This window comes from Typha angustifolia, chromosome 8 (genome assembly GCF_048772165.1).
Source record: "Typha angustifolia cultivar Huaian chromosome 8, ASM4877216v1, whole genome shotgun sequence".
In the NCBI taxonomy this organism is placed as follows: Eukaryota; Viridiplantae; Streptophyta; class Magnoliopsida; order Poales; family Typhaceae; genus Typha; species Typha angustifolia.
In genome coordinates, this window is record NC_133246.1 from 11215085 (window position 1) to 11287173 (window position 72089).

At 36.3% G+C, this 72089-nt stretch overlaps 4 protein-coding genes and 1 pseudogene across 5 annotated transcripts in view; 4 read left to right on the forward strand and 1 right to left on the reverse strand.

Moving 5' to 3' along the window:
• Positions 1 to 461: 461 nt before the first annotated feature.
• Positions 462 to 5609, reverse strand: LOC140765855 (uncharacterized). Its single transcript, XM_073105137.1, has 3 exons — positions 5240 to 5609; positions 4649 to 5079; positions 462 to 988 (listed from the first exon to the last, which is right to left on the reverse strand). Exons 1-3 carry the CDS (start codon positions 5402 to 5404, stop codon positions 550 to 552), a joined length of 1035 nt encoding a protein of 344 aa, XP_072961238.1. The 5' UTR covers positions 5405 to 5609; the 3' UTR covers positions 462 to 549.
• A 3673-nt stretch (positions 5610 to 9282) lies between these two features.
• On the forward strand, positions 9283 to 10293 carry LOC140764566 (uncharacterized; annotated as a pseudogene).
• A 10895-nt stretch (positions 10294 to 21188) lies between these two features.
• Positions 21189 to 21699, forward strand: LOC140765675 (signaling peptide TAXIMIN 2-like). The gene is made up of 2 exons (XM_073104869.1): positions 21189 to 21389; positions 21490 to 21699. Exons 1-2 carry the CDS (start codon positions 21292 to 21294, stop codon positions 21611 to 21613), a joined length of 222 nt encoding a protein of 73 aa, XP_072960970.1. The 5' UTR covers positions 21189 to 21291; the 3' UTR covers positions 21614 to 21699.
• A 38069-nt stretch (positions 21700 to 59768) lies between these two features.
• On the forward strand, positions 59769 to 63780 carry LOC140765910 (probable transcription factor GLK1). The gene is made up of 6 exons (XM_073105224.1): positions 59769 to 60407; positions 60906 to 61046; positions 61423 to 61758; positions 62161 to 62235; positions 62336 to 62470; positions 63393 to 63780. Exons 1-6 carry the CDS (start codon positions 60012 to 60014, stop codon positions 63549 to 63551), a joined length of 1242 nt encoding a protein of 413 aa, XP_072961325.1. The 5' UTR covers positions 59769 to 60011; the 3' UTR covers positions 63552 to 63780.
• A 5843-nt stretch (positions 63781 to 69623) lies between these two features.
• The window catches only part of LOC140765107 (uncharacterized), a 15592-nt gene continuing 13126 nt past the window's right edge, over positions 69624 to 72089 (forward strand). The window contains exon 1 of one of the 2 annotated variants that reach the window (XM_073104028.1): positions 69624 to 69962. In XM_073104028.1, the coding sequence (XP_072960129.1) occupies positions 69662 to 69962 (301 nt within the window). In that variant the 5' untranslated portion in view covers positions 69624 to 69661. The remainder of the gene's footprint in view (positions 69963 to 72089) is intronic. The other variant, XM_073104027.1, reaches the window with a different exon arrangement.

The following is a 72089-nucleotide window of genomic DNA, read 5'->3' on the forward strand; positions in this document are numbered from 1 at the left end:
GCATAAGCACATGAACTATTACAACCATAGCTTACTTTCTCTATAGTTAAATCAAGTTGTACTGTAAGCATGTCTGCCTTTCTGTTAACAAATACTACCTTAGAATGTACACTAATCAGAATAATTTTAAGATTAATATATCAAATTTTACTCCCAATTAAACTTCGCACATCCCTGATGGATCTGAAGATGGAAATCAGCAATCAGTTTGAGGTCTGAAATCAATAAATTACGTCTTACACAATCAACATGTTAAATAAACTTTTTAACAGTTTTAACCTTGTACTGACGAGAAGTCATCACCCAGATGGGAGCTAAAGAAACAATCCTGCCTACATTCATAGATCTGTCCACATTCTATTGCTGGAAAGATCTTTTGAAGAATGATCAGGTAGCTAACCGTATGGTAAAAATAATTTAAAGATCATCAACGAAAAAAAAAAACTCAAGTTACAAAAGCATTGAACCAAATTCCATCAGGCAGTCAAACTTAATCTAACTGAAGATATTCACAACATCCAGCATCATTTCTAAGAGCATCGAAACAAATCATGAACCTAAGAGTTTCTTAATCCCAGTTTTCTGCTCCGCTGTCAGCCTTGACGGGAACTTGATGTTGAACTTGATCCGAAGGTTTCCCCTCTTGGAAGGATCCTTTGGTATCGGCATGCCTTCTCGAGGGACAACTTCCTCATAGCCAGGATGGATCACAGAATTTATGGGTACCATCAGATTCCGACCATCTAGTGTGGTCAAATGGACAGTATAGCCAGTCAGCGCTTCAGCCAACGATATCTTCTGTGACACAATCAGATCATTCCCTTCTCTTGTGAATACATCATTAGGCTTCTCATCGATAACAAAGACTATATCCGCCGGAATTACATTAGGAGATTCATTTCCTTTCTCTGGGAAAGTGATCTTTGTTCCCTTCTTCCAACCAGGCTTTATATCAATAGTGAGAATTTCCTCCACTGGCATGGTTCTCCTGGCATCAAAATATTTCACTTCTTTCAGGCAAAAAAGATTGAACAGATTGGAACAAAAGCTTCATATATAGTACCAAGAAATAGGGTTGTCATTTAATTAAAGTTGCAAAGGAGCAGTAACGATCAATGAGGCAACATTGGCTTTCCAAAATTTGTTTGAATTTACTTTCAAGCCAAGTCAATTTACTTTAACATAACATAAGAACAGAACCTAATTTTGACCATAATATCTAACACATAATTACATTAACTTCTATAGATTAAAATATTCAAGTTCAGTAATATACTAAGTCCTAAACCTTTGATTAACAATTTTAATGCGGCTAATATTTGTTCAATCAAGGTCTGGGAACCTTTGTTCAAGAATGAAAAGTTCACTAATGGCTTCATCCTAGCACAGTTGCAAGTTCAAGGCATAAGTTGTCTATCAAGTTAGCTTCGATTAGCTCAATTCAAGCTTCATTCATCAGACCCAGGCATGATCAAGTTTTGCTTAATTATACCCAGAATCACACTATACAATGACTCTAATAAAGTACAACCATCCAAAATAATGTCTATAAGAATAAAACACATTCATTGTATCTTCTTATTAGACATGTATTTCATATGCCATAGAGTAGAAAATATAATGAGTTTAAATGTTACATAGATGCAAGATATCAGAACTAGATTAACTGGCAATGAAGATAAATTTTAGCTGAAAAATGATTTTCATATCCAGGAAAAGCTATAATTCTTGACAACTGGAAACAATAATCCTAAATCAGAGAGGATCTATACAGAGGTACATCATAGTTTATACCTTAAATTTAAGAAGCTAATTAGAAACATTACCTTTAAACTTTATAATCATCTTGTGTATAATAATTGTTTGCATGAGGGAAAACAACAATCTATTATTACTAAATGAACTAGACTTGGCTCGAAGCAACAACTTAATAAATATCCTGCCTACAAAGTTGTGTAGTTGAGGCAAAAAGGGACCAAAGAATCCTGATGTGAATACTAGATGACTCAAAGATTACTTAAAGTCCACTTTGGTGATGAAAATGGCAAACAATACAATGAATGTATGCAAAATTTCTACATTTGAGTACCTCATCCAAAACTTCCATTTGAGAATGCTAATAGTTCAATCAACATCATTTTATTCATTGTTCATCTTAGAAGTAGGAATGCAATAGTTTGTCTAGGGTCAATCTTTAACATTTGTTTTGTCAAGCTGCCCAAGATCTAAATTTGTGGTGAAATAAATTGCCATAAACAAGAGGGCTACAAAAAAAAAATAGCATCCATTTGAATGAGGTTCATGCATATAACAATCCAAATAGAGAGAGTTGGTGGGGACAAAAAGATGCTAGGTGGCAAGCTTCTCATCAAAATAAGTGACGCCCTCATAAGTTTCAAGAGAACACATCAATCTTTCAATATCTTACATCCAAGAAAGGACTTCTTATTGGAAAGATAATTTTCTATAAAACAAACTTGATGCTATTTACACAACATTGACCAAGTCAAGACCTAAGCCAAACAAGGAAAAATGGAAAAAGAACGGCATCTACGTGTTTATCAAGAAAGATCTAAATCCTGAGTAATACAACCCTTAGGAATAAAATTGCAGGCCTTGGGTCACACTTATTCAGTGAGAAGCTTTTAAACCTATATCTCAAATCTTATCAACCTTTTGCCACTCTTAGTAATTAGACTTACAAAATCACTCTCCTTAAACATGAATTTGATCAGTTGTCTTACACTTGCATGATTCCATAAATAAGCTATATAGGAATGTTATCTGATCTAATAGGTTTAAGTATCCAACAGAGTAAAGCAGTATTACGAAGGGCCATTCAGTTCTCACTAATTATTCCAAGAAAACAAAGTTGTAAAGAAAGAAAGTGCCAGCATTGCATATGTACCCACATTTAGATGGTTCCAGCCAACTATAAAAATTTCTATAATTTATGCAGTTCCTTAAAAGCATAATCCCAGCTAATAAAGGATAGCAATGATAAGTAAGTAGTCCTCTCAACCTACAAAATCCAAAGCAAATTACCCCCATTTTGATAGTTAGTTAACTATAAAAGTTTATATAAACTATGCAGTTCTTTAAAATTCATTATCCCAACTAATAAGGGATAGCAATGATAACTGAGTAGTCCTTCTCACAACCTACAAAATCCAAAGCATTCATGATTAAGTAGATTCTTCATGGCATCAGAGGTCTCGATGTTTTTGGTCTATTTTATCTTTTATTAAATAATTAATCTAAAAGTGCAAGATATGTAAAATTTCACACCAATGCAATATCTCACTATTTCAACATACATTGTCCCCAAGTTTTCAGAAGCACTGGTTCCCGATCAAAGTAAGGCAATCATATATAAAATTTTGGATTAACTATACCTAGACTCCCTGAGCTATAGCTCATTTTCAAATGAACCCTCTTATTTAGTTTTGTGACATTTTAATCCCCTCAACTATTTTACATCTCTCACCCAGTGTTATCAGAATAATTCAAGTGACCATTTGACCCTCAACTTTTCTCTCTCCTAAAATAAGAGTAAATTGGTCTCTAGAGAGCCTAAAATTGAACATATGAACATCACATGACATTTTTTTAGTGAAAAAAATCTAGCATAAGGGGCTTGTTGAAGGTTTTACAATTTAAGGGGATTGATGTGTCAAAAAATAAACAAGGTCTATGTGAAAATAGGCAATAATTTAATCTGATAAGGTATCATTCTTTATATCATGTTCAGAATCTCTTATCTTCCATACATGCAATACTTAGAGCAAACACCAACTTGATCAACTTTCCCGCTTTGTATTACCACAAGAATATATTCTCTAAAGGGCTTATCAGGACCAAAAAGATATATCACACAAGAATATGTTTGAACTTTTAACCACCATGATTAGAAATTCAGAAGGTATAAAATATGATTCCAATTTTACCAAGTCATGGATAAAAAAAATTTAATATATCACACTTTTGCAGGAACAAAAGCTACCTTACCTCTCTGACTCTTCAAAGAGATTAGGATTACAAAGAACATAGTGGAACAACCTTACTATGTATGATGTGCACAATCCCCTCGTGGAAGACCCTCTATGAAGGAACTGATGTTGAAACAATTATGCTAGAAATGAGTAGATCAAAACAGTTTGGCCAATATATTATTTTAGTGCTAAACATATATAATACAATGTGAAACTATATTTATGATAGTTGCGCAAGATTATAATGATGAAGAAGACCTACATTACATATTGTTATAGTACTCAAAAATCAAATTTGTAGTCAATCAAGAAATCAGGATTAATGCTCAAGGATGAAGAATACCCTAGGTGAGAATATCATCATCGTGGACCTTATTCAGAATCTACGAAGCATGGATACCTTGATACTCAAGCTGCACCATATCAGATACCAGTACTCCATGCACCAACACAAGAACAAAATTCTATTTGTACTCGATATATCGATGGTAAATTAACCAGCATTCAGGAAACCAAGCAAAAGCATTACAGTGATACCAGTACAGAATTGCTAGGCGATGCAATAAATAAGCAAGAGAAAAATGATAACAAGAAGGGCCGCTACCTGCAAATTGTTAGAAATTAAGAAGTTCAAACTAACATAGAAAGAAACTCACCCACTGGCATCTGCAATCTCCCTCGAAATCTTCATCTTCTTGGTGGTCCCTTTATACAAGTCCACAAGGCTGCAAGGGAGCCGGTTCTCGATGGGCGCAGCCTTCTGAGGCCGCTGAGGATGCACCGATCCCTCCCCGCCAAACCCCGATCCAAAGAATTCATCACCAAACAACCCACCGGGAAACCTCGAACCACCTCTCATGCTCCCCCCACCTCCACCCATGCCACCGAACGGGCTCGAGAACCCGAAGAACTCCGCGAATATATCATCAGCACTCCTGGGATTGAAATGGAACGTCGTCGACCCATCCCCACCAGTGTAATAGGAGGACCCACCAGGTCCACCGGCTCCCGGAGGCGGCACTTGCCCCTTAAGCCCCTCCTCCCCATACTGGTCATAGATCGCACGCTTCTGGGAATCACTAAGGACCTATTCGAAGGGAAAAGATTCATAAAAATGCGACCTTTGCAGGAATAAATCAACTGGAATACTGCAAAAAATGGATCAAAAAATCGATCTTCATCTAAAAGACGGATCAAAAACCCATCTTTTTGATAAATCTGGGATTGTCAAGGAAGGATGTTATTACATCATAAGCTTCAGAGATCTGCTTGAACTTGGCCTCGGCCTCCTTCTTATTGTTGGGATTCTTATCGGGATGCCATTTCATGGCGAGCTTCCGATAGGCCTTTTTGAGCTCGTCATCACTGGCGTTCCTGTCGACTAGGAGAACCTTATAGTAATCAACTCCCATGTCGCCGTTGCTATCCCTTCTCCTCTTCTGCGGCCGCTCGTTGGTGCTCGCCTTATTCCTTTTCTTCTCGTCTTCTCTAATTTTTGCGGTGATTTCGGCCTCCCTTGCTTGTTTTGGTTTGCTTTCTTGGCTGACGCGCAGGATTAGATAGGAAAAGGAGGCGAGGAAATGTGTGGGAAATCTCCACTGGAGATCCAAACCTGGGGAATGCTATGGAAGGTACTAGAAGCTTTCTCAATTAATCATTTTAAACTAGGATTAGAATAAAAATATAATAATTAGCTTTTAGATTGTAAATGATAGGACAAAGGAATGGAGGTTCGATGTATTTCACGTAAATTATGAAATTATATCCAGATGATCTATTTAGTTATAAAAAATTGTAAAATATAATAAACATTATTGGTGATAAATAGTAGTAAGTCAGAATTACGATATAATTAATGATGAATCAACCCATTTATTATAAAATTTATCTCCAACGCTAAACTCATGAGTATCTAAATTCTTTCATCTACTTGTAAAAGCTAACGCTATTTTTGTAACAAGTTTTAAGATGAACATGTTCTAGACTAGTTTATAACCCTAGATTCAAAATTTATGCTTTCGCTGTAGAGTTTGAAAGCACATCCACTTCGCCCACTTCTTTCTCATCTACGACTCTACCTTGATCAACCCATCATTTTCAAAATTGTCTAGCCGATTCTTCCCATGTCTAGTTGCCCTTAACCGCTTTTTCTATTATGCAAACCCTAGCTCTGTTGCAGTTTGGCACAACTTCTCCTTTCTTCTCTTAGAGGACTTTTCTCTTATCGTCACCAATGAGTGTTGTCCCATCCCCTCTAGCTCTAGTGGCTAGGGGTGCGAAGAGAATTTTTCCCTTTCTCCTCTCTTCCCTTTAAGCGTGTCTTTTTTCTTCTCTTTTCTCCCTTCTTCCTTTAGCTTCATTCGCCTCTCTCTTCGTCCTTGTCTTCTATATTACTGCTGTTACCCCATCTCTTGCCATTATGGCCCTCCTCCTCACAACTGTCGGCCCCTCTCTTATGTTATTGCCCCCCTTATCACTACCGTCATCCCCTCTTGGCCACCATGTTGGGAAAGATTAGCATGGTAGTACTTAAACCCATGATCTCTGGCTCTGATATATGTTAACTCACCAACTAAACTAAAAACTCAAGCTATTTGAGAACAATGTTTTATATATTTTATATTCTAATGGTTTTCAACCTCAATGACCCTCGAGATTGATTCTTCTATTTTAGTAACATTAAAAATATAGTTCTTCTAGATCTAATGTAGATACAATAAATAAAAAATTAATTTAACATATTCCATCGGTAGCCAAAAAGTAATATATTAGATTACCTAGGATTAGGTTAAAATCTTCTTATATACCTCTTCAAAATATAGTTAAGTTCTAAAAACTTGTCCAAAAAATCAATAGGAAAACAAAAACCCATAAGTGCTTTCGAACACACTATTCACAATCTGAACATTGTACTACTCAAAAGAGGTCTAAATTTTTGGTTTGAATCACTTTCAAAATAATAGAACGCTATCTGGAAATATAGTTATGACCTTCATAAAAACATGGGCATATGCTCATACGAGAATTACAAGTATTTTCACACACTTCCTATATTCTAAAATATTTTAAAATATATTACTTATTACATAAACATTACACATTTTATCATGAGAGCTAGACTCTCCACCTCTAGAAAAAACCTACATCCATTATAAGTCTTACATGCTAGTAGCTTGCAATGGTACTAATAGTCTAAGGATCAACTACTTTGACTTCAAAGTATATCAAGTTAGGATTAATTACACATACTTCTTATGAACCATATTCAATTTTTATAAAGACTCCTAAACTATTTTTGTTATAATATCTCTCATAAACTTTGGAACAATTTCAATGTCACCATTCTGTTAGTCTATTGTTAACTAAATTGGGTAACCTAGTTTATGTGGCAGTTATTTCAGAATATTTTATATACAAAATGACAAAAATGTCCTCCTCTTTTCTCTTTCCTCTCATCCTCCTCCCATCTCCATTACCTTCACCATCACCATCACCACCTTTCTCCCATCTCCATCACCTCCTCCTCCACCATTGACAACCTCCCTTATCCATCGTCAAAACCCGATGCCATCCTTAGCGGCGCCGAAGATGAGATTGGCGATAATGCCAACGTAGTTGACCCATCCGAGGCCTTCCCTTCTTCTTTTTCACCATCTTCCTTAGCCTCTTGTTTCACAACTTTCAATTGAGCGGTAGACTTGACGCGATTGACAAATAAGGCAACATTAATAGCTAGTCTAATTTCATGATAAAAGAACTATGTTTCCAAATAGATTCGTCCATCTGCAATGGGGATCACATTGGTGGAGATATAGGCTGATATGTCTCTAGCTTGCCGACCGTCGAAACCATACATGGATGCCCCTCATTTATGATTGTCAACACCCAAAGCAATGGCATGGGAATTGACTTCAGGGCTGTTTTGAACTCTATGCCAAGAATGAATTGGAAATCATCGTTAGGCACAACTAATAGGCTTGTAGTACTTGTCCATCCCCTACTGGTCCACATCCTTTACTACACCTGTCACAGGCTTTGCCTTTGAGTTGACCGCCTTGATCTTGCTTGTGTCGCTTCCTCCTTGGAGTCGGACTTTCTCTCTTTATCCTTTTCCTTGTCCTTGTCTCCCTCACCTTTGCCCTTGAAGAACTTTGAGGCTCAGCCCGAGTTTGTGACTCTGGATTGCTAAAATCTACAAGACGTTCTGCTGCCGCCAAGGCCGACGGGAGTCTTGCTGCAACTCTTACTCTACCCATGGTTGGAGTGCGTCCATGAAGAAGAAAAGACGATCATTCTCTGAGTTGGTAATCAGTCAAGCATTTGAGTCGTTCAAGCCTAGACATATTCAATAATGATATCCATATGCTTGAGTTGCTGAGAGCTCTTGCGTGCCAAGTAGTCTACATTCTTGGGGTAGAATTGGGACTTGAGCTCCTTCCTCAAGGCCTCCTAAGTGGCAATGGTGTAGAGATTCCTATCAATATCATCATACACGAAAAGCATGGCATTGTCCGAAAAGTACATGGTGGTAGTGTTGATCTATCTTGGCATTCTCATCGTCCAACTTTATGGCTTTGAAGTATTGGTCCACCTACCACAATCAGTTGTCTAATTCCTTAGTGTCCCTTGCACCCTTGTAGAATTTGGGTTCGCGAATCTTCACTTTTGACACCTCCCTTGGTGTCGGCCAATTATTGGCCACCGTTTTCTGACACATAACGATCATGGCTTATTACTCCGCTATTTCGGCAGTCATGGTAGCTACTACCTCAGCCATTTGGGCTTTGAGCACCTCTACAGTGCTTGCCATTTCGCTTTCCAAATCCTTCATGATATGTACTGATGAAAAAGGAGAAGAAGCCAATGAACTTTTCGGGAAGAGTTGCACAAAGAGGGTTTGCCTCTACCATTAAAGAATGGGAGATAGAAGAAATTATATCATCAATACTATTGTCTCTTCCCTCAAACTGTCATGTGGATATCATATTCCCCACGCTTGACTATGATAGGGTGCATGATTTCAAACCCCTAGAAGAGAAGAACAACTTTGTTCAGTTCAGTAAAATTGACCGTCTTCTATGCAAAAAGACCACCTATTTGTTCATTTACCAAGTTCGGCACGAAATCATGAATAAGCTCTACCAAGGATTGCCAAGCATTTGGCACTAACTTTCCTCCTCCCTATTTCGTAACAAAAAAAATTAGAAGTAGGACCAACTGAGAGTTAGCAGCATAGACAAAGATGGATTTGTGAATGAAAAATTAAAGTTGCCTATCTTCATAAGAATTAATGGGTGAATGGAAATTCCGTTCAGGTCAAGGCTACCACTTGTCCCTAAGACAGATCAAAGAAGAATGGGGAACCTCTCGCTGATTTTTGGAATTTGACATCTTTCAGTATTTTCACACCATCGACCGACATCAATTCATCTCAATCTTGAAGGAAGAGATCGACGATCCCAAGTTCTTTTACCCCACTCATCAACAGTTTTCCGCCAAACAACTCATAGGAGGTGAGAAGGGCCCTTACTCCGTCTCCGCATAGTATACTACTCTCAGCCCTACCAGGCAACATCTACCTACATAAGCTCAATCAAGAGATAAAAGAGGATTTGACCGAGAAAAAATTCCTCTTGTTTTGAGAATTAGATTGGTTCCATTAAAGACTAGTCATCATATTGATAACCAAGAAAAGTATGGAGAAGAAGCAAGCTTCAATGCTTCCCAAGACAACAAAGCCATCATTGTGGGGAGAGTAAAATGCATCCAACGCAAAACGACCTTTCATTCCCTTGTTTCATTGTGGCACCAACCCCCCCTCCCAAAACCACCCTGGGTGACAAGGAGACTAAAAAATAAAAGGTGTTTTCCCCCTTTAACGAGCCCTTGCCCGCCTTCCTTAACAAGCCCTCGAGCATCCTTTGCATCACTTTCCCCATAGAAGCTACTGAGTTAACCCCAAAGGCCAAATTCTTTGGTAGAGAAGGCTTATTAAGTATTACAAAAGAAAGAGCCTACTGATAGAGTTTGGCAGAGATGTGATACTAGTTATCAGGTTAGAGAGAGGCTTGGCCCATAAGCTGGCCCCTTTAAAATTCATGACTTATTAATAAGGATTTGTTACACGCAATATGCCAACGACTTACTACTGGGAATCGTGGGTATCATATTTCTTATAGAAATACTAAAATATATCACCCACTTCCTACAATCTGACCTAAACCTTTGGGTAGGCTCTACAGGATCAACACCCCTATGGGGCCATGTCAACCCTAATGCCATAGGTAGCCACTGGAACTAGGCGTCATCCTCGGCGGTGCCAAAGATGAGATCGAGAACAATGCCAATGGCCACATCCCCCCTTAGGCGGCGATCAATAGAAGATTTGGAACCTTCAAATGGAACTCTGACTCAATTAGCTTAGTTCCAATGCCACCATCGAAGGAATGTAGGGCCAACGTTGTTTTAGAGTTAGGCATCGATTGGATGATCGACGATGGCCTACTCAAGCTGCACAAGGAACCGATTCTACTAGTAGTGATCGCTCTCTATACAAAATATGAGGGGGTACATTGTGAAAAAAAAAAACTGGAGGAGGGGCATTTGACCATCCATTTTTTACCACCACCACCAAATGTGTCGCTGCCATCCTTTATTGGATTTTTTTGCTATATTGGCTACCATGCGTGTGATCGACGATGGACATACAATGACGAATCAATATTGGGCATCACTAGCTACTTGATCATCATCCTTGTTTGTGGCTAACCCGCTAGAGGATGGTGCAGCACTTCTTATCCTCGACATGCAGCCATGAGCAGATGGTGAGCTCTAGGATAAAGAGCTCATAGGTCTTGGTAGAAAGGATGGTGGTTTCATTGTTGAGTATATCGTCGGTGGTGATGTTGGTGGAATTGGAGATAGAGGTTGTGTATACTTATTAGGGGTATAATAGTTATTAGGTACTTTTTGTCATGGTCATTAGTAATTTCACTTTGATCTAAAGTTTGGAGAGGACATTATAACAAAAAGTAGTTTAGGGGTCTATATAAAAATTGAGTATAGTTCAAGGAGTGTCAGTATAATTAAGGGTGTAAATGAGCCAAGTCTGAGCGATCTGTCTCTAGCTTTGGTTCAGCTTAAAATTAGTTTTGAGCCATAATTTAATATTTAGGCTCAGCTCGGCTCAACTTGAGCTAAGTTTGAGCCGAGCCAGACCAAGCCTAACCCGAGCCCGAGTTTGATAAGAAGAGGAGGAGAGGAGGCAACGGTAGAGAAGGTGGCTTGTCGAAGGAGGAGGAGATTGATGGAGGACGAGGGGGTCGAAGGAAAAGGAGAAGATGGCTTGCCGAAGAAGAATGAGAAAGGTGAGGAGGTCGACAGAGGAGGCGGCAATGGCTTGTCCATGGAGGAGGAGGAGGAGGAGGCCAATAGAGGAGAAGGTGGCGATAGCTTAAGGTAGACGATTGGTCACCACTCACTTGGAGGAAGAAGAATTTTTTTTTCTGAATGGTTGGTTATTTGAAGATTTAATGGTGTTTGGGAAACGTGAATTCGTGATTGATAGGAGAGAGGAGTAATGGTGGCTAGGATGGAAAAAAATAGACGCTAGATCAGTCATATCAAGAGAAAAGGAAGGTAAAAGCTCATTGAGCTGAGCTTTTGCTTAAAATTTAATTTTGAGCCCTATTTTTTATTTAGGCTAGGCTCAGCTCATTATGAGCAGAGCTCGACATGAGCCGCAATTGTGCAGAGCTTGAGCTGAACTTGAGCAGCTAGCTTTATTTTGACAGCCCTATGTGTAATTGACCCTACAAAGTTATGTGGCACCATCTACATAGCCCCATGCTTCTCTGTAGTGCTACTTTTTCCGTATCAATTGCTGCATTTTATTGTCACACTTGAACATTGAGATTTGATCCCAAGCAACTGACCTCATGTGATTCTTTATCTCTTAATGCTTTTGTCTCTTTTGATGGAAAAGGGAGTAGCTATACCAACTAAGTATTGTTTTCATGTCTGACACTCTAACAATAGTTTTCTTAGAGGATGGCTACCATTTGTATTGCCCCAAAATGATGCATTTCTATCTAGTATTTCTTCCTACTTGCATCAATTCATGTTGCCAAGCTAATTGATGAACTAATCTTCTTATGAACCAAATTATTGTGTAATATTGTGACTTGGATAGCTTTGATACCAAATTGAGACAAACCCAAAATGGATTGCAATTGAATCAACCTTAAACAGCAAAAGGATTTCTTGCTGTCTGTTAGAATGTGATGCTCACCAAGCTTAAGGTAGCCATAGCTACTTGTAGGTTTTCTAGAAGTAATGCCCACCAGACTTCCTGGGTGAGCAATCTAGCAGGTTAGTAGCTTGGTGAGATCGATACTTAAAGGAAAAATTCTAGATATTGTAGAAGGTTGTGGGGGTGATGTTTCGACTCAAAGGAAAGTAGTGGAAAGAGCACCACCATGGTGAATGAAAAAATTGCTAAGAGGAAAGGGTGGCAAGGGTAGAGAAATTCATTCAACTCATAACTATGCCTAAGATACAAAGCTATAATGTTCTATTTATAAAAACAAAACAAAAGGTCCTAAAATCAAATAAAAAATAAATTAATAACCTTCTGTAAACTAGTTTTTAAATCTCTCTCGGATTGCATCACTATTTTGCCCCTAGATAAAATCAGAATCGGAAGAAAATTAGAATATGGAAAAAAAGTAAATCATTTTTTAAATAAATTAAAATTTTATAAACATTACAACGATTAGAGTGGGAAGCCAAAAACTGTACCTGAATTACTACGATACATATCTTTCTTTAAGTTTAGTGTCTTAATGTTAACTGATTCTCGTTCTTCTACTTCTCATAAAAAGGACATTATTCTAGTTAGATAGGTTTTGAAACTTTAAAAACAATTTGAAAGTAACCTTCTTACAGTCATGATTTATGTTAGATTAGACCTCGTCATGAGGATCATATTCTTAGGGGATAGATTAGTTCATCTATATCTTTGTTCTTATAGCTAAAATAAAAGAAGGCGTTAGATATTCTAATTAAGTTAAGAGATAGAGAGATTGGTCTTTTAGATAAAATAAAGGTGCGAGATCTTCTAATTAAGTTAGAGATTGAGAGATCTTTGACTTGACGAGGAGGTCACATAGGTTTTTTTATATCTATATAAATAGATAGAGAACTAGTTTTTAAGATAAATATAGAGGCATGTCATGGATGCACAAAGTAAAATAAGGCTCATATGGAGTTGATACATAACAACAGTACAATATGGTAATAGAGGGTCTTCTATGGTCAGTCATTTATGAGTTTTTTTTGTATTGGCTTACACAAGTAATTGTATTTAAAGCAGATGTATTTTATATATTACAAAATGGATTTATTATTGCCCCTTGACCTTTTCTTATATATGAAAGGGTCTGTGAGAGACAAATTAAGAAATAATAGGTAATTACTTTATTTCATTATTAGCTGTGCATATCACTTGAATATAAATAGATACATGAAGAGCACAGTCACGGAAGAATGAAGATAAGAAATGAATAAAAATCGAATAGGAAATGTATGATCTATCCTAGTATATTTGTGATTGCTTGTAATAGAATCTTTGCTAGCATGAGTTATAAAGGAGTTCGATGAGCTGCGACATCTTCGATCTTTGGCCTATGTCTTCGCTAGAGGTTCAACTTTATTATGTTCACGTGGTTCAGTCAAAATCTTAGTAGATTAGGATTTTATTTAATTAGTTAAATTTAATTATGCATAGTTTTAAAAAATTATTTTTAAGATATTCTATAGACATCCAAATAATATTAAACTAGTTGGAGAATAATAGAGACTTCCTCATATATAATTTTTATATTCAGCATTTCATCAGATTCAACATATATCTGTGGCAAAATGAAGGGAGAAGATAAGAAAGATTAGTTTAATTAAGTTATTTAGAAATGTTTAGATTTAATCACTATAAATAAGGTATTATGGCTAATATTTTAGATATGCATGAATGAAAGATTAATTGACTTTTGTCTTGCATCTTAATATCTCCCCTCTCAACTTGGCCGCCAACCTCAATCTCCCTTCTCCCTCTTTACCAACCAACACCGACTGCCTCTCTTGTAGAAACAATATCATCTAGTTTCTAATCTCTTGTGTCCAATGATCCCCTAGTCCTATAGGGCAGGTCTACTTTTCCCCATTCTTCTCCTCTTTTTCTCTAAAATATCAACCTACCTAACCACCACTATTGATGCCATCTCAATTATCATCTATAAGCTGAATCACACCCGTCACCTACACCTCTATCGATTTGTCATCTAGATTAGACCTTGATATCATCCAAATCTGATAAGGGTCTAAATATCAAAAACCTAGATCATGAATGTTATGATTCGAGTTAAGCTGGGTCGGTTTGGAGGATGGGCCATAAGCCAAGTTGGTCCACTCAAAAGGTATTGGCTAGGCTCAATATACTTATCCACCATATTTGCTTATTTGCTTTAGTTTAGTCCCATATTTAATAATGGGCTAAGCCCACTTGTATCTCTCTCATATAAATCGGAGAGCTGCTATTCACTTGTAGGCATCATGGATGAATTACTAGCTCGAGCCCACTTCTCCCTCGCCTTTTATCAATCTAGGACTTGACTCATTATGGTTATGTCCCTCTTCCTCTTTTCGATTAGTCGTTCCCTCTCAACCCTAAGAGCCGACTCCCTCCTCCCTTCTCCTTCATCTTTTTTGCCTTGTGTAGCACCCCAATCTAGCCCACACCATCTCATTCACCTCCTTCATGTTCTAAGGTCTTCCCCACACCCATAAGCCTTCCACCATCTATCGACAATCTCCATATCGTTGATCCTTAGGCTCCACCTTTCATGTCCATCTCGCAACCATCTGATCTTTAGTTAGTATTTGCACAATAACTCTTATTCTACTCATCTGATCGACTTGATTCAGATTACGTTGGATCTTTGACTCCCAGGGGAACAATCTCTCAGGATATTAGATTTTTTAGACAATTATATCGATAAGAATTTATCTCAAAATATCTACCTTCAGATTTGTTCTGATCTAGCATAGTATTTGGTAAACCTTGATATCTAGAAATACACATATCGCCCCTGAACCCACGACTCCATTCTAGAAAGCTAACTCAAAGATCTATCTTCCACCAAAATCTGATAAATATCCAACAGTCAAATCATCGATAAATCAGCTTGGAAGGTACGACTATATTGAGATCCGAATTAGATCTCAATCTTCATCTATTTTGAATTCTTTTCTAGATTTTCTTAATTATCCTTCCATATCTTCCCTGTCCCCTTCCATCATACATAGCCATTCTATCTCCACCATTTATCCCTAATCCTCCATAATCATCCTCCATCTAGCCACTCATCCACCATATCCCAAGATCCGATGGTTGGATTCGGTACATCTTACAAATGCCGCAAACTGTGATCGTAATATGGAAGTTATGAAACTACTCTAATTGGTTTCGTTATTTTCTAGCATCTAGAGAATATTCGGCTCAACTATGCAGAATTGTCCGTGATTTGGATCAACCACAAGTCTGTTTGTATCATATTACTCTCCCTTCAAACCAAGCTTCTTATAAAGGTTCAGTTTGGTTCCTAGTCTCATAAATTGCTGATGTGATAAGGGCTTGGTTAAAATATTTGTAAGCTGGAGTTGACTTGGAATATGTAGAGGTATTAAACCAAGAGCGACTCCTTCTCTAACGAAGTGGTATCCAATGTCAATATGCTTACTCTGTTATTGTAGAATAGGGTTGCAAGTCGAATGTCAAGCACTTGGGTTATCACATAATATCATGGGACATTTATGCAATTGAACACCAAGGTCACATAGTAGAGATGCTAGACATGTAGGTTCAGTTGTTATAATGCCCGCCATAGTATCATGTGACTTTTTGCTTCCATACTTGACCGTGAGACTATAGATTGCTTCTTACCATGAGCTTCCTAAGAATGTGCAAAAGTCTATTATAGATCTCCTAGTGTCAGGGTAGTCTGCCCAATTGATATCAGCAAAAATATATAGATCAAGAGAGGATGAGGAATAGAGTTGGATACCAAGTGTAACAATGTCTTATATGTAGCGTAATATGCGCTTGACCATAATAAATTATCAATTGACATATTGTGCATATGTTGGGCTACACAGTTCAAAATGAAGGTACGATTCAATCTTATTAAGGTAAGGTATTGAAGGGTCCCAACAATACTCATGTATATCTTTTGATTATTGAAGGTAATCGTTATTGTAGATCTCTTTGTTTTAGGAGTATCTACATCTTCTATATCAGAGACTTGATTAAGATTAAGTATAAAAACTTACAATATAGAACTGTCCAAACTAATAAGAATGATAATTGTCAATATATAAAAGTAAGAATATTGTAGTATTGTGAGAGTTATACGTGAAGAAATATATTACAACGGAAGCCATATTCTTGTAGAAAAGTGCTAAACTTGTTGAACCATGCCCTAGATGCTTGTTTTAACCCATAAAGGGCACCAATCAATTTGCACAATGTGACAGAAAAGATTGATTAACCTAGGAGGAGGCTGCTCCATGAACACAGATTCACGAAGATAACCATGGAGGAATGCATTTTTTATGTCAAATTATTTTACTTCCCACTAACGAACAAGAGCAATAGATAAGACTGTTCTTATATTACCAAATTTAATCATAGGTGAGAAGGTTTAATGATAATCGACTCCATCAAATTGAAGATAGGCTTTGCCGAGTTATTGAGTTTAAGTCGGTTGAGAGTATCAGCATTGAGCTTAGTCTTGAAGACCCATCAACATCCTATAACATGCATATCTAGAGTATGCAGGACTAATGTGATACGATTCGGACTTCACCGATGTCGTTTCGAGCATTGATACACTTTAGGAATGTTTTTGTTTCTTATTTTAATGTGTAATTTTCAAGAAAATAAGTTTTCTGTAAGTGGCGTTCGAACGAGGGTGGAGTGCGTTCGAACGCGGTTGTGAATGTGGTTGTGAAAGTGTGCATTGTGCGTTCGAACACATTGTGAATGCCTGCATCGCGTTCGCAAATCCAGAGAAGTGGGAAACAGACGCATTCGAATGCTTGCATCGCGTTCGCAAATCCAGAGAAGAGCAAACTCGGTGCGTTCGAACGCGGTCGGCGAAATTGTATTGTTTAGGGTTAATTTTAGTTGTTTGGTTAGCCTCTAAAAAGGATGTGGATGACAACCAAAGATTATTATTAAAGAATTGAGTTTTGCCTTGTCTCCTTCGTCTTCTTCACTCTCGTTCTCTCAATCCCCGGCGACGCCGCTTCTAACCTCCCTCGACCGGCCAATCATCATAGACCCTTAGAGGTGGCCCTCTCCTCCCTCTTTTTTCACCTAGGATCTTGTGCCTCCATCCACGGATCCTAAACAAATCACCCTAATGCTCGTCCATTAATCAGACGATATCTCGAGATCCCCACATCCGATTCGCTTGAAACTTAATTTGTTGGAAAGCTTTTTTCTGGGGCTACACCATATCCAAATTTAACGTCAATCCGACGACGGCATATTTCAAGATTTTATTACAAAGTTCCGTGCCAGATCTAGTCCAGATCAAAGAATTGAAAGAAATCTAACTTTAGCGGAGATCGTATCATAATGTCCAAGTATTATTTTTCTTTAGTGCATCGAGTTCCTCAAGCATGGTTGGGCCCAAACTCTCATGTCTTAGAGCAAATTGAATGTTTCCAGGTTCCTGTGGCAAAAGAGAAACAATATGTAAGTTTGCATATTTTGGATTTGGTTTTGTTATACCTACTTTGAGTCAAGTGAGCATCGAACGAGTTGAAGGTTGAGATAACCTGATGGACCAATCCTGGAAATTGAACTCAAGACATGACCATTTTATGTAACAAGGTAACTGACTATGCTTGGACCATTCATTAGCTGTAATGGAGGTTCAGTTGCAATATGAGTGGCTACTGAAGTAGAGGATGTATTAACCAAAGAGAGTGGAAAATTTTGAGTTATGCTATTATTCTGCAGAATAGAAGGATTAGTTGTTCAAGCCATTCAGTATAATAAGAAGTTGAGAAATTTAATTAAAGTGAATCATCATGAAGACTTACTAAATTTTTGAATGGAAAATATCTTTCATCAAAAGTAGTATGCGTCAAAAAAGAAGATGAAAACACTTATAGCCCTTATATTTGTTATTGTAACCCATAAAGAACATATAAGGTAGAGATTTAGGATACAAGTTGTTAGTGTGATTTGTACCAAAGGTAAGGAAAGCACTTCAAATCAAATACATGCAAAGAATTATAATTGGGATGTCTACAATATAACCTATCAAAAGGTGTTTCATTACCAAGAGCCTCATAAGGTGTTCGAAGTGATCAAGAATACAACTATCGTGAAGGCCTTGATGTCATCGTTTACTTATGTCATTTTGTTCTAAAACATAAAGGCAAGATATGTGATGAGCAATACCTTCTTCCTGCAAAAAGAGCTTAAAAAATTGCTTGTGAATTTACCACCACCATCTGACTAGAAATTTTTATTTTCTTATCAAACTGGTGATGAATGAATTTTAAAAAAAGCACAAAAATTTAACAAAAAAATCATATTTATATTTGAGTGGAATTAGCCAAATGAAGGGATTATAATTATCAATAAGAATTCCATAATAAGGGAATATTTTATGAAATTTAAAAGGAAGTTGACTAAACTTGCCAATTTTACGGCTATCACAGAAGGATTGTTTATTATTTTCAGTAACTTTTATTAGTCCTATAGACTTCAAAAGATAATAAAAGTTTATTATGAATCTCCAAGTCTCAAATGCCACACATCAATATCAACGACTTGATAACGAGCTAAGAAGAGAGATTTGTGATGCATTAAATTTGTATAAGAATTACCCTTCTTGTGGCCCTTTAGGAGAACTTTGTTTGTTGTTCGAACTTTGATAGTAAACATTAGAATCATATGTTAATTATAGATAGTAAATTTTATTCAAGATTAGGCACAAGACATTTTTAAAGGAATAACAAAACAATCATTGCCAATAAGAGCATCACCAATACTGAGTAATGGGTAACAAGGCTCCATTGCCTACTATCACTTGGTCATTACTAGTATATGGATGAATATTATGTAAAATACCTGAGTTCGATGTCATGTGTGTTTGAGGCTTTTGTATCAGTTATCCATTCATTGTCATTACCAATGTTAAGAGTGTGAGCCGCAAGAGCTTTAAGTATATCATCATCTTCGTAGGACTTATCGAATCGATGCCAACATTTAAGGGCATTATGCCCATATCTGTGACAAATCTGACTTCCTGAAATGTCTGCATTTTTGTTGTTATTTTTATTTGGAGAAGATGAAAAAGGGGATTTGTGCGAAGATTGTCATATAATAGTACAAGCATTTTGAAGATAAATGCCCTTATCCTTTGGTATAGAGAGCTTTCTCTTTATTGCTTAAGAATGTAATAAGATTGTTTAGCTTAGTAGTATGAATATTATAACAAATTTCAAAACGGTGAAGGAGAAGAACAACTTCATTGTATGATCGTATAGGTGGTTTAAGCATTGTAGTAGTAAAATTTTCATATTGTGCACCAAGTCCATTTAGTAAGAACAACAATAATTCTTTCACATTCTCTTTATCATTGATATGTTTTCAAGTTCTAGCCAAACTATCACAAATATCTTTAAATTTGTGCAAGTATTCATCTAGAGAAAGTTTAGAAGTCTTAATATAGTTTAATTTCTTAGTGGAGTTGGAACTCTCTTTTTTGAGAGGACTGAACGCAAGCCTTCTGAAGTGTTGTCCAAATCTTTGCTACTATGTCAAGATCATCCACAAGGTCAAGTGCTTCATCAGTGAGGGTTTCAATTATCTATCTACGAAGCATTAGATCATTTTATCGTCAAGTAATAAAGTCAAAATTCATTGCCATGACCCATCACAAGAGGCTTTAGGACCGATACTAACAAACTCACTAGGAGCAACTTGTGATCTAATGAGAATACTTACAAGATCTCGGCTCTTAGCCAAAATAAAAATTTGTTCTTTCCACAAAGGATAGTTGCCATGATTCAATTGTAGGGTAATAAATTTTCCACATTAAATGCTAAAGATATCGTTGATCAAGGATTATTTTGAAGTAAAAAAGAGAGAACAAAAAGAATAAGACTAATGATAAGAGATGATTTTAGCCTTTTGGCTTTGATACTATAAAGAAAATAAGAAAGAATAATTAATTATCTTATTTCATTATTAGTTTTACGTATCACCTGAGAAGATACATGAAGAGAACAATCATAGAAAGAACGAAGACAAGGAATGAATAAAAAAAATTAAATTGGAAATGTATAATCTATCCTAGCTTATTTGGAATAGAATTATATAAGTATTCTCGTAAAAGTGATTCTATCTTCTTTTTTTTCTCTAATTGAGGCAACCATCCAAAGATTTATAATGATTGTGATTGCTTATAGCAATATCTTTGTTGGCGAGGTTCGAAGAGCTATGACATCTTCGTCGGATGATCGATTCTTATTATCAATATCTCTCTTGATTTTTATCGGGAAGAATAATATGGTTATTATGTATCTAAGTTTTTGGTGATTATTTATTATATTTTTGATGTTGGACGATATCATATTACACATGAGTGTGAGTATGGTTCGTAACGATGAATATAAAATTATGCACAATAAGTAATATTAAAACTAAAGGTATTGTGAAACTAAGTAGATTTGGTTTTAACGAAGTTGGTCGGCTACACTGATAAACTCAATGGTTTAAATTAAAAAGAAGAATTAATATACTGACAATTCTGATATTTGAAAAAGAAAAATCGTTGCCAATCCTATAAAATGACTACAAAAATGGTATGAAAAGAGAAAGAAAAAGTCTTCACGGTCAGCCATGGCGGGCACCCCTCGCGCTGACCCGGTCGTATCCGAACCAATGACTGAACCCACTACTGAAACTTCCTACCTGCCCGCGCCCACCTTCGAAACCGGGTCAACGAACCCGAGCCGGCAAGTTTATTTCCACAATTCACCCTTCCCTTCTCCGCGCCTCCCCGCTCTCCCGAAAGGGTAGTTTCGTCCACTCAAACTTTTATAATCCAAAGCCCACTTCCCTTCGGTTACCTCTCTTACTCTCTCGTTTACGGTTTGATCCTTTTTCTCTACTCCGACCCTCGTTTTCGTAGAAGAGAAGGAAAGCAAAGAAGGAGCCATGGGCGAATGCCGGCCGCTTGGGTTCTTGATCGGATTGCCGTTCGCCGTCCTCGCCTTGGCGCTGTCCCTCGTCGGCGCCGTCGTCTGGTTAATCGGGTCAGTAACTCCCCCCCACCCGCCCTAAAATCTGTAAACTGAATTTTCAGTTGAATTTCGTTTGTGTTAAAAGTTTTGTTTTGTGTTCTTGTTAATGCAGGAGCGCCGTGAGTTGCGTCTGCCCGTGCTGCATCTGCTGCGCTGGCCTTGCGAATCTCGCCGTCGCTCTCATAAAACTCCCCGTCAAAGTTATCAAGTGGTTCATTGAGCAGATCCCTTGTTAGTTTTTCTTATTTTTTTTTTAATTTTTTGGTTATGTGTTTGTAATTGAGAACTTCCAGTTTGAGATGATTGATCTTGGTTGCATGTATTATTAGTTCGTTCTTTCTTCCCATTGATCTGTTGGAATTCTTTTCAGGAAGTATAGTTTGTTCTTCGAGGGGATTGTTTAGGGGAGATATGCGCGAATAGTTGCTTGTTGTTCCAGGCTGTGCTGTTTATGTTTGTTTAGCCCCGTTTACTTTTGGATCAAGTTCAATTTTAGAATATATACTTCATACTTTAAAAAAAAAAAAAATAGAATGAGATTAATTTTTATATTTAATTATTATTCTAGAATAAATAAAAAATTATACCTAATAATTTATTATCATAGATATCTTGACAACTATATGGCACATGGTCAAAGCCAACTTGATCATAGATATCTTGGACGTTTGTAATCCGATTTGGTCATCGGTTTGACTCTGATATACAACCGGTACTAATTTTCTATGATTGATATAATCTCTCGTCTCTTCCTCTCTAAATAAAATGCTGGATCGCCTATCTAGTAATAAATAATAATAATTGGAACAATTAGATCTCTACCGAATAAATCATCAAACAAACGCAAATGGCGGAGAATTTAATTAGTGCTGTAAGTTTTGTGTAATGTATTGAATAAAGATTGGCATCACGTCCACGGTCCACCAACCTATTCTAATAAATTCCCTGTAAACTTACTTACAGTTAGCTAGTTTTCTTTTTGGAGGTTTGTCTGTTTGGCTTATTTGTTATTTTCTTTCAAATGATTCTAGAGTGGTTTGGTTCTTTTGAGGGAAGAAGAGAGTTAAAAGTATGAAAACTGATCTGATAGTGTTCAATCCATATTTGGATATTGGACGGATAGCAAAATTTAAGTCCGGATTCGGATACGGATATTGGACGGATAGTAAAATTTAAAACCATATCCTAACTAAACGGATACGGATAATTTTCGGATAGAGCATTGAATCTTAGACGGATATTGATTTAATTTAAAATAATTATAATACTTTATTTAGATCTAATTAACACAAAATTATTAAGATTTTTATAATAAATAATTTTTTTGTATGTCAAATATATAAAATTAGAGAAATTAATCTCTATAAATAATATATAACGTATTATTACTAACAATATTAATATTTACTATTTAAATAAGCAAACTAAAACCTGTAAATTATTAAAAAAAATATACGGATAAACGGATATCCGATATCCGTATCCGAATCCGAAAAACATATCTGACCCGCATTTAAATCCGTATCCGAATCGGATAGAAATTTTTTATCCTAATCCGATTCGAATTGGGTCGAATAGCGGGTCGAGTCAGAGTTAATCCGACCCGTTTTCACCCCTCATGAACCCAATCCGGCTTAGTCTAGTCCAAAAATAATTTTGGGAGCGATCCATTTCATGCCTATAAATTATAATTTTGCCTCTCAAACTAATTTTGTTTTTCTATTGGTCTTGTATGCAACAATTAAATTAAATTTTTTTTTTACTATTGCATTCTTTTCTAATTGATTCCTTTTGTTAAGGAAAGTAGTCTGTAATTTAGAGAATTGGAAGAGGAATTAAACCGGAAATTCGGATCTAATAGACATACATTGGACTAATTGTGGGCGAACAAGCCATGCCTCAATAGTGGACCCGCCATTATCCATGGAAAATATCAACTTTATGATGGGGGTACAAATAAGAGAATTTAGAAAATTTTATATTTCACCAGTTTTTGTGATTTACATTTTATTTTTAAAAAATTTGTAATTCGACTTATCTTTTTAATATAATTTTTATTTAACATCCTAATATTATTTGACTAACTAATATTAACTAAATTATAAAAATATACCCATTGCCCCCTCTCCTCCTCTCTACTCGTCCGCCATCTTTCTTCATCTTCTCCAAATCAAATCATCTCTTGCTCCCCCGAACATCTTTCCTGTCTCCCCCTCCTCCCCCTCTTTCTCTTTTTCTTTTTCTTTCCCCTCTTCTTATTCAACCTATCCTTGCTCGATGAAAGGCCGGATTATAAAATCTTCAAAGAAAAGTTATGAATCACATATGTATAATATAAAGTATGATTTATAAATATTTTAAAATTTTTAAAAAGGTATATATTTATTAAAAATCACTCTATATTTATATCACTATTTGTAAAAATCCTCTGGAACTACGGTACTATTTGCTAAACATTAATTCTTTGTTACAAATATCTCCCTCAACTTTGGTCTTTGGTCGTAGTTGTTACCTATGATACCATTGGCAGAACTTGGCCAATTGCCTAATTTCCTTTGTTATAAAGATCTCAAGGGCACAATTAGAGGTGACTTAATACCTTAATACAACACGAGGCCCTCTCACTTATTTGATTCTTTGTCAAATATTCTTCCTTCTTTAATTTCCTTCTCTCATTTAAAGATACCTTCTCATATTTTTCTTCTAAAGGAAGAGTAAAGATAAAAATCAAAAGAATTATTACTTGGAATATTTGCATAAATTAAAGTTATAATATCAGTTATAATTTATTTATTTTTTGAGAAAGAAAAGATTTTATAGATTGACTGAATAGTTATAACAGTCTCCAAAAGCATTAAAGACCAAAATATGCATAAACTATACCGAGTATCCCCCATCACAAGTACACCCAAAGCCTAAGCTTCTGCTGTTGTTAGCAAGCTAATCTGCGGTGTAGTTAGTTACCCGATTTGTATGACTAGCTTTACAATTTTGATAATTGTGAGTTAGATAATTAATATCATCGATAATAGAATTTATAAACCAAGGTGGCTTATTTCCATCATACAAAATAAGGCTAGCATGGAACAATCTGTTTCGATCCACAGGTTGGTCTAGTTCTTATGTTGTATGCTAATCAACCCTTCCCTTATAGCCAATGTTTCTACAATTAGCGGCGGCATGCAGCGAGCACACATGCACCCCGCAATAGTTGCAATGTCGCTAGGCTATTGGACAATGAAACCAAACCTTATCACCGAGGAGCTGTTCACAAAGGACCCATCACAATTAGCCTTTACCCACTCGGTAGACGGAGGTTCCTAGTGCACTGAGGCAGTATGATGAATTGGAGTTGGTTTCATTCGATCAACAAATAACTAAGCATAATAATCAGTAGTTAGAGATAAAGTACATAACCAAACATTTTGGATATCTTCTTAATCATTACTAAAGTGAAATTTGTTTCTATATTCCCAAATGTGCCAGAGAAGAACCTTCAGACAACCCTGGAACTAGACTTTTTTCATTATTTGGCATTCCATCACAAAACTAGAGACCTTCTGACCATCTATCCTCAAAACTAATATTAATTGCTAAATTAGCTCTCACAAAATCACAAAGGGTGACTACCACATGACAATGAAAAAATAGATAGTTGGTGGTCTCTAGCTCTAGAGAGCAGATTGGGCAGACGATTTCAAAGTCAGCCCGAGAGCAGAGAGGTAGACGCAGGTTAGCAACATACCCCAAGCTATTTTCAATAGAAAAGTCTTAGTTTTACGGGGAATGGCTAGAGCCCAAATCAAACAGTAAGCACTTTTACAAATTGCTTGATAAAGCAAATGAAGCTTCTAGATCTAGTAGTTAGAGATCACAAATAAGGATATTAATGTTAGTGATTACGTCAAGAAGATGCACCCCGAAAAGGCTAGAGATGAGATGTAAGTTTCAATTGTTGTTTGTCATAAATTGAGAGATCTTAGTGATGGAGGCCTTAAGGCTTATATTAATAAAAGTGGGCCAATGATTTAGAGGAGTGGGGCCAAGCCAAGGATCCTGCCAAATATCAATGGATTTACTATTATAAATCATCCTTATCAATGCACCCTTAAGCACATTCATGGCCAACAAAATAAGTGTCCAATTCTAGGAACACTTATTAGGCTTTTTATAAAACCAAGGATAAGAGGTCCTATATCTTACGATCATACCTCGAACCCGTGAAATAAGATCCTTATTGAGGATACGTTGAACGCTCTTAGCAATGAGAGACATATGGATGGTTCACATATCCCTAATAGCAAGGTCCCATTGCACTTAAGTTTGGTAACAGTGTCCTAACCGACCAAGTGTAGGCCGTGGCTAGACTTTTTATTATCCCAAAGAAAGTTTCGAAATAACTTCGCTATCCAATCAGCAATCATGAGGGGTGTCTAAGTTGAGGACATTATGGGCATCGAGTTTAGGACATAATTAATAAGTGTGATTCTTCTTGGCTGTTTAAGGTTTACTTTTTTCCAGCCCGATATCTTGGCGTTAATTTTGGACAGAAAGTCCTCATAGTCCTTAATCAACAACTAATTTGGGGAGATCTAGATCCCAAGTATTTAAAGGAAAAACTCCCTCCCTCATGTTGATGGCACGAGTAATACAAGACCTCTTAGCCATAGTGACCTTATTAAGAAAATAAACCTCGGATTTGGAACTATTAATCCTAATGTTAGTGAGACTATCATAGGTATCAAAAATCTTTTTAAAAGGAATACAAGACTCTGAATTAGCCTCAATAACAACTATCAACGTACATTAAATGAAAAATTTACACAAAATCACCAAGAGACAGAAGAGTGATATTACCAAATTCAACAACACATCTCGTAAGGTGGATAAAAAATCTCAGCGGCAATAAAAAAAAGAGATAGGTCGATAAGCGATCTCCTTGGCGAATTCCTCTCTTGCCTTTACACAATTTAGAATCAATACCACTGATTAAAGGATAATAACTCAGGAAAGAGACAGATATTTATCCAATTCACAAACTTTCTAGAAAAAACCCATACCATTTATCGATAAAGTAATGACCTCCCAGTTGAGGCGATTATAAACTTTCTCCAAATCAATTTTAATTATAATAAACTTACTTTTGAATTTAGAAGAATTAATAAAGTTTGCAATTTCATATACAATAGTGATATTATCATGAAAATGTCTACCCGCGGTTTTGCTCAAAACTAATTAAATCATGAAATGAAGAGTTTAATTTATTAGTCAAGAGCTTGGCTAAGATTCTATAATTCACATTACAAAGTGAAATAGGCCTATAGTCTGAAACAAAAGCTAGGTTGTCTGGTTAGGAAGGAAAGAGGAGTTTTGCAAATCAACAAGCAACACTATAAGATATTTAGAAATGATTTTCTAATAAGTTTTATAAAATTTGACTTGAAAATAATCTGGGCTAGAGGCTTTCCCAATAGGCATGGACCATAGGACCTATCTCACCTCCTCAATAATTAAATGCTTAATCAAGTCATCATTGTAGAGGAGTTCAATAACTAGAAGCATTGGCCAGTAATTCGAGACATTATTTGTCTCGACCTCCTTATGTCATAGCGTCCTATAAAAACAAACAAAGGCAACATGAATAGCAGAGCAAAAAGATAAAATAACTTCATTAGTCATACAAATTTGAGCAATGTAGTTCTTGTGGCATCTAATTTTAGTAGAAAGGTGGAAAAAATTTGTATTATTATCACCCCGAGTTATTCAGTTTATTCTAGATTAACTTTGCCATTTCAAGTTAATTTGTCTAAGCATTGTGTTGCACTTTCTATTAAGAATATCGAGAGCTAAGCTATCAGAATAGGAGAGTAGCCTGAGAGCTTTATGACCTTCCAAGACAGACATCTCAAACTTAACCTTATCCTAGACTACCTTGAGGCGGCCCAAGGAAGTTTTGTTCCACCTTGAGTCATACTTCTGAACACAATCAAGTTTAGAGGTTAGTAAGTTGGCCGAAGTGACTCTCGGGTTACCCGCCTTAGCTCATTGATTAGCAATAATAATTCATACTTCAAGATGCTCAAACTAAAACTACTCAAACCAAAACTGCTCAAACTTTTGAACAAAATCAAGAAATTTTCCCAGCTTTTTTTAAATGGCCTAAGGTTAACATAATAGGAGCATGATCTAAAGCTATAAACGAATAAGATGTTCCACTAAAACATAGGAGTAGCAAGAAATTAAAGAAGCATTAATAAACATCCTATAGCCAAACAAGGACTCTCCCCAACCCATGCCTATTACTGTACTAGGTGTAGAGAGAGCTTAAGAAACCAGTATCAACTAAATCAAAATAGGCGAACATTTCTAAATGCAAAAATCAAAAAGGATAGAGAAAAGGGCCTACCCCCAAGCTTATCATCAAGATTTAGAATGCAATTAACGTCCACAAGAAGAATACAAGGAAGATCAATTAACAACTAACTTAGTTCATGCCAGGGCCAATTACTAATGTGGGCATTAGGCTTGAGGAATCAATTATGGACACTTTAAAGTTAGCCAAGCGCGAGCAGAGAAGAATTCCCCCTACCACACAAAAGCCTAGGACAAAGGCTCCCTACCACTTGGGGCTAGCCCTACGCAAAAAAGCAATTATAGAAAATTGAGACAACGTAAGTTTTTAAAAGTGCAAACAAATCAAGCAAATAAAGATTTAAAAGTTAGAAAAGTTGGACTTAGCCTTCCCTTGTAGAGAGCCCTCTAAAGAAAGTTTTAGACACCATGGGGAAGGGTTCATCCGGCTCAGCCAATGGAGAAAGTTTATCTTCCAAAAAATGCTTGGAGGTAGTCAGGTAGTATATCCATCTTAAGACAAACAATGTTATCACCAAACTAACATATACATATTAATATCTAAATCTACAAAGATCATCCTAAATTACTACATAATCTAGTAGGATATAAATAAGCCACGATAAACCATTAAGATACAATAAATGCAACTAATATAATACCGTCTAACCTATACAACATTTCCTATTATATATAACACGATCTAATATAATGGAATACCAAAATATACATCGATATAACTCAGTTTCTAGGTAAGCTATCTTTAACACTATCTTACATTTAACTCATCTCATCTTTGGTCTAAATTGTCTCTTCACGATATGTCAAATTGTTATCAAGTGTCTCATATTCGTAGAGGGCTTAATAAAAAGAGTTATAAACTAAAGATTTAGTGTATAGACCTTATCCCAAACTAATAATTCCAAATAGAAAGTAAATCATGTACTTGATAATATAAATTAGAAATGAGCATCATGTTATATATAAGCATATAAATATATCATTAATACTATCTAAATTTATAATAAATATCATGTAGTAACTAATCAAGTATATAATTCTCGATAATATATAAATAAATCTTCAGTCATACCATCGTCATAACTCTCTTAAATATATCACATATGATGCATGCCGCCCATGACTATATTATAATATCAAATGCAACTATAATGAAGCATGATGACCAATCGAATACTATGTATATCAAATAATAATATAATCATATGTACTTTTCAATATCTCAATTATTAAAGTTATTTTTGAATAGCATTATCATACTAGAATCTTACATGGTCCATACCCGATATTCGATCTCATCATCATGCCCAAAAGCTCAGAGCATATCTTATTATCCTCTACGAGTATCAACATCCATCTAGACTGGGCACCTTTTTAGCTGATAGAAATTATGTGCTAAAAATTCACCATATATGTCTTAGCGAATAATATCTGTTTCGTACACAGATTTATAATCTCGAAAGTAAGGCCACATGATTACGAATATATCAAGTGATCAATCATCCACCAATTGTGTCATAATCCTTATACACACTCGGGTATCCTTATACTTCCTATTACTTCTATCAATCAAATTTCATATTTTTCTTCTAAATTACAAATCATATGTATTTATCCAGTATTACAATGATCATGTGACTCAAGAATTTAGGTGGTAAAAAAATTAAGAGAAATATACTACAATACAGCCTCTAATTATATATCTATCAAATGCATATTTATGCTTCAGATCCACTTAACATAAAATAGTCCATTTATACAGAATGATAAAGAGGGGCGTATAAATAATCAATTCATCTCTAATCATCTATATATATCATCTGCAAATTCATATTCAAGGTCATTCTAATCAAATGAATAATAAAATATTTTCAACTATAATTTTCCTTATATAGGATCATACAGTCATGCTGGAAGTCAAAACATAATGCGTATACATAATATGTAATATATCATGATATAGGGAAAACTCTTTAGGTGCTAAAATTACTCACAGTCTGATCAGAAAGATATAAAACACGTATTTATCATATCTGTCAACCAAGTGTTAACTCATTGCTAGCTAGGTTCACAGAATCTCAAATAAGGAGTTTGAGATCTAAAAATATTTAGATAATATAAAGTTAATTATTTATTCCAATTAGAATCTATTTTTATAAAATATGATGATTTATTAGGATTAGAGTTACTATTTTTATCTTTACTAACTAACTAGATTTATATCATAAATAAAATTCTAATATTATAAATATACATTTTTCTATATAATGTCAGTTATAAAGCAAGAATAGAAGGGTTACTCTTTCTATATACAAATAGTCTAACCATGAAATTGTAGAATAAAATAAAAGGGCTATATATACATTTAGTAAATAAAAATAAAAATATAGACAAAAATCTAATTATAAAACTCTATTATGATTAGTTAGGAGCTAAGTAGTCTTTACTTAGGCATATCAAATAATAAATAATATCTCATACAATATCACAATGTTGGGCTCAGCCTAACATAATTTGCTATAGTGTTGGGCCGAGCTCAGCATTGTTGCAACAAGGGAAAAAATCGAAGAAGAAGAAGAAGAAGAAGAAGAAGAAGAAGAAGAAAGGAAGAAAAGGAAGAAGAGAAGAATAAGAGGAGGAGAGGAAGGGGTTTTGCGAACCCGAGCCAAAGAGGAGGAAAGAGAGAGAGAGAGAGAGAGAGAATAGAGAAGATGAGATAGGAGGAGAGATGAGGCTCACCAACATTGGCTGCTTGATAGGGGTGGCAAGGGGGTTCTAGGTGTGCTGGCTATCTAAGAGATAGAAAGAAAGAGAGGTTGATTGGGAGGATAGAGAGAGAGAGAGAGAGAGAGAGAGTGGGAGCTGTGGCGGCAATGGAGGAAGGATCCCATAGGGTTAGCCGGTCACAGCCAGTTGGCTGTGACTAGGGTAGGGACATTGTGCCACCCATGATGTGCCTAAAATATATATAGATATATTTATTTATTTTAATTAAAATTTAATTTAATTTAATTAGGGCTATGTTATTACACTAGTTAACAAGATTGTTATAGATTGAGTTGTGGGGATTAGTTGATCTATAAGCTTCTTGTAATTGCTATAGATTTTAATGGTTGGTTTCAATTTGAGTTTGGCTGAAGTATTTTACCCGGTTTGGAGTTTTTTTATGTAAATTTTTTATGTTAGAGATTATTATTTCATGCTTTTTTTTATATTTTATTATTGATAGCGTGTGATAGATCATATCTCTTATGATGTCTATTATAAGATTTTTTTTTCATTAGTATCGTAACATATATAAATATTCACATTTTCTTCCAAGGAGATATTTTTTTATAATTAAGCTATTTATTTAGTTAAGCTATTTATTTATTTACTACAGAGGGAGTGATAACAAAATAGAGGGTAGCAACTTTTATACCTCTCAGCAGAAAGGCCCCTTAATTATTAATCTCCCTAAATCTAATAATTGATTAACTATGGTTAATTAAATTATCAATTACATTTTTAGCAGTATCAAATTGCAAAATAAAATTAAGTTTCATTAGGTCGGTCAATTATATTAATCCTTAACTTTGAAACTAAACTTTTCAAAGTACGGTTGCTTCACAATTTAAAAGAGCCACCTCTGGTAGTCTAGTTCATGAATAATATTAGATTTGCACATAGATCATACTAGTGATTAAATAAATTTTTTAAGAAGTTTACTAGTAAAAAAATTTCTTTGTCATTTAAGAATATTAGTCTGATGTGATCTGGACTCCATCGGGTCACAACACGAACGACATTGAATTTGCTGGACCGAACCTGCTTATCTAGATTAATTTTTTATTATTTTTAGAGAACTTCTAATCTCAAATGCCTGACCAACAACGTTCAAATGATAGAACAAAATATCAGCTCTCATTGAGGTGTTCGAATGCTTGGCCAACAACGTTCAAACACCACATTTTGATAATAGTAGAGCGTCAAAGTGTTCGAATGGCCAGCCAATGACTATTGGATGCCCCAATCTAAGAGCAATCTTTATCCAACGGTGTTCAAAAGTCGTCTAGTGGCATTTGAACACCTGAACCATAGAATGCAGTCCATCCAGTTACATTCGAACGCCCCATACCGATGTCATCTCATATTAAAGTTATTTTAAATTTTGTTAGCCTCTAAATATGTGCAATGCAACCATTGGCTTTTTTTTTTTTTACTTTCTTCTACCTCTTGCCTCTTTCTCATCTCTCCCAATCTTCTCCTTCGATCCAAGGTCGACACAATTACCTTCCTTCTCGACTGTTGATTCCCTAGTCTAGTAGGCCTAGCCATCTTCTTCCCCTCCTAGTATATGGCAGCAATGGTGGCACCCATGTCTTTTTCTAATTAAGGTGGGCTTTGGGCCAATTTTTTGGTGGGTTTATTTTTAAGCTTTATGCTAGCTAGATAGAGTAATTACCCTCTAATTATCTCTTTAAATTATTTTAAGTCATTTTAATTATTTTTAGTGCCGGCAACCGTGACCATTAATTAATCATATTTTTCTACCTAATAGTAGTGTTTGCTATATAGACTTGATCAAACGGCCCAACCCGCCCATGCTCGGCCCAACCCGTGGCCATGCGGCCCAACCCGCCTATGCCCAGCTTGACACGGCCCGGTTTGGACCGGGCTAAGCCCGGCCCGGCCTAAGCCTGAACTACCCACGGGCGGCACGGGCCAGCCCTTTGCTCGCCTGACTCGGCCCGGAAGCCCGTCCGTTTGGCCCACAACTAGACCCGCTCGTTCTGCTACTGTAGCCCACCTGTTCTGCTATAATAACCCGCCCGTTCTACTACAATAACTTACTCGTTCTGCTATAGTAAAACCCAACGAAAATTTTGGTACTGTACTGTTTTACATTTTTTTAAGCACACCTGTAAATTTTTAAATTTATTATTATGTTTTTTAAATGGAGGAACATAAATATTTTTTTAAAAAATAAGCTAATAGTAAAAAAATTCTAAAATAGTTAAAATATGGGTTGGGCCGAATGATTGGTGGGTCGAGCTAGCCTGGCCCGACCGGCTAGCCCAATCTCTCATGGGCCGACGAGCAATAACGGGCTAGACTATTCTAGCCTAGCCCAAACCCGGCTCGGCCCAAGTGATTGGTGGGTCGGGCCGTAAACAAATACTTAAGCTCGATTGGCCCAAAAAGCCTGGTCCGATCGGCTAGCCTAATCTCTCATGGGCCGACTGGTGGTAACGGGCTAGACTATTCTAGCCCGGCCCGAACCCGGCCCGACCTGAGTGATTGGTGGGTCGGGCCGTAAACAAATACTCAAGCCCGATTGGCCCAAAAAGCCCGACCTAAGCCCAGCCTGGCTCGCCCAATGATCATGTCTATCGATGTATTAATTGTTTTATAAATTAATTTTAAGGAATTAGACCATAGCCTGAGAGTGCTATTACAAATAACTCATAACAAGAACTAGCTCTAATTGGACATTAACATTTGCTGATTATAGTTTTAGGTTAATTCAATTTTATCAAAGGAGTTAGTGGTTTGGGTGTATCTGTATTAATATAGTTAATCTAGAAAAATGATATTCTGCAAGTTGCATTATTTAATAAAGCTTATTAATTAAATGTTGCCTATGTGATCTTTTGTAATTTAGATAGCGATTTGGATGACATGATACACCTTGTTAGAGTCGTTTCTTATTGTATTAGTTATTTATTTTCATTAAAATAAATTTTATATAGGTCGCGTTCGAACCTAGAAGGGTCACGTTCGAATACCTGCATCAGGTTCGCAAAAACAGATAATAGAGATGGGCTACCAATTTTACTGTTAAGGTCTACTCTCCCTTAGGGTATGTGTGTGATCAAATGTGAGTATTTGATGTGGTTTACAAGTGTAGCTCTACATGAGCCTAAGTTATAGATTTAGTAGTCTGAGATGTTGCATGTTATGTCGTGTAGCATTGACATAGCCTCTAGGCGGAACTCGGTCTGAGCTCGAGTTTGAGGACTTAATAGTCCAGATAATTCATGGTAAGTAATCGATTGCTAATGTATAAGCGTATTGGATGAGCATGATGAGTATGTGGTACTAATGCATTCTATTTGATCATGATGTGCATATTTATATGTACTTATTATTACATCTTTGATCGCACGACTTTAGACGTGAAATTATTTTGAGATTAGTAAATGACCCTCAAGCCCATGGAGGAGGATATGGCAAAGACTAGCTTTTAATTTTCTAATTTTTATTTTTATTCTATTCATGTAAATTAAGCTAAATGGCTTCTAGCTCCTGCGTGGGCATTGACTTATATTTTATGGATATGTATTTTGGACTTGTTGTGGCCTTAGTGTTATAGGCTTTTTTGTTTGTTTTTGTGGAAATATGTACTTTTGTTTGTATATTGTGTTGAAATATTAACCAACAGGTTATGTGGTAATTATGAGGGTTTTATCCATATGAGCGGCACGTGTTTAATGGCGGGTGTTATAAAGAATGTTCCTGTTCTAAAATTTAAGAAACTAAAAGCTAGATGTTGGATCACCAATTGGAAAGAGCACTCTAGGATTTTTACTCTCATCTTAGAGAATTTCTTAAATTTCTTCACAGAGCTTATGTTTCATATTTGAGTAAGGAGACTTTCATACTTATTTGATTGCTTAAGTTATAATTAAGGATGATATAATAACATTAGAAGGAGCTAAACAATCATCATCATCAAACAAATGGACACACTTTGAGGATTTATCTATAGCTGGTTTCCTAACTAAAGGGAGACAATCTTTTTTACAAATGCAGTTAATTGGACAATTCTTGTTCAAAAGGTTAGTTAAACACCACAATATTGAAGTGCAAAGAGAAATTGTAAGTAAATCTTGTTTCTATTGTGTAGTTAAATAGTTGGATCAACTTTGGCAGGTTTGTGATTTTTTTCCTCGCTATGTGAGGCGTTCCATGTTAAATATAAAAAAAACTCGAGGTCGTGTGTTATTTGTGTTTACCTTTCTCACTCGTATTCATCTTTCATTTTCTACTCTTAATTAGTTTTAGGCATACTAACTTGAATTCAGTTTTTCTTTTCTTAGAGCACGATTTAGATTTTCTAATTGGTTTGATTTCCAAGTTCGATTTATATTCGATTTTTCTAGACCTAGTAGAACTCGATTTTCTTAAATTAATTCAGATTCAGTTTCTAAGTTCTGATATGAAATGCCCATTTGTGACCGGTACCTATACGGTGTAAATATGATGAATTTAATTAAATCAATTTTCATCTAAAAATGCTAAAAATAATCACTAACATATGATAATATAATAGTTGTAAAAAGACTAAATACTTATTTACATTAAACTAGGGAAAATATAATTAGGTCAATTTTGATCATGTTTATTCTTTATCCAAACTATAACAATCAAACAAATCTTATCTAATATTTTTATCCCAACAACTATCCCTCTTTTTCCAATCAAACACCCCCACAAAAATTTTGAAATAATTTCTTTTATTTATTTCAGAAACACTCCAAATCCCAAGTTTTTATTCACGGGCCAAATAATCTGAACATTGGCAGTGCATTAAATTGAATAGTTCACTGCTAAGAGACACATGAACATTGCACACGCTCTTATTGGAGACTTTGGCACCTCGCGAAACGTACACATACTGCAGTAGAGCTAGCATGAAAGTCTTATCACTGATGCATGCCCTATTCTGCTCTTGGGACCATCCTAACTAATGGTTAACGCCTTTTGTTTTTAAGTGTCAAGAAAGAAACCCTACTGTCTATTTATCTCACAAAATTACAAATAACAACCTATATTTTGGCTATACTATAAATAGAATCTTTTTTATTAACCCACATCGTGTTAGTGTATAATTTAATTTTAATGTTAGGTCAAGAGATATGACTTGTGCAAGGATACTTGGTACAAACAAAATTGAAGAACGGAATGAAAAAAAAAAAAATCAACTTAAAATCAGCATGTTCAATTATGTGGGCCGGATGCACACCCCAAACAATGCGGTGCACATCTCGGCACAAAATTGACGTAGGAGTCCCTATGTAACTCGGAGTTGTGTGCCCATCGAGTAAGTTACCTGCTAACTTTAAATTCTGATTTGAAATAGAAAGAACGAAGGATGTTTTAATATATTTATAAAAGAGTGTCTCAAATTAGATTAACATAAAGAACTTATGAGAGATCAAAGATTAATTGATTTAGAGTTCTATTTTTCTCAAGGAGCTCACTTTCTACCTAAGTTAAGGTGATATTTTATATGTCCATTGCTCAGAGTTCGGCTATAATACTTTTAAATAGCGGAGGAGCTTATTGTCTACTGAGGTTGATCCACATCGCATTTAGTATAAGAAATGATGAGTGATTTATTTTACTAAGTAGAGCAAGAGAAAGATTTCAATCTGTGAGAGTGGTTGTAAGCGAATTTTACATCTACGATTTTAGTATAAAATATATTGATCCAAGAGGTTGATCGAATCTGTAATTTTTTATTCTCTTTGTTGGAGGAGGTTTTTTCACATTAAAAATATTGTGATAATGATTTTGTCATGCTTTTCAGTTTCCTACTCTGTTATAATCTATCCATGTGTGTCGAGTTAAGTCTAGTCGGCTATATTTGCTTATTATTTTTAATTTCAAATTAAAGCAGATATAAGACTAATATGGCGAATTAGATCCAACCCATTATTGACTCTACTTTATAAATAAGAGAGGTCATAAGTTATTTAGGAGTGAAATAAATATTAAGTTTAGTTATTTTATTATTTTATATTTATCTTTTATTTTCTTATAAGTAGATTTTAACTTTAAAACTCTTCTAAGCTTCCAAATTATAGCTACCATCTTTCTCCGCAAGCCAGTCACCCTCACAGCTGACCTCCACCATCCCACGGCCGTCCACCCAACTTTGACAGCCACCACAACATCGGATAATCTGTTTCAACCCCATTTCAATATTCTCTCACCCTTTTGGCCATAACTTCTTGCTCTGATATTCAAATCCACTTAAATTAGAGGCAAAGAATTATAACTCATGAAGCTATCATTTAATAAAATTTTATAGTTTTTTTTTATGATCGGATTATTCCGGATCTAGTCCATAGCATACTCTTACTTGATTTTTATGTTCTGACTCGAGTTTGATAATCCAAGTTAGAGTACTATTCAGGCTTGCATCACCTTGCATCACCTACTTGATTTTGATTTTCAGAGTTTAATTTTTATTTAGTTTTCTGAATTAAATTGAATTTTGTCCTTTGACTTTTTGACTTTTCTAGTTTAACTTTGTTTTGACTTTTCATATCTCCTTTTCCTAGTTAGTCCCCGAAAAGGTCTCCAACAGACTCTAATTATGGACTTGGTCCAGAATTTGGTGCTGTATCTGTAGGGAAATTTTAGAAATTTTAGGAAATTTTTTTAACAATCTATATTTTGACTATATCATAAATAAAATTATTTTTTAGTTATTATCTATGAATAGAGCTCATTATTTTCTAAAAGTTATTTCAGACCACATTCTAACTTTTATAGATATATATAATTTAACTTGATCATCACATTAATTGAGTTATAGCACCAAATTAGATCGTTAAAATAGGTTGGTTAAAACATGATATTTAATTATGAATAAATTAAGCTCTATTGTTCCTATGTTTCCAATAGATTTACTATTTTATTTTGATTGTATTAAATAAAAGAGTTAGAAATTTGTAATTGAGAAACATATTCTTTTTAAGATTTATTTTTCTACATTTTTACTATAGTACATAATTTCTAATTCTCACATTTTATACATCTACCAAACAATATTTCTAGTAGACAACCTGCCTAGTATTTTACTCGTCATTTTTAATATTATTAGTATACTGGCACATAGCTTTGAACTCTTTAAGATGAATCTCAAAGAATCTATTTTCGATATGTTTACTAGATTTTATCCCTAATTTCTTTGAAGTCTCTCAGCAAGCTTCGCAATATATATATATAACCAAAAGAATGATTCTAGAATACCACCAAGGTTTGCATGCATTCGAATTTTCTTGAACCTTAATTAGGTATTTGGTTATTGAATCAATCTTAGGCAGATTGCAAGCACTGAGCTCAACTTAAGCTCGAGCCAATCGAGTCTAGATGTGCGCAACTAGATCGGTGGAGCTACTAGGAACACCCTTGCTAAGGTATCACTAATCCTTGGGTATCACAAGGCATTATAGTAGTCTCTATATATTTTTATCAGGTGCCAAAAGAGAAAAAAAATCCTAACACCAACCCTAGCTCTGGTTAGTTTTGGCCACCCTTTCCTTCCCCTACTTTCGTAGAGTGCTTTCTCACCACAGGCATCTTCCTTCTTTCTCCTCTCCTAGTCTAGTGGCTAGTATAGGGGAGGCATTCTCCTCCCTTTCAATCTTTCCTTTCTAGTCTCTCATCTTCCTCTCTTTCCCTCTCTCTAATTATAGCCTAAGCTACCATAGTCGTTGGTGACTCCGAGTTCTCTTATTTAGTGTTCCTCTCCTCTTTTGTGGTAGTTTTTTTTATTTTGGTTTCTCCTTTCTTTTATCTTTTATGCTTTAGCTCGCCCTTTTTCACCTATAGCGTCGCCTCCTCTGCCTAGCTCCCACTCATTTTCAGTGACCCACCTCGTCGCTCCACTATTTGTCATTGCTCCACCCAGTACGTCGTCACTTGTCGCATAGCCACGTAGCATCACTCCCTCAGCTCCAATTGTTGTGCCGCCACTTATGCTTTAATCTGGCGTCTCTTTTCACCTCCTGATGCCTAGATATGGGCATTGTATACTGTGTGGATTTTGTTTGGTTTCTTTGTTAAGTCATTAGTGTGTCGTAAGTTTATCTTCTCTTTAAATTAAGATTAGGTTGATCCTAGATACTACTACCTTAAGGGATTCTAAAGGCTATGATTTGGGCTACTTACTTGACGGAACCTTCAGACTAACTTATGACTCTATTTTTGTGAATTTGTCTGGATTATGCTTTATTCTTTTACTTCTTTATTGTAGTACTTTGTTTCATTTGCCGTGATGTCTAACATAGGTTGAGAGTCATATGTCAAGAGCCGTATGCTCTACTAGTCACTTACTTTGTTGCTCTATTAAAGTTAATAAATTATTCCAGCCACAAGTAGGGCATTATAGTACAGTCGGATTGAAAGTTTGTAACCATAGATTAATGAATTGAATCGTCATGATTATTATAGCATATCTAGCAAAATAAGATCGCACAGTCCCGACTTGATGCAATGTAAATCTAAAATATTTGACGATTAGTATTCTCAAGACATTTATGACTACTTGATGACCCTCTTTAGCTAATTGGATTTGATTCTTAGTGGCCTCTTCGTTGATTTGAGTCTATCCAATTAGATTTAATAATTCTTTAGCTAGTTTAAACTTTAGTAGTTTCTCTCTCAATTTAAAGTATGGGAGATTTAGATCGGTTAAATTATTCGGAATAGCTTTAATATTTCTCTTGCCGATTTGAAGGTAGCCGGTTTTGAAATCTAATGTAACAATGGTTAAACCTATCAGATGTGAATAGGAATAATTAAGAATTTTCTCTCTCAACTTGAGACTCTTGATCTTAGTCCGATTTCATGCCTAGTTCCTTTGAACTTTAATTATATCTTCTCTTACCAGCTATTTAAGTTGTTCCATTGTGAAAACCTTCAAGTTTAAATCGATCGACACTTTGGGTGCATGTGTGAGTTCATTTTTCAAACTCATGGCTTCTGAAACATTAAACAGAACCTTATTTATGAACTAAACCTTCATTCAAGGTGTGCTGATTCAGAACTATTGACCCATAAAGGTATTATTGAGTTCTTGATTGGTTGCTAGGCCGATTGAGAATTGGTCTTTGAAAATATCATATTAAGTTTAAATTGTTTACGCCAAGACAAATCTAAATCGAATGAATATTCCAGTAAGAAGTATGCCTTTACTAGAAATACTTCTAAGCTAATAGTTCAACTTTCCCAGCAAAACTCTCCTCTTCAGGGAAAAGCAAGGGAGTAGAGCTGATAAAACCTAGACCATTCAAATCTTCTCATAAACCAAGTAGGAAATGGCTAAGGTGGCAATACCAAAGGTGCCGCAAAGCAAACCATGAAGTTGTTATCCTAGAATTGTTGAGGGTGCGGAGGCACCTCGACAACCAATAGCCTCAAAAAGATCCTCCATAGCACGGGTGCTAAACTCGCCTTCCTTTCGAAAGTGAAGTGTAGTGAGAATAAGGCCCACGCTATCTTGGCTAATCTCCCTTTTGGCAATAGCTTCATCATTCCTTCGGTTCGCTTCTCAAGTTGATTATGGCTCCTTTGAGATGATAGCCTCAAGTTGGAAGTCTTATAAAGTTCCTCAAGCTTCATCACAGCAAGAGTGGAGTGTCGGGACACCCTCCAAAGCTAGTTTCTCTACGATGTTTGTGGCAACCCATACCATTCCTCCTCTACTTCTCTGTGGGATCAGACAAGTACTTTTGTGTCCAACCTTAATGTTCCCTATTGCATTATAGGAGACTTCAAACATATAGCCTACGTTGGTGAAAAAGAAAGTGGTAATTAGCCAAACCACAAAAGGATGGAGGCCTTTTCAACTGGATTAGTAGTTCGGGCCTCCATGACCTCTACTTTGCTCGGTGGAATATACCTAATCCAACAGGAGGGGTGCATGCAAATTCATTAGAGAACACCTCGATATAAGGCTGGCGACCTCTGCCTGGTGTAACAAATTCCTTCATGCCCACATTTTTCACCTACCAACCATATCAAGTGATCATAATCCTTTATTGTTTGACGCCTAGCCCCACAACAACTTTGGCAAGAGCTGATTCAAAACCAAAAAGTAGTGGTTTCAAAAAAGCACTTTGGCAAAAGCAAATATTTATCTCCAAATTCGTATCCGGACTACAAGTATGAATCTAAAGGTGTGTTGAGCTAAGGCTGTCAAGCTCGACATGCGGCTCAGACTTAGCTCAGGCTTGGCTTGGCTGAAGCTCGAGTACGGCTCGACTCGATTAGAGCTAAGCCAAGCCTGGGTCGCTAAAATCGACTAAATATTAATATCGAGCCGAGCTTGAGCTGGCTCGCTAAGGCTCGACTCGATAGGCTCAGTATGAAAGGGGTGAGATAAACCTCAAATCCCCACCTCCTCCTCCGCCGTAGTGCACCAGTGTCGTCTCCTCCTCCTTCCTCTTCTTATTCTTCTACAGTCACGGTGCCCCGCCTCCTCCTCCTCCTCCTCCTTCTACCATGATGCTGCTGCCTTCTCCTTCAGCAGCGGCAAGTCACCACGGTGCTACCTCCTCCTCCTCCTCTTTTTTCTTTTCTTCTTCTTCTTTGGCTCAGCTTGATGATAGGCTCATTTCAAGCTTAAGCTCAGCTCGGGCTCGGTCTAACCCTCTTGGGCTTGGCTCAAGTTGAGCTGAGCTGAACCTGAGTTCAATTCTAAGGCTCAAATTTAATTTCATGCTAAGCTTGAGCCAAAGCCGACTCACTCAAGCTAGGCTCATTTACACTCTTAGGTTGAGCACTATCTGATCTGTATCTAATCCGTTTTTACCCCTAGATAGGAATGACCAGCTCTACTGGACAGTCCCAAATAGTAGCATTTTCAGCACTAAATCTGTGTATACTGCTTTTACTAATGGGGACTAGGAAGCATCAACATCTATAATGAGAGTTGCAGGCATCTAGAGGAAAGTGTGGAGAGATGCTGAGGCTATACCTAGAGTAAAAATGTTCATGGCATAGATTAAGAGGTGCAATTCCTATTCGAGCGACAATTCCTTCACTTGAGTCATGAAACACCCAGTATTGATGACTAGGTGAGTTATCTCAACTCAAAGTTAACAAAAGAGCCATTTGACTATGCACTCAACACAATGTGGCTCATATGGAAGGCTAGGAATGCAACAGCCTTTCAAAATGAGATGCAGCTCCCCCTCAAGGTGGTCCCTCAAATCAACAGCCTCACCAAGCATCATGCATATACAAGACCTTGACCTAAGACTCTTAAACACCTAGTCCCATAGGGAAGTGAAAAGCTTTGTATGCTTGGTAGACGCGTCTTAGAGGGGATATAGCTATTTAGAATTCTCATTCATCAAAAAATTTTCATTCATCAAGATGCTTTACACAGAGTAGGAAAAACAACTCAATAATTCACAGCCGTGCCGATATAGCTATTTTAAATAAATGTTGTAAGGAAATGGACCCATTATAACTTCATCAAAATGTAATCACTCTATTGCAATGAATATGTCTATGGACTTTTTATCACAAAAAAAAGGACTTAATTACATTTTGCTCCAGTGTATTTTGACCATGAATCACTTTGCCCCCCTGTACTATAAAAGTGTACGAATACTCTCCTAAACTTTAAAAATACTACAACTCCTTAAACGCCGCTAACAGAAGTTCTAAAGTTACTTTTTTATCCCTTTATAGTTGGAGAAAAATATTAGAGTTTATTAGTTGAAAATAACATATTTACACATCTACCCTTACCTACCACCAACCCGCATAGAGAGAACAAGAGAAACTCATATTTTTCCCTTCTCATCCTATCTTCTCTTCTCCTTTCTCATCACATCTTCTTCTCTTCTTCATCCCTTCTTTCCTTTTCTTCCTCTTTAATCTGCCAATCCTATCTTGATACAAAACTTCCCTTAAACTCTTCCCTCTCAAGGATGCCAAGGTACTCAAGCATTGGAGAACATATCTGCATTCCTCAGTTTCGACAAAATGTAAGAGATGAACTAAAGTTTGTGGTATATAGGCCAAGTGTTGTTCTCATATTGACAAGGAGATAGAGGAGTCTTTGCTCTAATTAGAATTGGGATAGTCTCCTTCCTAATTCCTTTATTATATTATTTTTTGTGAATATCTAACTAAAAATACTTGGGAAAAAAATGGCTTAGAATCGCTTCATAGTAGCAACTTCCTTTCTCATTGCTTACATAGTTTCTACAACATCTAATGGTAACTTTGAAAGTCATTTATAGATGGTAGATGTTATGTTTGCATATTTCTGTTTTACTCCTTAGTTACGGTAACCATAATTTGATGAAATCCTATCTTTTTGTATATAACAATAGATAAATTTAGAGGTGCAGATTTAACTGAAAAATATATGAAAAAGAAAAGACATGGGAAATAATAGGGGAAGCATAAGGAAGGAGATAAAATTATCCAAATATGGTGATCCGAAAGAGTTGGATAGGTCATTATTTGAGTTACGGGGATTGGCCGAGTTGTTTTTTTAATAGAAGTGAGAATTGAACGGTATTCTAGTTAAATCTATAATTTTGAGAATTAGACTCAAAAATACTCATACAATATGAGTTTTTTTTAATCATATGAGCACTATTCCATTGACAACTAGGAATAAGGATTGCAATGGTAATTCGAAACAGGGATTTAATTAATTTAATTCTTCGTCCGAAAGATCGAAGCAGATTCAATCAAATCTTGAGGGATACCTCGTTATCAGGTCTAAATTGATTGATGATGGACGGCGAGAAAATCCCAACACGAACTTTAACGTTATAACTCAAAAGTCGTGATTGTACTTTGTGATAAAAAAAAAACATCTGATTGATTGATGTCCAAAGAAAAAATAAAAAATAAAAAATAAAAGACACCAAATTGACTAATAAACATCTCATGATGATGTTCGGATAACGAGGGACACTTTCAATCTGAATTTGTACCCTTGGATTTATGGAAAGGTACCAAGTTAATGTCCCTTTCTTACTTTACTTGGTCTCGCATTAATTAATTACTCCTTTCTCTTCCAATTAATTATGTGGATAAGACCAGGCACCAAGTCTTGCATCATTAATTGAAAAAGTAGCAAGAGGTGTCCCAATCCAGAAATACTAGCCATATATAAAGTCTTGATAGTTTCTCTTCGATAAATAAATCGGCTCTTTGCTGCAGCCTGCAAGTAGTACTTTGCTACCTTTGATTGGCTATAGTGTAATGAGAATTTTTTTGGTTTAATTATATTTACACCCGTCTACTATACGGTAGTATCGCATTGACCTCCTGATTTTTTTTTTTTACTATAACCAAATCTCCTAAACTATTAATATCAGTTTGGATTTATCGAGAGGAGTTTGAACGGGTCTGCAACTGTGTCACCGACTGATTAGACTCGGCCTTGAACAACACGTTTATCAGTGGGCTCAAACTTGATATTTAAGTTGAGGTCAAGGCTTTAAAGTCCACTACTTCTAAGGATTTTTCTCATTAACAGTTATGATAGAGTCCAAATTGAATTAGCTGAACCAAATCCATGAGAAGAGAAGACAACCCAAGCTTAGGGCCCACCAGAGGCTACACCTATCTCGACCCACCCCGCACAAACAGCCCAACAGAACTGACAGCAGATCATGCACCGATTTATGCCAATATGACTTGGAAGACCGCAAGAATAATGGCTTGCTCTTCCACTATAATGACTGTTTTACCCCTAGTTACAAGTGCAAGCGTCAACCGACTCACATCATGTTCTTAAGCAGTCTTAAAGAAAAAGAATACATGCCCTCCAACTAGCACAACAAGCTATATGAGTATAAGGACGTGAAGGCTAGTCATCTTGAGGACAAAGTGTCAAAAGTATGGTGAGTTGTAATGATCTGACTGCAAAAGTCGAGTCAGTTAGGTTTAGTCTAGTCAAGACTAGTCAGTTATATTTATTTATTATCTTTAATTTTGAATTAGCAGATAATCCACATATGGATTCGATCCGCTAGGACTCTACTCCTACAAATAAGAGCGGTCATGGTTCATTTGAGATTATTAAATATTAAGAGAATAATTAAATTAGCTATTTCTTTTATTGTTATTTATTTTTTAATTTTAGCCGTCCATTTCCTTAGGAGTAGATTTAATTAAAAACCCTACTTCCACATTTAAACCCTAGCGACCTTCTACCACGAGCCATCCTAATTTATGGCCATCAACTGCGATCATTGGTTGTCCGCCACTTTCCAACGATCGCCAAACATTGGATATTTACTATTCTGCCCCGTCTTGATGTTTCTTTACTATTTCATTTATAAATTTTCATCTCGACATCAGATTCATATGAAACTAGAACTATTGGAACCCTAACTCACGATACTACTACTAGCTATCAGTCCAAATCTGGCTCATAATATTGGTATTAGAGCTAGGTTCCTTGGACAATGGTTATCATGTGATCCAAGACGAACGAGGTGGGAGCGATCATGGAGGACTAGAAACTCATCTCCATTCTTATGAGAGTTGCACCAACGACCCCTTTATCATCAGTAACCGTCGACGATGAGCCACCAGTATGGGCGAAGGTGATATTTAAAAAGTTATTTTGCTAAATTGAAGGAGAACTTGAAGGAGAACTTGATCGAGGCCTTGGCAGCGATTCTCCTAAACCATCATGGCCAACCCACATTGTCGGCCACGGCAAAGCAAGCCTACCCAAGGTAAGAAAACCCAAGCTATGAGGGAAGGAACGAGCTAGCGCAAATTGCAGCCTCGACCCCTCCTTCGGCCGAAGTGGAGGTCCCTTCACCACCGTAGAGCCTCACAGCTACCCTTGTCGCTTTGAAATAGCTGCCATCGGAAGGGTCGAGATCTTCCTCCCCATGCGCGGTGGAAGCTAGGGCCAAAAACCCTAGCTTTTCACTAGCAGCTATCTAACCCCCATTGGCGCTAAACTCTACGTCTAACACCTTCCTCAAACCACCCGCACCCAAGGCGTGGTCATTGTTCGCACCAACAACTGCTAGAAGACCGCCAAAGACAGTAGTTTTCTCTATAGCAAACTCATGGCTGGCGGCCGCCATAACTGTTGGTGATTGTCAAGTGGTCGAACCCGATGGCTACCAACATGAGGGGATATCCCTTCGTTGGGATGGCCTCGCCGATGCTTCCCTCCACCATCACTCCCCTACATTAGGGCCATGGGTCCCTTCCCTAGCCTAGGGGCCGGCGGATCCACTAGTGACGTGTCGTGGCCACCGTTGAAATAGGTCAAACTCGAGATTGAATTTGGCCATCCACCAAGTTAATCGTCACCACAAAGACCCGCCAAATGGTGACTACTGGCGGCCAACCTCCCTACCCAGCTGCCACAAAGGCTACAAAGGCCTAAGGCATCCTCCCTAGGTTGAAACAAATTTCAATCATAGGGGCCACTTGCATGGAGATGATAAAGTGCATGATTTTTTAGGTAGGCTAAATTTTCTCAAAACAATTTGACCACCTTGTGCAAACCAATTTGGAACCTACGTGCATGACTCTAAGCCCGAGTATGAGCCTGAGGATGACTAGTGGAATGACCCGATGGACCCGCACCGTCGAACTGAGCCGAACCTACATAAAGCTTGAGCATGACATGAGGCGGACCCATGGGCCTATGACTTACATGACTAGCCTCGACCACGAGGTTAATTGCCCCATGATGATAGGACACATTTTGGGATACAAGCTTAGATCACGAAGCTTGATTTTTTGAAAATTATCTAAGAAGATCCATTGGACTGAACTTATCTAGTGGAGCAATTTTTTACGTACCATGACACAACTGACCACTAGAAGATCCAGCTAGCTTCATTTCATTTGGAAGGCGTGGTAATTAGATGGTACTAATTGACTGAGCAAACTCAATCATTCGAGTCTTGGTAGGACTTTGCGGATGTAATTTGTGCTCGTTATAGTCCAACCCAGTATGAGGACTTTTAGGCCATATTGACTAAGCTGACTCAGTCAATAATATTTTGAGCTTACCGAGAGGAGTTCGAGTGTATTTGCAACCAGGTCACTAACTAGTCTGACTCAGCCTCGAATAGTACCTTCATTATTAGGCTCAGACCTGACATTTAGGTTGAGGTCAAGGCTTGGAGGCCCACTGCTTTTGATGAGACCTTCTCTTTAGTTATTCTAATGGAGTTCAAGTTGGATCAGCTGAACTAGATATGCAAGTAGGAGAGAAGAAAAATGACCCAAGCCCACGTCCCACTAGAGACTACACCTAGCCCCACTCAACTTGCGCAGCTCAGCCTAACTGCTAGATGATCTCGCGTTGTTTTGTACCCAATGATTTGGAGGAACGCAGAAGGAAAGGCTTGTGATTTTACAATGATGATCAATTTACATAAATACAAGCACCAGCTAGCCCATATCATATTCCTAGGCCAACTCGTAGAGGATGAACCCAAGTCCACTAATTGGCACAATAAGCTTATTATCTTTAATTTTGAATTAGCAGATAATCCGCATATGGATTCGATGCACTAGGACTCTACTCCTCTAAATAAGAGTAGTCATGGTTCATTTGAGATTATTAAATGTTGAGAGAAATATTAAATTCAGCATTTCTTTTATTGTTATTTATCTTTTATTCTTAGTCGTCCATTTTCTTAGGAGTATATCTAATTAAAAACCTTACTTCCACCTTCAAACCCTAGGCACCACAAGCTGCTCTACTCAATGGCCAATCACCACAATCACCCTTGATCATCCGCCACCCTCCAAAGATTGCCTCGTTTCAACTCCTTCGCTGCTTCAATTTTAAACTTTTCACCCTGACCTCAAAATCACATTAATCAAGAGTTACAAAAACCTTATATTATGATTTGACCACATGGGTTAAGTCAAGTAAAGTCACGTGAGTTAGTTAGTTTTATCTTATTATTTTAAATTTCAAATAAATTAGATAATCCCCATGTGGATCTAATCTGCTAGGACTCTACTCCTACAAATAGGAGTGATCATGTGTTGATAATAATTGTAGAATGAGATTTGAGTTCAGTTTTTTTTATTGCCTTGTCTTTATCTTTTCCCGTAGCTCCTTAAATTTCTAGTAGCAGATCATAACTGTAGAAGCCTTCCGATCTTTCAAACCCTAGCTACCTCCCTTTAATATGAGCCACCCTACTTTATGGTCGTCCACCACCATCTTTCGCCGTCCACCACCCTCCGACAATCACCGCAATGTCGGATATTTACTTTTCAATCCCATTTTAATCTTTCTCCATCATTTCATTTATAACTTTTTATCTCAACATCAAATTCACGTGAAACTAGAACCATTAAAACCCTAAGTCACAAAGCTACCACCATCTAATTTTTTATAATTTTTTTTATGTCTAGATTGATCCACATCTAATTCGTAACATCTGACTCATGAGGCTACCACCCCTTGAAATTTAGAATTTTCTTACATATAGATCAATTCAAATCTAGTTCGTAACAATGGTATCATAGCCACCACTCCTCGAACAATAGTTAACACAAGATCAAAAAAGAGGAATGACAAAGGAGCACCCATGGAGGATAAAGAATTTGTCTCCATCCTTACGAAGGTCTCCTCGATGCCACTAGCCACCCCATTGATGAACCACCCATGTAGGGCGAAACCATTGGTAGACTTTGTGGACTCGTTTAGAAAACATCAAAGGAAGCTTATAGATCAACTATAGAGAGATTCAAGAGGATTGAAAAGGCGATCCAAGCCGACAGCCCTCACAAACATCCTGTGCCATCGGCCATGGCAGATCCGCTGTCCATGCATTCTCCATCATCAAATTATGAAGGAGGTGGAGAGAAGACCTAACCTGCGACCAAAACCCCTCATCTAGCTGTAGTGGAAACCCACCACCACTACAGACCTAGACCGCCATGGAAGGATATCGGAGCAACCACCAGTGATAGTTCCCAAGGCCTCTTCCTCAATGTGGTTGAAAACAATGGTCGAAAACCCTAGTTCTCCATCAACTAAGAACAAGGCCAAACCTTTGCCCCAACATGAATGACTTTCGAATGGCAATCTCGGCCCCCTCTGTAACAACCCAAGTAGGATTAAAAAAAACAACTTGCTGGACATGATGCGACCAACCACACTATAGCCGGCCTCGTGCCCAGCATGTCATGGCAACGGTGGGGGTGCCACTCACCTCCACCGAGCCACTCTTCTCCACGCCGCAGCCACGCGTGGAGGTGGGACCCGGCCCACCGACCACTCTGCCGTTGCCGCGTGACCTTCTCTCTCTTTCTCTAATATTCTTTTTCTCTCTCTCTTCCCCGCATTCTCTCGATCTCTCTCTCTAGCTCTCTCCCTCTCTTTCTCTCTCCCTCTAGCTCACCAGCAATCATCGACCGTCGGGAAGAGCCGCCGTCGGCCCTTCTATCCACCGGTGAGTCTCTCTCTCTCTCTCTCTCTCTCTCTCTCTCTCTCTCTCTCTCTCTCTCTCTCTCTCGGTATCCTCTCGGGACCGCCGGAGGTTTGAGTCGCCGACGAGAGGTCGGCCACTGAGTGGCCACCAGTAGTCGTACCCCTCCCGTACGGCCCAACCCTCTTCCCATTTTCTCCTTCTTCTTCTTCTCCTTCCCTTCTTTCCTCCTCTCGGATTGCACCCTGCAAGAGGTGCTGGGCTCGGGACGTCACTTATTGTGTCTGAACCCCACTTATGTTTTCTTAAGTGATTGCATTCCGGCCATTCAGATGCTCTCAATCTCTTTCGGGCAAGATAGTAAAATAGTATTTCCTAAACTCAAATCTACATTAATTGATTTTTTTTTCCTGATATGTAGTTATATATAAGTACAACCTAGTTTTAGTTTTTCTGTTTTAATTCTTTCATTATTCGCATTTATATGAATGTACTACGTAATTTCTCTTTTAATTCTTTCCCAAAGCATAGTTATATTTATGTAACACGTAGTTCATCTCTTTTATTTTTTATCTCCTGATATGCAGTTATATTTACGAAGTCTATAGTTTCTCTCTTTTAGTTTTACAAGAGAAGATAAATATTTTTAATTAATGGAAGACCTATATATCTAATTGATTATAGAGTGTATTTAATACAGCTAACAAACACAATATTGTTGAGCTCCATCTTCTGTTCACAAGTACTAAGGGCAAATTAGAATGAAAAAATAAATATAAAAAAATATAAGATGAGCCTCTCCCTGCAAAATAAAAATGAAGGGTATTTTTTTTAGAAATCACCTTTTTATTTTGAATGCATATAATAAGCTAATTATAGATTAGACAAATCCGGGATCAACTCCAAATGCGTTCACGAGCAGTGGAGAAATTTGACCAAGTGTTGGCCTAACCACATTGTGATTGGTTGAAACCTTCGGTTAAGAATAATTTTTTTATTCTAAAATATTATCCCTTATTTTAAAATAATAACCAAACATAGTTAATAATTATATTTTATAACATAAATGTTATTCATCAAAATTGCATTATATAACGCATCATAACTCAGTTATTAATTTACCATTGATATCTCTTTCTTTAATTTATATCACATCAAAGATAATTATTATATATATTAGTGAATATAAGAATAAAGATAATTATTACACGCTTATTATATATACTGGTGAACATAAAAATAATTATTCTTAATAAAATCTTTACTTTTAGAAATAACAAGTAAAAATACCTATCCTAAAATAATCCTTCGTTCTAAAGTGAACAGTCCACGCTTTAACTAGTTAAATATATTTAAAAAATAAAATAATTAGAAATTTTGTATATAACACCCTACTTTATAATGTAACTGTGCTTCACACCTTATATTTTCACTATTTACAAATCAAGCCCTCTGATTTAAAGGATATATACAAAAAATACTTTAGGTTAGATTTGAATTAACATCGTCAAAATATTCTGCTGTAGAATGTAGAAATCGTCTTTTCCTATATATATATATATATATATATATAATGCTTTATTCAGACCTTATGTGAAAAGTTGAGTGATATGCCAAAGAAAGTCACGCTGTAAAATTAATTCTATTACAGTTAGTAGGTACAATTTTCATAACAAAAAAGATTATAGATTTAATTTCAATTCGGTTAATGACTCGGTAGTACGGTTAACTTGAAGTAATAGCTTGGTAATACAACGACTTGGAGCAGGTCTCGACGATGTTTGATTTGGAGTAATTATTCAGCGACGCATATGGCTTAAAGCCTAAACTAGGCAACTAAAAGCTCGATAGAGCCTAAGTCTCTGTATCTAAAGAGGATTGACCCTTTGTCCAACCCATATCTAACCTTCGAGCTTATAAATGATAAAAAAAGAAGAAGGAAAGGCACATATTTTTGTATGTCACACCCATTTTACTCTTCTTACGATAGGTTTTTTTTATTATATTCTTTCAACTTTTTTTTGTTGATTTGATGAGCTGAAAATCAACTAGAGGCCACAATTTTGAGACCACATTTAACTCTCCCTATCATATCCTGCCTAAGGATGGCTTCAAACTCCTCCAATAGTGGAACATCATTACTCTACACTATGGATAGTTTTACATCCCAACTTGCTCGTCCAATCAGCCACTATATTGTCCTCACACTCTGTGTTTGAAAACCATCTTTTTAAACCCTTTCATTAGGTATCGACAGTTCACTATTGTTCCTCAAACTCTCCAAGGGACGTTTTAACTATTCAAAATTTTAACCAATACATCTGCATCTGTTTCAATAATGTCTGATTCTAATACTCCAGCCTTCTCAAAGACCTAGCAACACAACTCGAGCTTCACTAAAGAGTAGTGAATCCTTAGTTGTGACTTCAGAAACCGCCTTCACTAGTTGGCCCTTTGCATTCTTGTTGACCGCACCTGCACCACCTTGGTAGTCGCTATCCGAGGATGCTCCATTCATGTTGATCTTGATCTACCCCCACCAAAGGCGACACCCACTTTATGCCTCTTGTTGGCCTATCTAGCCCACTCTCGTAGTTGACACTTTCTCTATACTCCACGGTGTCATGATCTAGTCTTGATAAGGAAGGTGGAAGGGGCTTGGCAATGGTAGAACTCGGTTTGAGACTGAGATAGATTTGTGGGGGAATTGTAGAGGTCAATTATGAATGATCTAATGGTTGCACAGACCTAAAATTTGGGTATGTTGTCACTTTCAAAGAGTTTCCAATAAACCCAAGATCTAGAGAATTGGATGGGTAGACAATTAGATATTGATCAAAACGTGGACGTTGGTTGGAGATGGCAAACTAGCTTGAGATGATCTCTAGAGTTTTTTGGGGATTCCGTGGGTGGGAGGTAGTCGAAGGTAGGTTTTTGGAGAAAGAAAGAAATCTAGAGACTAAGAGGAGCTGAGGAGGTTAGAATGGAGGTCGGTGGAGCTACTAATCCTTGGGGGCGTCGTCATATCTAAAGGAAGAAGATGAGAGCAAGCGAGAGAGAGATAGAGAGAGAGAGAGAGAGAGAGAGAGTTAGGGCAAATATTTTGTCATGTCTTTATTTGGGTTCTCAATACACCTTATATAGTGGCTACTTATGATAAGTAACTTGCCCTCCAAGTAAAGCTGAAAATAGACTACACCCAACCCAAACATCTCATGACTCAACCCAACCAAGTGAAGAAAATAGCTATGCAAAAACTAAAATAAAATGACTCGATCTAACTAATTAAACCCCTCCATATCGGGTAATAAAACACAGCAAGGTGCATTGTCTTGATTGTCGTAATCTCCAGACTAACTTGAGTACCCTAAAAAATTCTTCCATTCCTCCCCTTTTATATCATCCATATGGTAGTTGCTATTATAGCTTTAAGAAAGGTGTCCTCTTTATCTACACACCATTTGATTGTGGTCCAATCTTCATCTAGTCTGCCACACAAATCACAGTTGAGGTCAAGTAGACCCTCTACACTCCCCCAAGTAGTTATTACAAATCTGCACCGAAATGAAAGATTACAAGTCGTTTCCTTGAAAAGTTCTCACATATTGCAGACCTCCTCCAGTCCACAATTGATCGCCATGAGGAAAGCCCTCATGGGAAGTCTCCCCCACAAGGTCTTCCACATAAAGAGCCTCACCCGAGGGGATACTGGTAAGGCCCAAAGACTAGCCCACCTAAGCCAAACTCGAGGACTAGCTCCTTTAACAAATGGGTACACTGACTTTTCTCTAGCATCCCCATCTATCGACGATGCCCAATCCCAGATATCCTCTAGTGTTCTGCTTCCCGTCATGTGTAGGAGATTTGAAAGGTTGTGTCTGCATGGAAACACCTGATGAGACTTTCCACGTCCCACTCCCCATTTTGCATGAACTCCTCCACCCTAGACTCGGTCGTGAAGCTATTGACGTCAATGAGGCAAGGCAACCGAGTTAGAGGCACCTCAAAAATCTAAGAATCCATCAGAATCTCAAAAATCCAAGCTAGATAAGATTGGCTCTCAACTTAGTTCATATTAAGCTTGAGAAAGCTCGAGCTCAACTTAATAGCTCGATCATCCTCGAACCTCTCAGGGAAGTACATCCTCCCCGTCATCTCTTGTGGCGATGTCTCCCTCGGCATCGACAAAGATGAAGAAGGGTAGGGGTGTCGTTTCAGTGGTGCTAGTAGGGTCCTCGTCGAGGGTCATTGTAGTCAGATGCGCCACCAATAAGACATGAAGATTTTAGCAACAACTATAGTGAAGTCGATCATAATCTTAGGCCCTACATTTCTTCGCCTAAGATGGAGAAGAGGGGGGTTTTGGCAATAACACGATGGTGGCGAAACCAGTTTAGGCATAGTGGGTGAGAAGATCACTAGCATTAAGCATAGAATATGAGAGGTGTGAGAAGAAGAGTATGAAGTGGATAGGGTGGTCGTGGTCTTGTGGACTCATTGTGGCTTTGTTTGTTAGCCATGTGTTGTCACTTCCATAGTAGTGATGATAATGAATGGAAGAATGGAATTTTTTGCAGGATTTTTGTGTACCTTAGTCTAGGCTAGAGTCATTAAGGCTGACATATATGTAATAATAGTTAATAGATGGAAGAATAAGATTTTTTGCTGGGATTCTTTTTATACCTAATAAATAATTAGCTCAAGCTAGCTGACTCTGGCTAAGCTCAATTTGATTAGTTTCTCAAGCCAAAAAATTTAGCTTGGCTCGGCTTGTTCGTTTACAACTCGAGTCGAGTTTGAGTTGAGCTCTAAACTAGCTAAGCTCACAAGCCTCACAAGCCATCAAGCTTTTTTGACAACCCTAATGGGACATATTTGAGACTATTCATGAAGATATGCATAAAATATAATTTTCTTAATTTCAAAGGCTTACCTCTTCTTTTGAAACTCTCAGGGTTGTTGAGATAGGGACCTTCAATAGATTATACACCAAAATAAGTTGCCAACTCAAGCTTCAACCTTAGCAAAAGGATTTCTGAAAGTAAGGTCATGAGAAATATCCTTTAGTTGCTCCTTGAATAATTTCATATGAAGATATTGTCATAGAAGAAAGTAAAGATGTTGAGTTTTTCAAAGTGAAAGATTTGCTTGGTAAGTTGGAAACTAATAAATATTTACTTTGTCTTCCGAAAAAGGTAAAATGTATTATTTTCTAATCACTTAAAATAAAAGATGTTGACTCTAATGAGATCTAGATCCTAAAATTATTGTTTTTTGTGAAAAAATGAATTAAGAAGTTTTCCAAGAACACTAACAATATGGCAAGGAACATGAAAGGAAGGCACTTTGAAAAAAGAAAGTCCACAAATATAGAAACTTCTACTATTACTCTAACTCCAACTTCCATATTTGAAAAATCTAAAGATAAATCTCAAGGTGAAGAAGTAAAGTGCTATAAGTGTTAATGTATGGATGCTTTGCTCGTGAAAATCCAAATTAGAAACTTAGGCCCCATTCACTTGTGAAATGAGGCAAATTCTAGAAGTACTCTAATTTAATATGAAAAGAAGAGAGCTAATATTAGAATAAGTTATTCTACCTTTTAGTTAAACACTAGTGTAAAGAGTAATAATTACATTTGATGTGATATAAAATTAATATTTAAGTAATGAATAATAGTGAATTTGATTAGGAATTAGTGACATTTTAAACCAAATAACAAAAACACCCTCAATTGGATGTAAAATAGTAGTAACAATTAAGTGGTCTAATTTATGAGAAAAATAATAATTTTAGGTTATTTACATTAATTTTAAAAGTTGTATGGAATAATAAGAGAGAGTGAATTAGTATGCTAAAAGAAGCGAACTTATTATTTAGTTATTATATTAGAATAATGAAGCTTATTCTAGAATAATATTATTCTTATTTCACAAGTGAAAGGAGTCTTAAGATATAGATAATTCGCTCGGGAATGTCAAAATTAAAAAATAAAGGCAGAGCCATAAAAGAGACATGGAATGATTTTGATGATTTTGACAAAGAAGAATTCGATTTGGATCAGGAAAAACATATTACCTTTACTTCCTTATTATCTATTAAAATATCTTGTGAAATTATTTTAGATGAGCATACTTACGACGGGGATGACGACAAGGATATCAGTACAGATATTCAGATGGCCTATGAAACATTCTTTAATGAATCATATAAATTGAAGAAATCTAATATGAAGATGATAAAAAAGCTTAAAGTGGCAAATGATGAAGGGATGTACCTCCTGAACCAAATTGAATATCTCATAAGAGCTTAGATAAAATTCAATTTTTGTAAGTGAACATGCATAAACTAGCAAGCTCAAAAGAGTTTGGTTGAAAAGTAAAAAGACTTGAATATGAAATTTCTAAGGCTAACTTTATTTTAATAAATTTCAAGCTGGCTTAGTCATGCTAAATCAACTCCTTAGAGTATAAAGAAGACCAACATGAACGAGGGACTTAGCTATGTTGGGCACACCACCTTGAAAACACCAACAATTTTGAGAAAGCAAGGTGATGTATATTCTAACCATATGTTTGTGAGACCATCGAATGATCACGATGCATGCTATGAGTAGGAAGGCTAAAGTTTAATTGTTTTTTATTTTTTTGGCGTACATGTCATGGATGCAGTATTACAAGTCAACCTAATGGAGTGGTATCGTGGTCTTTAGGTTATTTGTAACCCGGCCCTTTGCTTTCAACCTCAAGCTGATCCAAGGGGATTTGGTTGATCTCTAATTTATGTCAGTTTACTTTAGTCATTTTGTTTAGCTAATCATGTCAACTTGATCCTTATTGGTAAAGTGTAGTTATGTAGTTAATAATAATTATTATAAGTCAACATTAATCAATATAACTATGGTCAGATGGTAACTTTACTAATTGCTCCTAATGGTGAATTATTTCTAGTTGGATATCATTAATCCTGTTCAACATGATTTAATATTTATTAAAGTAAATGTTCCCTTATAGTGGTTATTAATTAAGAATAATTACCATAACAATGAGCATAAAGAAATTACTCTTAATAATGTGTTAGACCATTATTATTACTATAGTAATTTTACTTGAGCAATAAACGTAAAGATTCTCAAGTGGATCTATCCAAACCTATAATGACAATCCATAGATTATTTAATTAAATAGTTATAGGTAAGTTTTATGCTTATGCTTCAACTACTTTCATTATCATAGATAATCCTATGGCATAGGAGGAGCGAGTTAATTGAGAAACGATATTAGGTAAGTAAATCTTCTAGAGTCTATAAGTACCTTAGATACTGCAGTGATGTTTATTTTATGGTTTTATCACATCCATATTATGCATATGAAAATATTAATATATTTACTAGTTAGTATGATTATGCTTATTTACTACTTTATAATTACTTACCTAGGGTATGATAACTACGATGTGTATGGCGTATGATTGATGATGTTAACCACTGCACTGCTTGCATGTATCACTGTGTAGTTAAGTCTCGTCTCATTAGTATTTTTTTACTTGCTTAGCCTAGGGTTAGGGAGAAGAGTGTATCTAGTATCTATATTTATATTGACTAATGTCTAAGGTTATTTGGTCCAGAAGAGACTATCAAGCATTGTGTATGGCGATTTAAGAAGGCATGACACTACCGAGTATAAAAATTAGACATTAGATAATCTTTAAACTATGATTATGAGGTAGGGTTTGTCGGACTTAGCGATACCTGATAGGCATAGGGTGAGGATACTTGTATTGAGGCTAGTGCTCTATGGTCCATGTTAAGCCCAGTGTTCCACAGTAGTGGTAATGAGTTAGGGTATATGTAGATAGCATCGAGGTGCGATGTTGACCCATGTGATGGTGATGGGCCTAAGGCTAAGATCATTAATATGCTACTACGTTAGATAGTTAGTTGTTCACTAGGTTATGGATAAGTGATGCTACCGCTAGATGTCTTCCGTCCACAATGGGTATTTCTTAATGTGAGCTTGTGATGTTGTTACGTGGTTGCTCTACGTAAGCTTGAGTTAAATAATTTGATTTGATGCGTAACATGCTTTCTGTTATTAATGCATATGAGCTATAGTTATAAATATAGTGGGCATATTATATAGATGTATTACTTTGATTATGTTCTATATATATCATATGTATCTTTTATTATATTACTCTTAAAATTGTAAATGTGCATATTTGCTAGGTTTTATGCTCACTACATTTTTGGTAAAATTCCTTTAAATTAGTATATAATCTTGAGTTCGTGAAGAAGTTGGCGAGGATTATTTTTAATTCAGTCTTTTCTTTTAACAAAATGAGCTAGATGGATTATAGCCCTTGCGCGGACATTTGTATCAGATGGAGTGTGAGGATATATGTTTCAAAGCTTGTTGTGGCCCGAGGAATTTTGACTTTCTTTTTGCTTGAATTATTTATAAAATTTTTTAGCTTTATTTGTATACTGTATAAAAATATTGACCATCAAGTCATATGAAAACTATTTAAATTCTATCCACACGAGAGATACGTATGTTTAGAGACGCAAGTATTTTACTATTTACTTTTGGACTTTATTTCTTTTTATCTATCCAATTATATACTCAACAAGTCTGCTTTTTGTACTCAAAAAATAAAAATACTAAATCTGTTGCCAAGTTTTATTCAGTGTGGTTTAGAGTGCAAGATCTAGAGCTCTAGGAGGCTAGACAAAGAAGGCTAGACAAAGATGTTAGAACAATTTCAGTGGCATCATATACAAAAGTTGCTCTCATTCACTATCTACTCTCCCCGGCATGTCGGACTATTTGTACCATCGTTGTAATCAGTGAATACAACAATACGGCCCTGTTTCTGTTTGAAAAGGACCTTCTTGTACAGTCTGTTGTCCTGGAAAAAGTATGTATGTGGTCGTCCAAAATGACTCAACTGAGGAGCTTCAAAACACTGTTAATTTCTTATAGCTGTTCTCTTTGGCGTCTTACGTAATTTTTTTTTACTGTTTGCATTTGTATGAACTGGATTTGTTCGCTTGGAATGGCCTTGTGGATCTTTTGAAGCAAATAATTTGAAGCTCAGATGAACATCCATAGTGGTAAATTTCTATATAACTGGAGATAGAGGATGAAGAATATTATCGGAATCTAATTCCATTTATCCATACAGTTTAAAGTACTATTATAGAGGTACTGAAACAGTAGAGGAATAGCATTTGCTTTGTGCTTACGTGAGTCCATAATATATTTAACACATATGTGCATACTAACTAACGTATGCTATAAAATTGAGTAATATTACGTTTCTAACGGCTTTTGAATTAAGATATATTCGACATTCGATCCCTATATATTTATATTTATATTTAATATTTAATACGATAAGCATATTTATTATCAACTCCCTGTTAGAGAAAGAAGAGTTTTACCTCTAACTGGAGACCCAATATAAATTGATCTTGTCCTAAGAAATTATTTGGGAGTTGTATGTAAAGTTTATTCCATATGCAACAAAAAGTAGGGTTTTCTACCTAATTGTCATTAAAGCTTTTAAAATATTATAATTTACATAATATTCTCAACAGATGATTGTTTAAGTTGGCAAATACATATAAACTCAGTTTTAAGGATGATTAATTAGATTTAGCCTACCGGGTTTCTTTTAAAAGGGCATAACAACTTCAGTCTTGTGTATTAATATTTTGAGAAATATAATAACAAAAAATCAGTAAATATAATAGTTGAAAAGTTTTCAGTGTTAATTATAAAAATGTCCCTAAAGTATAATATGTCTTAAGTTAGACATATTAAACACTTATCCCAGCTAGCTGGTGAGAGAGAAATTACTCCTTTTTTTCCCCTAATCTTGAGACGAGATATTCCCGGATCCTGAAATGGTTAGAAAAGTTGCTAATCCAACTCATATATATATACTCTTGACTCCTAGCCCAGAATAGCCGAACACCCCAAATCAAAGCAACTTGTGATGATGCCCTCCAATATCTTGCCAAGACAATTCTATTGAACTCAGTGATGAGTAATTTACCTTTTAATTATCTCGAAACAGAATAGGATGAAAGATGCATGCATCCATGCATTATGAAAGTTACTCAGATCTCCATGGTTTATACTGTCATTAATTTGCGTTGGCATGGAGAAAATAAATTTTAAGGGCCACCATGCAAAGTGAATCGAGGAAAAGGACACATCTGCCATTATAATTAGAAAAGACAATACATAGAGTCCATTGCCTCTCTGATCTCTTCCTTTTCTTTTAGCAATGGTTGGGTTGGGCAGACTCTAGTTGATATGCATGCAGTAGCTGTCATTTCTGACTCTCTCTTTCTCTCTCTCTCTCTCTCTTTTGAATCGTCCCACACTTCAACATGCTCACGGGTCCCTTCTTCAAAGTTATCTCTGCAAGAATGTGACAGGCTTATGGAGATAATTATAAATATATAACACCTTACATAAAAGTCTCCTATTTAGTAAAATAGAAAAATCTAAGGTACTTTGGAGCTTAATCTAGCACTTTGATAGCAAATAGAGAGTTTTTTTTGTAAATAATAATGAAAGAAGAGGAATCTATTATAATATAGACAAAACATAGGGCGTCGTTATTATAAATCTTAACCTTGTAATAAAACCCAGAAAATTACTCATCCACACAGGCCACAAAATAATTAAGAAAGTGAGAGACAAGGAGAGCAGTTGCAAACAAAAGACCCAGAAACGAAAACCAAATAAATCTTTAGGAGGTTGTGGTCGACAATGCATCCTGTCCCTGCCCCCATTTTGTTAATACTCCAAAACCCCAATCAAACCAACACCAATCCATAGCAGTCCCACTCCCTCCTCAACCCCTTTCTCCCTCCCTCCTTTTCCTTCTTTCCCCCTCCTCCTCCTCCTCCTCCTAAGAATTACTCGATCCATACCAAAGAAAAGAATAGTAGTAGTAGTAGTAGTAGTAGTAGTAGTCATAGCCCATGCAGTTACTCTCACGTAGCGAGTTCTTCTCTTAGACACTTGCTTGGTTGGTTGGTATCTACTGGGAGATGCTTGAGATCTCACCTTTGAGAAGCTCCAATGGCGGAGAGCTCGTCGACGACTTCTCCATCGACGGGAATTTGCAGCTCGAGGACATCGACTTCAGCGACCTCTTCGTCGGGTTCGACGACGGCGACATACTCCCGGACCTTGAGGTGGATCCAGCGGAGATACAGTTGGCAGAGATCTCTGCCGATTCGTCGTCGGTGGGTCCGATAGCCAATTGCAACGAGCAAAAGGCCTTGACGTCGGAGGGAGAGGAGGCCGCGAGGGCGAAGGAAAATGTTAGAGCTTCTGCGGCGGATACGAAGTCTTCGACATCGTCGGCGTCTCCGGAGGCGGAGAGCAGGCATAAGTCATCGTCGGCGGCGATGAAGAATTCGCAGGGAAAGAAGAAAGCGAAGGTAGCCCTAGCAGTGCAACCATAGTAAATCTTCCCCTCTCTAGAAAATTAGGAGTTTAGTGCATAAATCTTGGAGGTATTCATCTGTACAGCTAGAGTTAGATCTATAGACCCAAGGGGAAAAAAAAAGACATAGAAATGGATATATCTACAAAGAAGTACTTTCTTTTGTTGCTTAGCTCAATTCAATTGTACAGTAGTCGTGCAGATTTAACCTAGCTCAGTAAAGCTTCACGTAGGTCGATCACGGGAAACATAAGTTTAGTACTCTTATCCTTCCAGAAAAAAAAATAAAAACTCGAGGTATGAATGTGTCACGAGAAGTATGCTTAGATCTACGACCGCACTTCTTTTGTTGCTTGGCTAAGTACGTTATTCGACTTTGAGGAATTAGCTAATCACGGGCATATTTATAATGAGGTGGACTAATTAATCCGGATAAGATATATGTATAATCTTATCCCTTTGTGAGGATAAGTTGTATTTATCGGTTGTGCAGGTGGATTGGACGCCGGAGTTGCACCGGAGATTCGTGCAAGCGGTGGAGCAACTAGGAGTGGATAAAGCAGTGCCCTCGAGGATTTTAGAGCTCATGGGGATCGACTGCCTCACTCGTCATAATATTGCTAGCCATTTGCAGGTACGAGTTAATTAAATATTATATTCTTCCATCTCTTATCAGAAATAACAACACTATCTGAGAATAATTAGTTGGTTTTGTTTGCCGTATTTCATATTAATTATTTAGCTCCCTTTTTTGTTTCTTAGCTAATTAACATATATCTGCATATATATTATTTGCAATCTGCAGCAGCAATACTATGTTATTAGATTCTCGCTTGGTAGTTAACTATGTACAGTTAATGAAGAACTTTTTTAAGTACAACATGGAAACAGGCTCATCATTAATTGGGACCTTTTTAGAATATTTTATTTGACTGTTATGTACTGGTGAAGAAAGTAAGAAGGAAACCATTAAATTTCAACGCTTAATTGATGTGATGAATGGACGACAGAAATATCGATCTCATCGGAAGCATTTGCTCGCGAGGGAGGCGGAGGCAGCTACATGGAGCCAGCGGCGTTACACGTCAGCCACCGCCGGAGGCGGCACGAAGAGGGACGTGAACACCTGGCTCGCCCCGACCATAGGCTTCCCTCCGCCGCCGCCGCCTCCTCCACTCCAGCATTTCCGGCCTTTGCATGTCTGGGGTCATCCGACCGTCGATCCGCCGTTAGCGCATATGTGGCCACGGCATCTTGCTCCTCGGTCTCCGACACCGCCGTGGGCTCCTCAGCCACAACTTCCTCCACCACCAGACCCTTCATACTTGCATCACTATTACCCCAGAGTGCGTCTCTCTCTCACTCCCTATTTATCTTCTATAGCAGCTTTTAAGCTTTTAAGCTTCATACTTGGAATACATCTCACCCCACAAAAATCATCAAATGGTCCTTTTATCCTTTTAACTTGCTTTTTATTTTTTCCTCTAAAATAAGGGTAATAATTTCTAGATTATCTAAGATAAAGAGGATCTATATAGAAATGAGCAACAATTCAAGGAGTGTATAATTATTTCTAAAGTATTAGCGTAGAACAATAATTATACTCATAATATAAATAAAAAATTGCTACGATGGTATCAAATTAAGTAAACGATATATTCTTGCAAAATCTCAACCTATTAGGTATGTCATTCCTTGAAATGTTTTATCTTGCTTCAAGACTAAACTATATATTTTTGCACTTTCAGGGCCCTAGAGGTGCGTGGATATCACATCCACTGACACAGGGAACTCCTTGCTTTCCTATCCCATTGCCTACAGCGGTACGCAAAGCAACGTTTTGCTATCTCATTTTACCCGGCCACCTAGTTATTATCATAGGTAGATTGCTTACTATTTTTTATTTTCCAAAATGAAACCCAGAGGTTTCCTGCACCTCCTGTCCCTGGTGTTCTTCCACATCCCATGTATAGACCGGTCCCAGCTCCTCCTCCTCCTCCTCCACCTCCTCCTCCGAGCAAGAACATCGGATCACAGCTTCATCTCGATGCACACCCTGTAAGTCTCATCTACTTCTCTACCTTGCAATACTCCTTTGACTTGAGAGCTTTTTATTCTAGTAGAGTCTTGAAGGAGGGGCTGATGACTAGTGCCTTTCGTGCTATAGTTGGCTGTATGACAGCGATTTTGTTTGTCAACTTCTGTATGGACATTGCTACTTGTCAGAATAAAATTGTAGTAGGGATAGTCTTTTCAGTCAACCAGTTGGCTCGCTAGATATATGAAGAGGAAACGAACGAAAGTACAACTGTTAACACACTCAGTTTTAAAGAGAAAAGGGTTCAAACTGGCGTGTAGATCCACCATTGGCAGCGGAATTAAAGGGTGAGAAGGGTCGCGTAAAGAGGCAACAAGTAGGCCAGATTCGTTGGGTAATAGTATATGCTAGTACTAATAGCCACGTTAGTATATATTTGTGCAGTTGTGCACTCGATACAATTTTGGCCGGTCCTTTCGTTAGGTCTGCCTTCAAACTTCAAATGCAGCATCGATCAGAATCACGTTCAGACCGAGTAGGTCAAGGTGGGTCATGGTCTTGGTCACATGCATGTAGCCCTCCGAGCTATATGGCTTATGCGTTGATTAAATCTAAATTAATAGCTCCCAACTAGATGGATTAAATCAACTTGAGTCTAGTTATATATATATATATATAGGGAAATGATATATGCTTAGACCAACTTTTTTTAAATGAGAAAAATATTCTTACATGATTTAATGGAGTGGAGGAGTCTTAACTCTTAAGGGGATACGTTATCTATATAACAATAAAATTGCTCCATCAGTAATAATCTTATATATATGATTATATATATATATATATATATGGGAACTAATATTTACACATTTTTGACTATCTATTATCCCAATATATTATTAAACTGTTAATTACTTTTCTTCTTTTCTTTTCTCTTTGTAGTCGAAAGAAAGTATAGATGCAGCTATTGGAGATGTTCTAGCAAAACCATGGTCGCCGCTGCCTCTTGGCTTGAAGCCTCCATCAACAGAGAGTGTAATGGTGGAATTACAAAGGCAAGGGGTATCAACAGTGCCACCAACATGTGGTTTGGTCTTATGATTTCATCGTCCAAAAATTTGTCGACATGTCTATTGTAGATTGTATTTCCATATGAACACTTTTTTGTTTTCATTTTAATCCTTATTAGGGTTGTTGAGAGCAGTATGTGACAATTATATATGAGATAATAAGCCCGGCAACTCTTCTTTTTTTCTTCTTTTTTTTTTCTTTTTTTGAGACCTCCTTAATTTTCAGTATATTATGAATAAAAATGTTTAATTTTCATGGTGTGGTTAAAAAGACTCATGTTGTGTGTCAGATTTCTCCGAGTTTGAATCCTAGTGACATAGATATAAAAGAAAATATTTAATTTCCTTCCTTGTAAAAATATGTACTTGCCTCACCGAATAGTACTATGGATATTCTATTCGGGTAATTAAATCATGAAACAATGGAAGGGTTAGTTTCTTTTACAAAAGAACCAAGTCATAGTATTTCTTTTCAGAAGGTAGATTTATGATTAATTAAATTAATTTCTATCATACTATTGCACACTACTGGGTATCTCAGATACTTCATTTCTAGAGAAGTCAGCTTGACTAGTAGTAAGAGGATCATGCATGCTCGTGAAGATAATGTACTTCTATTATATTACTATTATACTTTCTCTTCAGTAATTTAACATTATTTTCATTCACTTATCGTTGCAGATAATAAGATGCGTCAATCCATCCATTTTGCCGTGATGGAGTGGCACTATCCTAACTTGTGTTATGCACCAATTTGATTGTGTACAAGAGTTAATACTAGCATTATGTGACACTGAGGATGGTCTCCAGATAGTTAATAAGCATTGATTAAGAACCAATTTGATTGACAGCAACGGCTAGATATATTGCATCTAGGAGCCAGAGAATACGGTGATTGTTGCATGGAGTTGTATAGGACAAAATCACGTACCGTTTTATCTATTTGATTCCATCATGAAGACGCTATGGAACATGCAAATTTTGTATTCTAATTTTATCCGAAGTTGAGATGTTCGTTACTTTTCCAGCTTCATGGGTTGACAGATTCAGTAACGACGCTCTCTCGGAGTTGGAGCAGTGTACGATTAACTTCAAGGACAAGAAGCTTTTAGATGTGCCAAATGTACGATTAACTCATTGCAACATCTCAACTTTGCAAACAGCTTTATCACCAACAACTACATGATCCCATGCCCATCCTACCAACAGTTTTGAGTGCACTACTAGGATTATTGACACAAGAGGAGAGGAGAGGATCTGATGTGTTAGCTTGTAGGTGGGGTAGGGCCATAAATTGTGCTAGAGTTGGATGAAGAGGTGACAACAGTGCAACCAAGCCTACCGCTTCGATATGGTTTGTTAGGTATCACATATGAGAGTTTACTCTCACCTAAAGAAAAGAATAAAAGTAAAAAAAGTTTATATAGATTCTTGAACCCTAATCTACTATCTTAAATTTTTGGATTGAGTTGAATTATAAGGTTTGTGTTAAATTTTATTTCACTTCGATTAGGACTTCTCCATCTCCCTAACAATTGGTATCAAAGTCGATAGTTTGGCAAAATCCTAGACTCTTGTAAGTGAATAGTGTTGCCAATTTGGTGCCTCTAAGGCTCTATTAGGGTCCAAGCATAATTACACTTGATAGTGTAAGAGACTAGGGTTAGGACAATGGTTCACGACACTGATGCATGAGTTGTGTAAGTTCACAATGACTCATGAATAATGGTTGACAGCATTGAAGAGCCCAACTCTTGAGATCGATAGTTGATCGGAAGAAATATTAGCTATAATGCTTACTTAAAAGTAGTATAGATTAAACTCAAGGGGGAAGCGATCTATGTTGGATTCGCATATAAATGATAAGATTGTTGAATATCACACCTAAGGATTTAGTGACTTGGAAAAAGTGAAAGAATTTATATAGACTCTTAGACTCTCAACTAATAGCTTAACCCTTTCTTACTTTCAGACTAACTTTCATTAATGATAGATCTTATATCAACTTAGCGTATAGGCAAATCAGATAGACAAGAGTGAGTGACCAACCTTGTAGAACTAGTCCATGGCCATACGAGAGACCGTTTCATTTAGATTAGGACTCCATTGTCTCCCTAACATAGTCAATGCACCACATTCAAAGATGAAGAATGAAACATGTCTGTTTTTTCACATACCTTAAAAGTGGGTGATATAAAAAATCCAATGAAGCGAAGGAAGAGGCAATCACTGCTCTGTATCTATGAACCTATGAGGTATGACTCTTCATTCATCACTCAAAGAAGCATATAAGGAGATACAAATTAAATAAAATTGTTAGGTTTTAGTGTTGACAATTGTATACAAAATATTTTAAGTATTTTTATACATATATATGAGCATTTACACAAGTTTTGAAAGTATTTGGATTGAAGAATTTCAAGATCAAATGAGAAAAGTTTTTGTGTTCGTACCACGTTCGAACGCAGCGTTCAAATGCGCTCTCAAGAGTTTACATATACAAATAATGCATTCGGGGCGTTCAAACGCGTGCACAGGCATTCGCATATACAGATAACGCATTCGGGGCATTCGAACGCGTGCACAGGCGTTCGCATATACAGAGAATACGTTCGAGCCATTTGAACGCGTGTACAGGCGTTCGCAAATACAAAAAATGTTTTTTTATAGTTCGAACGCAGTAAAGGGCTATTTAAATGCACCCTACATACGTTCACAGAACGTTCACACATACAGAAGAGTGTATTTACGCTTTCGAACTCAACCACTTGGATCCGTTCAAACGCACCTGAGAACAAGTCAGCCCGTTCGAACGCACTCGGGCCACGTTCGAAAGCACCTGCATAATATGTAAATTCTGGACTTACGTGAGTTCTGTATATGACTTGGATTTAGCTCTATTAGTAATATATATAAGCATTGTGATGCCCGAACTCTAGTGTGGTTGGTGAATACAATTGAAAGAAAGTTCTTAAGGCTACATCATTTCTTCTACAAAGAATGTCTATCTCTTCTATTTCGCATTAAGCTTTCGTATTAAGGGTCATCTAGACGAAAGATCAATCTTAAGGGCTATTGAGGTTGGAGATCAATCACAAGAAGCGATAAATTATAGATTCTAGCGAGCAAGACTGAGAGAAATAAAGTCATAGGGATCAACGGGTTGTTTTATAAGCCAGTCTTGTAAATGGTACTATTTTAGTGATTGGTTTTGATCCGAGTTTGGATTCGTAGTTTTTTTTTCGTTTAGGTTTTTGTTATGGACCAGATCTAAAACGATCCGTCCGTAAGATGATTATGAATATTTAGGTGGAGATAGCCTCGTGAGTTAGGGTTCTAATGGCTCTAGTTTTACCTAAATTGGAGGTTGAGATAAAAAGTTTAGTAAATTCTTTAAGAAGTCGAATAAGTTCAATGCTAAGAAGCTTGAGAAAAATAAAAATTTTCAGATAAAGAAAAATTCTGCTAGTTCAAATGTTGGGGTGGGTAAAATAATTTCAAAGAGAGCTAAAAATCATGATAGTAAGATTCGTTGCGATGAATGTTCTAGTTTCGGACATATTATACAAGAATGTCCAAATCGGCATAAGAAGAAGGGTAAGGCTATGAAGGTCACTTCGGATGACTTGGATGAGTTGAACGACGATTCTGAGAAAGACCAAGAGAACTATGTAGCTTTCACCGCTTCTCTATTTCATACTGACTCTATTGTTGATTCTGATAGTATAGATAAATAAAAAGTGTTACCACTTAAAAGAAGAAGAAGAAGAAGAATCTGAGATACAAAAAATATATAATGATTTGTATATAAAGTCGTCCAATCTCAAGAAAAATAATCTAAGACTATTTCAAAGGTTCAAGGAAATTGTACCTGAAAGAAATCAATTTGAGAAAATGTATAAGGTGGAACTTGAACATGTTAAAACCCTCACTTAATAAATGAAAACAACTAAGGATAAGATGAAGACCGCAAAGACTATATTAGAGTGATTGTTAAAAGAGATGACGTTTTTAAAAGGAAAGAATAAGCTGGATGAGATTTTAAAGGCTCAAATTTTTAAAAAAGACAAGTATAGACTTGGATACACTAATAATTCAAGTAATAACAAGACTGTTTTTGTTTACATAGGTATCCAAAAGGGAGATAACTTGAAATCAACTTTTCAACCTACAAATCAAACTAGGACGAACTTTACAAAGTCAAAGTTGAATTAACAACGGGTGAAACTTTCTAGAACTTTTGTATTCGAAGTTTCTTCAAATTTGAAATCTATCTATAGCTAAATGAATAATTCATAGTTTAAGTACGAAATTTATAGTTTAAGTATAAAATTCTAATAGTAATTCACAGTTTTTAAGTAGATATTATATTTATTTGTAATATAGATTAATTTCTCTCTCTGAAACATTGATTAAAGAGTTTTTATTTATTTAAACTATCTCTAATTAGTCTCTTACTATAGTAAATATAATAACAACTTTTATTAATTTTTAACAATTTGGTTATTTTTTGGGGATTTTTACAAATCACACCCTACATTTTTCCTATTTTGTGATTCACACCCCCGTCTTTAGGGATTTATAATACGACCCCTCATTTTTTCTATAATGTTCATTTAACACTCTAAGTTTACTTAGCATAACCATAATGAAACAGAATAATACCAGAAATAGAATATTATATTATAATTCACTATGTAATTTATAACATTCCTAAATTACCTTTGTACTCATCTCTAATTTTCTTCATAACTTGAACATCCATAGCTTATTGCTTTTCCCAAACCATGGAGAATATTGCCTAAATACCAAGCCAACCTTAGGGCTTCCAAACTCTAAGCCATGAAGATCTTACAGCTCCCTAAATGCCAAGCCAACTTTGTTGTTTGTGACCTTAAAAACGGGGAAGGAGATGAAGAAAATTTGGGGAAAAATAGAGAAAAATAAGGTTTTAGCCGGAGAGATGGAGAAAAGTGGGTGAAGTTAGGGGAAGCTTCTAAGATTTGTAAGTCGCAGGAATTTTGAGAGATTCTTATAAGGTTGTGAGGTTTGATATAATTTTGTGGGGTAGGGTTTAGTTTTAGAAAAGAGGATTTAGATTTTGTGGGATAGGGTTTAGTTTGGAGAAAGTGATTTTGTGAGGATTTAGGTTAGGTCAAGACCTTATAAGAGTATTTTAGTAATATTTGAATTAGAGTCATATAAATCATATAACATGGTTACTGTTAGTTAGCTAAAGTAACGTTAGGATGTTAAATGAATATTATAAAAAAAATAAGTGGTCGCATTATAAAATTCTTAAAGACGAGATGCGAATCACAAAATAGGTAAAATATGGGGTGTGATTTGTTAAAATCCCCTTTTTTACATTGTAGAATTTATATACTTTACCGTTACAATTTAGAGATAGTTTAAATAAATAAAAACTCTGGATACTTAAGCTCTAGATCATGATACGACCAATTTTATCTAATTAATTTTATAATATTTTATCGTTAGATGATATCCTATGAATATTGTTTTGAAACTCCACGGAATTAAAATTTTGTAGTCTAAATATGAAAACTTTGTGGACCATACTTTTTTTCATTTTTTTGTTATGCTGCTGCTTAGTTTTTTTTTAAAATCTCTTAATTACTTTTTTTCTATACAAGTCTCTATAATTATTCAATTAATATAATAAGAGACTCTATAATTGTTCAATTAATATAATAAGAGACTGATTAGAGATAATAGTAAAATAATTATGATAAGTTAAATAAACAAAAACTCCTCAATTAATATTTCAAAAAGAGTTGTAAATAAATTACAATATCTACTTAAAAAAATTATAAATTACCGTAAAAATATTTTATTTAAACTAAGAGTTATTTGTTCCAACGAAAATAGATTTCAAATATCAAAAAACTCTAAATATAAAACATTTAGATTATAATTTCATAGATTCCATCCAATTAGTTTAATAATATTTGGACATCAGATAAACAAATAAAAAATATCTTATCCTCAAAGAAAACCGAAAATGGGTCTACTAATTGGATTTTTATTGCAAATAACTCAACTTCTAATTATAAAAGGAGAGCAAATTAAATTAGAAAAGAGGAGAGTAAATAAAACCTGCCACCCCTTAGGTGGACCCCCATGGCTTTTTCCCCTTCTTCCACCTTGGAAGGAGCTCTGCTCCTCCTCGTCGCCGTCCTCCTCCCTCTCCGCCTCCTATCCATCGGCATCCACCTCATCGGGAGCCCCGATCGCCGGAGATCTGGAACTGTTCGATCAGTCGTCGTCCTCGTTTCCGTGGCCGCCTTGCTTTCCGCCATCTATGCTCTCTCCGATCTCGAGACCTCGTCGTTAAAAGATGCTGCGATATCGCAAGTAGAGGAGTCGAATCGCATCATGAAATCGGAGGTAGAGGAGCTCAAGCTCAAGATTACTCGACTAGGTAATTAGATTTGTCACTTTTCTAGTTCGAATGCGTAGCAAAATGGGTTCTTCCAGTTACAAAGAACTGCATGGTTGCTAATATGGAATTGTACACTTCTATCAATGATTCTTGTCGAACTCTCTAGTTGGTATCGTTGTTAGGAACAACCGGCTCTGCAAAAGGGGCAAAAGTTTCATCTGTTATTTTAATTGGAAAGTGGACATACGCAGAAAGTTTAAACCTTTTCTTTTTTAGAAAACCATGTAATGCAATTAGAAGGAAATTTAGTCTTTGGATGGTAGTGTTTTGATGCAGTACATCAACACAGACCGCATGTTGGAATACAGTGCATCTACCATTTAGTGTGAGAGTTTAAGCCCATGCAACCTAGATACAACCCCTTCAAAAATCCTCTGACATATTGGATTACTAGCTACGGAAACACGATGGATGTTAGGTATAGAATTGTTTATTTCCGTGGACCACTACTTCACTAACTTGCTATTAGTTTCAAGTTGGAGACATCGGCCTAGATGGATTTAATGAAATATTCTCTTACAACCATAAGGCTTCTGCATTTTGAAACCATGTGGGTTTTTATAAAATGAGTACAACTTACTTTTGATATTTATCAAACCTCTAATATTCTGCCCAATAACTTGTCTAGAACTTGGATATTGTGCTTCTTATGAACTAAATTATTAATGGAAGAGCATTATGCAAACAGAACATTGACTTTAAATTACCGTCTTTATGATCCTTAACGTGCATAGATTCCCAATAGTGAACTTCAATTGTCCAACTATGGCCTTATCTAAAAATTTCCAGATGTACTAGTGAAGTGTAAACTTCTTATTTTATCCTAGAACTCATTGACATGAATTCTAAATCTAGTTCAAACATAAGGGCTGAGCAAGAAAGACCATGTATGATGATGAAAAATAAATTCTTTCTACGAGCACATTTAAGGAACCATAAGGTGTTAACCAACTGGTATTCTTGCCAATAAGAATGCCCTCTGTAGCACTAAATATATTTTCTTGTTAGTCAACTATTAATGGTGTATATGTTGGTAGAATCTAGAAAGCTCACAGCCATGGTGCAGAGAATGGTCCAATTATATTGTCCAAAAACATTCATTAAAACTTAGGGATCCATCATAAAGCTAAGAGAAAGAGAAGTGTAAGATGGAATTGCAGCCAATTGATATGATGTGTAAGTGGTGCCCTGTAAGGCTGTAACTACTTTAGCTTCTCAAGAACTAAACAAGAATACTTGGAATTCAGGTGTATGGGTAGGTTATGCTGTGGAAGAGGCTAGGGAGAAGTTGGTTGCGGTGTGATACAAAAGAAAAGCCTACAATAAATACAATATTAAGTGAATTATGGCACAATAGTTTCAAGTTTGTAACTACAAGGTGTTTCAAAATGTTTCCACAAAGGGGGATTTTGACTAGTTTTACTTTTTCGGAAAATTAGCATTGATATTTATAATTTAGGCCTTCACCTAATGTTTCTTCATAACAAGTGTACTTTTCATATATATTTTTTCTTCTTTTATTTATTACCATGATTTTCCTATATCTTGTACCTTGTGCAGAATGAGATGTATTATGTCATTAGTTCAATATTGTTCACAACCAATAACCTAGATGCCTAAGCTAGTGTCCCATACACTTTGGGAAACTCCATTTCCTTGACCTAGAATATAACACCTATATAAACCACAAACTATTATGTAACTATCACTTATATTTTCTTTATTATCATAAGTTCATAATTTTTAATAAATTAAAGATTTGTTTAGTTTTTTATATTTTGTTAAATCACTAGTTGACCTAAAAACTTAAGTTATTAGATAACAGACCACTAATACATATCATATCTTTAACACTCCCTTCATGTGCAACATCTATACATTGTACATGGATTAAGGAAAGATAATAGATTGTGTGGCCTCTACATCATATAAGAATAAATAATAGAAGATAAGGATTAAATAGGGCTAGACAAGATTTAACTCCATACCTTTAGAATATCAGACTCCGATACTATGTTAAATAATTAGTTGACCAAAAACTCAATCTATTAGCTAACGGGCTAACAAAGCATATCATATCTTTAAGGGACTAAAGGGCATCACAAT

Coding starts and splice junctions, on each gene's coding strand:
- LOC140765910 (XM_073105224.1), top strand. CDS start 60,012: ATGCTTGAGATCTCACCTTTGAGAAGCTCCAATGGCGGAGAGCTCGTC. Junction 61,759..62,160: donor TGCATCACTATTACCCCAGA/GTGCGTCTCTCT, acceptor TTGCACTTTCAG/GGCCCTAGAGGTGCGTGGAT. Junction 62,471..63,392: donor TTCATCTCGATGCACACCCT/GTAAGTCTCATC, acceptor TTCTCTTTGTAG/TCGAAAGAAAGTATAGATGC.
- LOC140765675 (XM_073104869.1), top strand. CDS start 21,292: ATGGGCGAATGCCGGCCGCTTGGGTTCTTGATCGGATTGCCGTTCGCC. Junction 21,390..21,489: donor GCCGTCGTCTGGTTAATCGG/GTCAGTAACTCC, acceptor TTGTTAATGCAG/GAGCGCCGTGAGTTGCGTCT.
- LOC140765855 (XM_073105137.1), bottom strand. CDS start 5,404: ATGGGAGTTGATTACTATAAGGTTCTCCTAGTCGACAGGAACGCCAGT. Junction 5,080..5,239: donor AGATCTCTGAAGCTTATGAT/GTAATAACATCC, acceptor CCCTTCGAATAG/GTCCTTAGTGATTCCCAGAA. Junction 989..4,648: donor GAGATTGCAGATGCCAGTGG/GTGAGTTTCTTT, acceptor TTTTGATGCCAG/GAGAACCATGCCAGTGGAGG.